The 71,689-nt window shown below is 49.5% G+C and overlaps 1 protein-coding gene and 1 pseudogene across 2 annotated transcripts; both read right to left on the reverse strand.

The window, feature by feature from the left end:
* Positions 1–2,599: 2,599 nt before the first annotated feature.
* On the reverse strand, positions 2,600–54,259 carry UBE2F (ubiquitin conjugating enzyme E2 F (putative)). 2 transcript variants are annotated; one of them, XM_030862004.2, is made up of 10 exons: positions 54,114–54,259; positions 48,383–48,516; positions 38,695–38,724; positions 34,577–34,642; positions 21,033–21,100; positions 13,907–13,977; positions 10,403–10,460; positions 8,843–8,875; positions 6,541–6,603; positions 2,600–3,261 (listed from the first exon to the last, which is right to left on the reverse strand). In XM_030862004.2, exons 2-10 carry the CDS (start codon positions 48,498–48,500, stop codon positions 3,211–3,213), a joined length of 558 nt encoding a protein of 185 aa, XP_030717864.1. In that variant the 5' UTR covers positions 48,501–48,516; positions 54,114–54,259; the 3' UTR covers positions 2,600–3,210. The 2 variants fall into 2 exon arrangements, with proteins under 2 accessions (XP_030717864.1, XP_060157623.1); XM_060301640.2 differs by lacking the exon at positions 54,114–54,259 and adding an exon at positions 53,360–53,757.
* Positions 49,906–52,994, reverse strand: LOC132597628 (small ribosomal subunit protein eS19-like; annotated as a pseudogene).
* Positions 54,260–71,689: the final 17,430 nt, after the last annotated feature.

A 71,689-nucleotide genomic window follows, 5' to 3' on the forward strand; every position in this document is an offset into this window, starting at 1 on the left:
TCTGCTGCCCTAAGACAGAGACACGCTGCCTCCGCCCCCAGACGTCCTGAGAGCGGCCTGGCTGTGGCCAAGCCACGGGGAAGGGCGCTGGCGCCTCCCGAAGTTGTGAAGTCTTCCTAGACGAGTGTGCAAGCCCCGGGTAACGAAGGGCAGAGGAAGACGGACACTTTGGAGCACTGAAACCGGCAAACACAAAGGGACACGTTCCTCTCAAAGACTACATTCAAAATAGTTTAGCTGCTGCAAATGGTCTGAATAGGGGAACGTTTTAACATGAAGTTTGTACTGCAGGCTTCTCCAGCCACGTGCAAGGCCTGACTTATCTGAGGTCGGTCGATCAGACAAGCAGGCCTCTGAGGCTTTCAGTGCTTGGAGGTGAGGGCAGGTGAAGCAGGGCGTCTTGTGAAGCTACCCATAACCCACGACACACCGCTCCCTGGGGCCAGCGTTCTGCAACAACGCACAGTGGCTGAAAAGAACACACAGGAGGTGCGAAGACCAGGACTGCAGGGAAAGAGGAGACACAAAGCCGGGAGGTCAGTGCTCAACACCCGGGTTACACTCGGCCCAGCTCCTTAGAAAGGCTGCAGAGGAGGTAGCCTGCAGGTGGTGTGTTTGAGGGAAGGTGAGAGGCGAGATGTGAGCCTTCTCCTTCTGAGAGGGCTACTCTGGGGAGCTGTTTCCTTCTAAGTGTTCCTGAAAAACACGCAGCTGACATACCCCATTTTAAAGAGCAGAGTCGTGGGGATCCACCTGACCTTCAGAGTCAGAGCTGTGCCACAGCGTCATGCCCCAGGCCTGCCCCACCCCACCCGGCCCCAGGGCTAGTCTGGCTGGCCAGACGCTCGCATCCCACCCCAACCCCCGCAAGTTAGAAATCATCAACTGTCTCTGGGCTGGTGGGGCACATGGACGGCAGCCAGAAATGTTACTTTGGCCTAAGAGTGGGAAAAAGACCCCAGGAAAGCAAAAGTCCTGGAGGTCAATGTCCCGCAGCCACCAAAAGGTGCCACGGGCCCCGCTGGCCAAGCACCCAGCACAGTACCACTGGCCCACGGAGATGGGCCAAGCTGGGTGGGCTCCTTAAGATGGGAGGGGGCAGGGAGGTAAAACGCCTCTGAGATCACCACTGGACAGAAAGGGATGATCGTTACGTGGAAATGTCATTTTTGAAGAACTGCTTGACCATGTATTTTTCTATATTGTGTGAGGTCAGAATTAACAAGGGATCCTCTCCCTTGTTTTCTATATTGTGTGAGGTCAGAATTAACAAGGGATCCTCTCCCTTGTTTTCTATATTGTGTGAGGTCAGAATTAACAAGGGATCCTCTCCCTTTCAGTCTGGCCCAGAGGGCAAAGTCTTCACCTGCATCACATACGTTTCCATTTCACTACGGGCGCTGCCATCATTTCTTCCACCTCTGTCCGCACCACTAGGGGAGGGTGCCGCCGGGAGAGCTGGGGGTTGTGAAATGACTCGGGCTAGAGCTGGCAGAGAGCAGCACGCCCTGGGTCACAGGGGCACCAATCAGGCGTGTCGATGGCCAGCTGCTACCCTCCTGACCCCCTAGCAGAGGATGGCTCTGAAGCCAGTTGGTGAGTTGAAGTATGTGAACTGGAGCGCCCCTCCCAGGGTGACTGTGCCTGACAGGCTCTGGGCCACAGAGACGCCACCATGCCCTTAACCAGCCCCATCCTTCCTGCTCTGCACACCCGACGGAGTGGCCCGTCAGCCAGGGTCACCCTCCAGTCTAATGGGCATGATTGCTGGTTACAAATGGGAAGCATGGCCCGAATTCCTCCCCCGCTGATCTCCAGGACAGACTGATCTCATAATCTGGGATCACGTCATAAATTAAGAAAAACGAGCCAGACCGGTTAGCTGGTAGACGGGGGAATCCAGAGGCCTAAGGAGGCTGGCTGTCAGGTACACTGGAGCGTGTTAGGTGAGCGGCAGACAAAACCATACAGATGTTTATTTTGCATTTGATTCCAAGGGTTCAGATGTCGAACGCTGTAATAAAGCCACTCACCTCTCCTCAGTGTTCTGACTCTGAAGTGCACTGACCTGACCCAGGAATGGCTGAGTGGTGCCACTGATTCCTGGCCCTCCAAAGGCCTGGGAGACTCAACCCCGAGACGGGGCCCAGAATCAGAGAACTCGGAAGGCCACATGGGTGGTCTCAGTGGCATCAGACATTGTTTGGGCCGATTCCTGAGGTATCTCTCCTGTCCCCAGAACACGAGGGTCTGGCTCTCTTGCGCAGTGGCTCACAGACACATGACCACGGCAGAAACACCAAGCCCCTAGCGGGGCTTGCGCTCCAGCCAGTTTCCTCTGGGCAGCATGTGAGAAAGGGCTCCCTGCTATTATTATTATTATTTTTTAGTTCATCCAGATCTAGCTTCAAAGGGTCCCTAAACTTTGCCCCATCTGGACCTGAAAACAGGAGCTGATTTTCACAAGCCAAATTCTCGTTGCATTTGGACGGAACGAATACTGTGTCTTTTATATTTTCTTTGTATTTCTCTTCAATAGTTGCTTGACCCAACATCTTTCTGTCTGCTCTATACAATGAAAATACAAACTAAATGAGAATAGAAAAAAATAATTAAAGCATTAAATTGTACAAATTACAAATCTGTTCCAAAATATACTTACATTAAATAAAATACGCATTTCAGTGAGAGATCTACAGTGAACGACCATATGCACTCTGGGAAGCTTCACGACACCTGGGCAGGGCCAACATTCGTGGAAGGAGCGAAGGGAATTCGCATCCAATCACGGTTTGCAGCGGGTTCTGACCGCCGTCTGCGAGCTACACTGAGCACATCGTTAGCATCGCCTGGGCAGGGACTGACTGGGGAGAGGGGAGAAGCAAGCTCTAGCCTCAATGCTGAGTTCATCACAACTTCTCGAGAATCTCATTAACAGCCTATACAGTACAGTTTCAAAAAAGTAAACATGTTAAGGTAAGCAGACAACTCTTTAGGACCCGAAGCACATTTTCTGGCTGTATTTATGCGGAACTCTCTGTCTACAATGGGCGGTCGTGAAGAGGTGCTTCCTCGGGACGGCATGGTCGCGGGACTGGGGCGGCCCAGCAGGACTGAGGGGAGCCAGGGACGGGAGGCGACTCCCTTCTCGTTTCAGCTGGAGACAAGCTGGTAGCGCACAGTCCACGGCCCCGCAGCCCTCTCCTCCTGTCATCTGGCGTAGCGCTTAATGTAGTCTTCAACTTTATTCCGGAAGTCCTCCTGTGGGGCAGAGGGGAGGAAGGGGGGGGTGAGTCAGCGCAGGGCGACACTTCAGGGACAAGCTGCGTGCCCCCGAGCCAAGGGCCCCCGCCAGCTCTCGGGAGGGCGTTAAGGGTCCAGCCTCCAATCCTCCGGTCGCCAAGGTGGCAGGAGACTCAGAGACCCACGGGGCTGAGTGCCACCTCCCTGTCACTCTGGGTGCCGGGAGGGGACACAAACAAGCTCTGGGCGGACGGGAACCAAAGACCCTTCGTTGTGCCGACGGGGAGAGTGAGATCCACCAGTGTGGTCAAGGTCACGATGCGGGTCCGGCCGGGACTCTGGACCACAAATGGGCATGAGCCTTGGCTGCGGCTCTCAGGAAGACCCTTGTGTCCTGATCTGTCTCCCCAGGACCCTGCTACCTATGGCCCAAGTGCAGCCCGCCATCAGGGTGACCACCCTGCCCGAGAGGAGAGGTGGGCTTGCTACAGAGGGCCCTCCTTGGGCATCAAGCAGAGGCCACCTGGGGGCCTGGGCTGATCCCTCAGGGGTAAAAACACTGTATGGATGCAGGTATCTCCCAGGCTAGCGCGAGAGGGAAAGCCACCTCAGATATCTGAGCCAACGCCCCAAGTGTGTCCCCAGGTCTTTTCTCTCTAAGGTCAGGAGCAAAATTCCCTGGCCTTACAGGACTGGGAAGGGCCCCTGGGACTGTCTGAGCCACGAGTGACTTGGAGCCTGTCCACCTCAGAACACCCGCCCGCATTTGGTGGCGGGACAGCCTGTGACCTGAAGGCGGGCTCTCAACCCTCTCACCCCCACCCACAGCTGCACACAGGGTCCCAGGCTTCAGTCCCATCCAGCAAGAGGCACAGCCCCGGGCCCTGCCTGCTGCAGGGGCCACCCTGGGAGGCGCGGGCGGAACGGGGCTGCTCCCCTCGGCCACGCTGCAGTCACTCTTTCAGGGTGGGGCGGGTTCAAGGAAAGGGGAGAAGGGGACCCCTGTGGTCGCCACCAGGCGGCCCAGGACTGTGCTCAGAGGCTCCCTCACAGCTGTCTGCCCGCAGCCAACACGGGCTGCACAGAAGCCCTGGCTGTCTTCAGCAAAACTCTCACAAGGTCACCTCCACGGTACCCAGCTGCCGACATACCATCGGCTCCCAGGCAAGCCGCGGCCAAAGCTCCCGGGATGTGGAGTGACGATCCCACAGACACCCAGGACCACAGGTGCCTCAGCTCAGCCTTAATCACCTTTGCTCTCGTCAGTGAGAAGACCACGCACCCTGGGGCCAAACCGCCTGGGTTCAAATCTTGGGGTCCGCCCCTTCCCGGCAAGTCTTTCACTTCCTGGTGGCCCTGCTCCCTCAGCAGCAAATCAGGGGCAAGAGTCCCTCCCTCGTGGGTTGTCAGGGAAACAAGTGTGTCTGGGAGCAGGTATGACACTGCCTGGCACCTGGAGGGCCACGCAGGGCTGCTGCTACACCATGTCACCACTGCCCTCCTGCTGCCCTGCCCCAGTCACACGGGGCCTCTGAAGCATCGCTGAACACCAGGAGCGCAGTCCTGCCTCAGGGCTTTTGCGCTGCCGCTGAGGCCTCTGGAACGCTCCCGCCTGAGGTCCACTTGGTTCACAACCGGCCTCTACTCACATCTTACCAGAAGGGCTTTCCCTGAGAACCCAACATAAAGCAGCACCACCCATATCTGCGAAGCACAATAAAATGAAGTCTGCCTGTAAGCTGCAAGTCTCTTCCTATTTCATACAAAGAGCAGGAAACACCCTTCCGAGAACAATAAAAAATAAACAATCGTAACATGTTTTTTCTCCTCCTGGCTCTATAAGGGTGTTCCCTCCCGACAAGGTTTAGTCTACAGGGGCTACAACAGTTAGTGCTGAGTGGGGACATCCTTGTTGGGCACAATGACAATGACAGGTGGAGTTAGAACTTGAACAGAGCCTCCTGGGGGCCCACCTGCAAGGCTTGTCAGCACGGGGGACAAACAAAGGCTCCTCCCCGCCAGGGCCGCCCCGAGGGTATAGATGGCTGACTGCCAAAGGCCGGCGAGGCCAGACTGAAGACCTCGGCCGCCTCCCGGCCTGCTCAGCAGGACGTGGCCTCCTCTGCCTGCCCGACCAGAGGCACCCGCTGACCCTCCGGGGCCACCGCCTGACTCTCTGCTCCCCGTGTGCCGGGACACGTGCCGGGGGGCCCTCCTGCCTGCCCTTCGGGGCCCTGCTAAGGCCGGCTGTGGTGAACACCACACGTGGCACATTTAAAACGCCCGCGCGCTCTGGCACACGGTAGGTCTTACATGTACAGAAGCAGCTGACCTCAACATTAAGCACGGTATTTAGAACCAGCTTGATGGCCTTTAGAACGTCCTACGTTCAGAGCCACGTCAGCCCATCCAACAGCGTTAGGTGGCTGACTCCTGGGCAGGGCAAGGATTCACAGGGAATGTGGCTCAGAAAACGAAACGTGAGGTCCTGTGACTAAACGGAGTCAGCGCCGCAGAGCTGTCTGCTTAGGCCCGACCAGCTCCGAACAACCTCCAGCAGCCTCACCTCGGCCACGCTCGGCCGCCTCCCGGGCTCCTGCCCCAGACCCTGTGCCTTGTGCCCGCACACTGTAAGGATGTGTGTACGAAGGGCATTTACTGCAGCGCTGTCTGTAGCTGGAAAATAATCCCGTGGAAAAACCTGAGTGCCCAGCCATAAGAGAATGGTTGAGAAAAGTACGGTAGAGCCACACCACAGGATATTATTCAACAGCTCCTAAAATGAACGAGGGATAGTTTATGCACTGACTTGGAGGGAAAAAGCGAAAATACACGAACAACGACAACAAAACAAACACGACCCCATCGCTGTGGGCTCGCGTGCGCCTGCACTCTGGGAAGGTGTGGAGGGCGGTCAGCCCGCTGGGTGGCGGCAGAGGTGGCGGGGGTGGGGGGGCGGTAACACCCTTGGTTCGGTCTCCCTTCTGTGCTCCTATGCCATCATGCGGTAAAGCGACGGCCGCCTGTTGTAGATCACTCATACTGAACTCTACCAGGGAACCACACCTAGAAACACTTCTGTCTGACCTCGGGTCAAACACTTTTCTGAGACCACTCACATTTATTATAATACATCATTCATACATTGCTTTAAATTCTAGTCCCATTTAATTCAATGGGATTTAATTCTAGTTAAATTCTAGTCACCATTCTCAGTTTCATACTTATTTAATCAAGGAGCAGTAATTATCTTTTCACCAAATACATCAACCTAGAATATTCCTGTTACTAACTTACCTTGTCCCGCAAATGATGTTCTGCAGCTTCAATATTCAGTGGGTCATCAAAATTCAAAAGATCCTTAAAAAGAGAGAAACTCAAAGTAAACAATGGAAAGAATCTGTTTTTCTGCTGTTGCAAGTCTTCATTTTATGAAGCAGGCAACAGAAACCTAATCAGAAAATGACAGAACGACCCAGAGCTGAAAAAACTCCTGAGAACTAAAGTTCCTTTTGATGTAGGAGCACTGAACGTGAGATACGTTTTCAGATGGTGATTAACGGTCCACTGAAAGAAGGCAGGGATGTGTTTACTCACGATTACCCAACGTTTGGTGAGGAAAGAGTGACCACACTGATTTCTAATGCTAGTTTTGATACTTGGGGAATGACAAACCACTCTTATTATGAGCATTTCTAAATAAAAAATCCTATTAATTTTTCCTTAAAAATTCATTTTCTCCTTTATTTTGTGATTAACAACTCTGTCTTCTAAGTCTATGTTTCTATTCTGACTTTGCCTAGACTCTCCCTTCACCTTTAACTCACCTCCACAAGCACGGCACTCACAATCCAGTAGGAAGGACGTCTGCAACCCGACCTAACAACGTAGGATGGTGCCACTGTGGCCAGGGCTCCCTGGCCCCAGGGAACCAGCACCAGACCCTTTCCACCTTAGAAGAGCCCTGGAATGCTACTCCCCCCCACCCCCAAGAATAATGACGGATTTTAGATTGAAGACCGTGTCTTTCCTTTATACTACCTAGTCCTCTTCTTAAAGGTCAGGGTAGAAACATTTGTTATGTTGAGTCACTGCTTTCCAAAGCCACTGATGGATCATTGTAAAGACAACTGTTATTTCTCCTGAGGAGAAATGTTTAATCTGGGGATTGTATTCCTGATTTGGAAATAAATATGGGTGTGACCAATATGTCACAAATACAGCCAGGAAAAATTATAAATCTCTATGATCATTAACAGCTGGGAAATTAGTTCCAAGTCCCAGAACTAGGCAGAAATATAAAGCACGTATTATATGAGAATCCCGGTGCACATAAAGACTTACACCAGACATACAGAATTCTTCATCTTCTTTACCATGTATTTTACCTAAAATGAATATGTGAGTTGGAATAACCGTTACAGACTTCATTAGCAAGTTTGATGGGCTCTTTAGAATTTGGAAGGTTTGGAGTGCTTGGAGAGATGGGGACCCATCAGATGTCCTTCAAAAGAGAAGCAGCACAACTGCCAGGCAGGTTTTAAATCACACTCCAGCCTCTGCATCTCCAGAAGTAAAACTTCATTCACTTCAATGGAAAAGCCAAAAACAATCACAACAAAACAGCTGAGACCAGCAGAAACCCGTCCAGATGGCCCGGTACCCCTTGGGTATTGCCTTCTCCTGGAGATTACGGCAGGTCCCGAAATCAGGAGGTGTTACTGGACCACCCGGTGACATCAGCCGAGAAGGCGGGGGGGGCAGGCACTTAGGGGTCTCCTCTGGGCTCTGCTCTGCTGTCTTTCACGGGCTGAGGACGGCAGGGTGAGGGAGCCGTCCCGCCGTCCTGGGGGCTGTCCAGGATGGGCTCGTTTTCATGGGGGGACTTAGGTTTTACCAAAAGTGGCAGAGATTTTTTTTTTTTTTTTGCCCAGAGACAGATCCCTGAAGCTTATTTCTTTCAAAGCTTCTTTATGATCAAAAAGCCAAAACTCAAAGGAACGAATAATACTGTATAAAACTCCAAATACCAGCTTTCCCCCTTTCCCGTTCTCCTACACCTCTTCCCGCCCTCCAGCCCCTGCCTGAGAGGTGCTGTTCTCTGAGGACAGCAAACTTCACTGATTAAGAGAATAATTCTAAGGTTCTGGGTTTGTGAAAAGCCTAAAGGTTGGTGACGACACACTCCTTCTCCCAAACTGGGCCCCTGGGAGCGAAGGAAGCTGTGGACTGGCTGCCGGTGAGAGCGGACGGTGTGAGGTGGGCCAGGCGCTCCCAGAGGGGCCTGCGTGGAGGAGACCACAGCGAGCGGAACTGGCCCACGCCGGCCCCCGGGAGCGAGGTGGCCACGACAGCAGGGCGGAAGTGGGGACGCTCTGCTCCCGCCCCTCCCGGCCCCAGGACCTCCCAGAGTGTCACTCCAAAGCCCCCTCAGTTCTTGTCTCACTGCTCCTCTGATTCACAAAAGTGCCAAAGAAAAGGGGGTTTTAGTGCGCCCACACCGCTGGTTTTGATCCCCTCATGTTATCCTTGATGCGATCTTTAAAACCAGGAGGCAGAGGAATCAAGAAAAACTTGGGATTCTGGTCAACATACTTACAGTAAACAAAGAGTTTAATCCCCAGACAACATCCTGAAATGAGAAAGAAAGACAAAAACAAGTTTCAGGTGGGGATGGTCTCTAAGAGATGAACCAGTTAAGTCAGCATATAGTGGAAGAGGTTAGTTTTCTGCAGGAGTTATTTTAAAAGGTAGGGCCTAGGGCTTCCCTGGTGGCGCAGTGGTTGAGAGTCGCCTGCTGATGCAGGGGACGCGGGTTTGTGCCCCGGTCTGGGAAGATCCCGCATGCCGCAGATCCTGTGCTCCGCAACGGGAGAGGCCACAGCAGTGAGAGGCCCGCGTACCGCAAAAAAAAAACAAAAAAAACCGCAGGGCCTAGAAAGTTAATCTCAGGGTCCCCCTTGCAACCTGGGGGACAGCATCCAGCGCAGCAGCTCTGTTACCAGCCGTTGCTCGCTTTTGTGCACTTGGCACAGACTGAGACCTATGAGTGGTTTTAGGTGGGACAGCATTTATAATCCATGCCTGACTGAGCCAAAGTGGACACGTGTGGAAAACGTTACGAGAGAGAGAGGCAGGGAGACGGCACATGTGATATGCCGCACGGCTCTCAGAGCTTCACAAACAGGCTGACTGGAGGCCCACGGCCCTTTCAAGTTGAAAGGTGGGACCATCAGTGTCAGAGCAGCAGGACGGTCACCAGGGAAGACGGCGACTGGCTCAGAAGACCACGCCTTTGTGCTGAAGTGCAGGCTGGGAACACGGCTGCCCCTAAACCCAGTCCCAGGCGATCGCTCTTCTGGGCAGGATCGATCCCTCAGCAGACAGGCAGAGGCTACGACCGTGTGGGACCAGTTCACTACTCAGGCAAAGAAGATGGCAAAAGTCAGGTAGCTGCTTACTACTAGGTGAACACTGCCCAAAAGTCCTGACTCCTTCTGATAAAAGGTCAGGCGTGGGGAGAAACTGCAGGTGCCTACGGACAGCACCATGGAAAAGCCCTGAGGCGAAGCACAGCCAGCGGCCTCACGTGGGCACCCACGACACGCACCCCTGAAACCCACTCAAGCCATGTTGGAGAAGCAACTGGGGCCACTTATTTAGTCCCTGTGGCTCCCCTTTCCACCCCCTGCCCCAGCAGAGGGGCCCCCGTGCAGCACACCTGGCTGCACCCTGCCACCCCTCCTCTGTCCAGTGTAACTCAGAGCAGACACAGAACATCCAGCCTTTCCTTCCTCCGTCTCTACCCACGCCTGGCGAGTCTCCACTGCTTAAAGGGGGAGACAACTATCAAGGACTGGGGCGAATAACAAGACGAGGGTAGAAACAGTAAACCACCGAAGCACAAACCGTAAACGGTAAAGGGCAGAGGGGAGACGAGATGACCCGACACCCTAATCCCCGCCCCCAACCGAAGAGAAGTGGGGGCAGAGCTGAGCAGGGCCAGCGCCTGGCCAGCAGCCCCAGGCAGGCGGTGGCGGGTGGGCAGCGTGGGCCCGTCCACCCATGCAGATGGGACAGCGTGGACATCGCTGTCCTTACAGGAGGCTGGCTGCCGATGGAGGGGCATCCGGGGAGGTGTGGGCAAAGGACACGCTACCTTCAGTGTCCTCGTGGGGGCCCAGCCGGTGCCGTCAATCGAATGTTCTCTCAGTAAACTGAAACAGACACAGAAAGGCACAGCGGTCAGCAGGGAGCAGGCTCCAGTCCCGCGAGCTGCTCAGCGTGATTTCTGTCGGAACGGAGGTGCACGTCTCATGCAGTCCGTCTCTCCTCTGTGGCTCCACAGTTTCCTGTGTCGCTACAGAAGGCCTTCTCTGCCTCACGCCTGTATGGGTCCTCCAGTCTAATCGCGAGTGTTATTTTTATGTATTGTACACTCAGCAGGGGAAAAGCGTGCTTAAATCAGAACATACAGAGCGCATCTGTCAATTTAACATTCGGAAAAGGACGGTGACAACAATGACAGCGGAGCTTCCTGTTTGCGTGTCAGCAGGACCCAACACTCACCCAGTGCCCCAAGACCAAAGAGGGAGGGGTCCCGTGCTACAGAGGAGAAACCAAGGCGCAGGGCAGCACCCGCCCCAGGGCACGCGCCCCCAGATGGAGCTGTAGACTCACCCACGTGAGCACCTAGCACATGATTTTAATAGCTGTTTAAAAAATAAAAGCAGATGAACACAAAATTCTGGAAGGTGCTCACCCACGGGTGGGAGGACCACGCTCAGGGAAGGTCACGTGGGCTCCAGGGGTACGTGATGTGAGCTGACCTAAGAGTCACTTTCATGACTGTCCTACCAGCTGCAACTGCACAGCATGTGCGCATATAAATAAGCACCAGTTAGAGTAAATAAAACTAACCTACAGCTCACTTCGAGCACCAGAAAGAAAACTCCCATCATGCACCCTAATCCCATCTACCCGGGGCACGGCTTCCCACCCTGCAGAGGTATCAGTGAGTTGTTGAGATAAAATCTCTACAACTTTTGAATAACTTTTTGGGAACCAACTGCCCAATCCTGGTGCTTTATATGATCCAAGGAGAGACTTCTTTACTAAGACAGGGGAAAGAATTATTTCTGATCTAGCTTATCCTTTTCATTTATAGACCTTATTGCAATTTTAGCTATACCCTTGTTTACTTGTTTAGTGCCTGTCTCCCCACCAGCTGGCAGACCCCATAAAGCAGAGATCACAAACTGCTCCCCACTGTGTCTGGGCTCAACAACATTAGCTGATGGAAGGCAGGCGGGCAGACTGGGCGACCCGTCAGCGCCCTCTGAGCTTCCCTGTCAAAAAGCACAGACAGAGCAGGACTCTGCCCCTGGAGGCCAGGTGTGCCCATGTCTGGGGGCCGCAGATCTGGGCAGGGTGACACCACGGAGGTTCAGGCCCAGCCTGAGCAGATGGCAGTCCCGAGGGAGCTCAGGTGACAGCCACGTGGCCATCAGAGAGGGTACAGGCAAGGGGACAGAGGATGCCCCAGGGACTACACTGGAAACTCAGGTTCTAGGAGAACAAAAATCTGAAGTGCAACCGCTGGGTTCATGGCCCTGGTCCCTCCAATCCCACAGACATAGCACTGCTGGCCCTGAGCCAAGAGCAGGGTGTGGGCCCTTGGTGGGAGCAGGGCAAGTCTAAGAGAAGCAAAAAGCACCCCTGTGACTAGACCAGACCCCATGGAGCGCCAGGCACATCATTTCCTTTATTCAGGAGATGCCATGTCCAAAACATACGTCCAAAACCATCGCTGGACACTGTCTAGTTTTTCACAAAGAGGCAGTCTTTGTACATAAACCTGGCACACTACTTCCCTCAGTTAAATTCCCAGAGGTGCAGCTGACAGGTCTGAGGGTATATACAAGTTAAATGTAGGCCTTATGGCTGAAGGACCAATGAAAGGTGTACAGGTACACGCACTCTCCAGTGGAACGAGGGAGCCTGTTCTCACACACACTTTGCTTTTGTATCTGCCAGTCTGAGAAGTGGTGAGCGGCGTCCCCTTGCTTCCACGTGTCCTCTGATCACCAAGGAGACTGAGCATCAAGCAGACGCTCACCACCCGCTGCGTTTCTCCTATGAATCACCTACTTGTAGGCAATGCTCATTTTTCCGGTGGATATGTCCCATCGTTTTCATATTGATTGAAAGGACTGTTTACATACAAAGGATGTAATCTTGCTGATCTTTTCTCTTTCAATTTTGTGCTTTTGTATTTTTAATTTTAATGTGGCTAAACCTATCAATGATTTTCCTTTAAAGTTTCTGTCTTTTGTAGCAGGCTACAAATTTAACCAAATTTAACCAAATTTACATTTAACCATCTGTTAAATTCCTATTATACTTTGCTAATAATCTGATTTCTCAGAAGACTGCAAAAGTGAGTAGAGAAATGCCCTCTCTGGACCTAATTCTGACCGGAGAAGGGGACGTGACAGGAAGTGGAGTGTGGGGAGCCCCCAGGAGAGTGGGCACAGGTGAAAAGCCTGGGGAGACAAGGCCGGACCAGAAACCACTTACAATCTGGACCTGAAGATCATAGATTTTTAAAGTTTCAATACTTAAAGGACAGATACTTAAAAGGGAGGATGACTGACTTATAAAGTGTATTTTTAACTATCTTTTTTTTTTTTGGTGGGATCGTGGGTTCCCCCAACTTGCACCTTCTCGGTGCAAGTCCAGGGACTGAACCTGGGTCCTTGGCAGTGAGAGCATGGAGGCCTAACCACTGGACCACCAGGGAATTCCCGTTAACTAGCTATTAAAAAATGAAGCTGATGTGAAAGAAAAGGGGGCTCCACATACAAACTAAAATGGGGAGATGAATCCTAGTGGTCGTCCTCGCAGGGAGGAGCGGTCACAGTGCACGTGTGGGGAGAAGAGGGTAAAAGGACAGGACACAGAGGCAGGGCCTGCGGAGGGACTAGCTCACAGTACGAAAGCAAAGGACACACTGGAGAAACCCTGTCTGCCTGCTTTCCAGGTTCCCGCAGTCCCGAAGCTGGCAGTGGTGGGGCTGGGGCTTGGCCCGGGGGTCCAGCACCAGAGCCTCTACAAGTTAACCTCACTGCCCTACCAGAGAAAGCGCAAGACGCAGAAAAATAAAGCCCACAAGCTAAATTTACTAAAAAACGACAACAACCAACACTCTACGCAACTCCTCCAGTTCTCTACGTTAGCGACCAGCAAGCTTAGGCGGCAGGAGGTCACTGACCCCTGACCATCTGCCATTGGAAGGGTGGGGACCCAGGCACGACTGGGAAAGCGTACCCTGCTACGAAAGTGCTCCTATGCGCATCCAGACGATTTGGGAAAGAGGACATTTAAATACAAGTGCCTGGGTCTTCTGAAGCCTCCCGTCCACATCCCCCCACCCTGGATTCCATTACTCATATTCTCCCCTCTTAGCTAAAATCAGCCAGACGGAGGGAAAAGGGTAAGGGCCCTCGAGGGGGGCACCTGGGTGGACCGCAGAGTGCAGCCAGAAGCCTCCCTAACATCGGCCCAGCCTCAAGATCTCCTCTCGGGGGAGATACCGTGTAGAAAGCCCATCACTCACACACGGTGCTCACAACACGGAAGATGGGAACGCAGATAAACTCACCTGAGACATATCTCGCCTGTCTCTGTGATGTTGGGGTGCCAGATCCTGGTCAGGCATCTCACTTTAGGAGGCTGCAACACAGAAGGAAGAGATCACAGGCTCTCCAGAGCCTTCCATGTACCCCGCCCAGGGCCTTGTCTCACCACTCACGTGGCTCAGCAGGCACCGGCTCCGTCACCCCCGCAGCAGTGTTTGCACACTGCATGCACCGCGCCGCTCGCACGGGTAAAGCCTGCCCGCACCCCGAACAGGACCCCTCTGCAGGCCCCGGGGCTGCCGGCGGCCGGGCTTCTGCGTCCTCTGACCCTGCCTGTGCAGGAGGAGCCACGGCGCCCTCCGGGAGGAGCTCTGCAGCCTCCAGGCCCCACTGCCTACGGGAGCCCGCGGCCTCCTTGACGCTACGTAGCTGGGCTATGGCTGAAATACTGCCCCTCACGGCGGCACTGGCCCCCTCTGTGCGTGTCTCTGAAGGCGTGGTTGTCATCTACTTTCTTCTTGGTGCAAGTCCTAGCCCACTTTACACTTAAAGGAGGAGACAACGAACACAAGCATGGGAATGAGGCACACCAGCAGTACTCAGGGTGAAGCATGTTTGCATAAAACTGTTCTTTTACTATTACTCTGTTTTAAAAGCAATCCATACTCACCTAAGAAAACAACAAAAAGGAAAGCTATCTGCACATCTACAGATATAGAGAATGTAAAACTCTCCCCAGAAATAATCTCTAGTAACACCTGATGCACATGTTGGAGCCTCTGTTCTAGGCGACACACAGGTGCGTGTGATGCACATTCATTTTTCTTGACAGAAGTAGGGAAATGTGCTATACGTTTCTTTTCCACGTTTATTTTTGTCACCATTTCAGATGACTTTGGGCTTTTGTGCATTCCACGGTACAAACACTAGTATTTAACAAGCCAGTTCCCTATCACTGGACGTTTAGGTTGCTTCCCACTTCCACTACAAACCTGCTGGATCAACGCTGTCTTCATTCGCATCCATGAGATATGTCCCCAGGATGAAGGCCAGGAAGGGGAGGGGCTGCCAGAGAGCAGGCTGCGCACTCAGCGCCAAGTGCCCTCGCCTCCAGAGAGGCCGCGAGCCCACCCACTGCAGCGGGTGCGCCTCCTCCCCAGGCCCAGTTCCACCGCGAGGTGGCCTTGCTTTGAGGAGCTTGACAGTCGTCTCACAGAATCTCACCAGACAGCTCATCTCACAGATACGAAGCCTTCGTCATCAAATTTTTATCTTTGATACCAATCTAGAAAATCTTTCACCATCCAGATCTTCTCCTGTACTATTTCTAGTACTCTAATAGTTTCAGCTCCTTATTTGTATAAAACAAACATATTTTTCAGTACCCTCGTAAGTTTTCTTCCTGATTTCAAAACACCATGACATCAGAATGCCAAATATGTCATGTCACCTAGACTCCCCAAAATGATTAATCCAACCATGCAGATGTAGGCGTCTGAGGATTACAGAATTTAGGTTCACAGTGAGCTGAAATCAACTGAATACGCTCATTTGCTTTCCTGCAAGTAAACAGGAATGCATTCGACAGAAGGAATGCTAGCACAGCCTGCACTTTCAGCAGGGCCTTCAGGCTGAAGAGGGAAGGTCAGCGTCACTGGCGCTGTACATATTGGTAAATCTCTCTAATGAACACTGAACGCAGGTAACCTACTGGGTAGAGCGCATCACCAACTCAGGATCTGAAGGGACTGAAGGCTCACCCCCTCCCTCCTCTGAGGCCCCAACACACAGTCACCCCGCCGAGTGTCCACGCGGCTCCAAGGGTCCGACTGCACTTGCCCCTCTCCTCCTTGTCCCTTCACACCGTCCACAGTTAGATGTTGGTGCAGCCGCCCCCCCGGCCAATGGCCCTCGTAACAGCGGTACCCCACAAAGAGAGCAAACCTCTGCACCAGAACTGTGGTCCTGGATTCTGACACACACTTTCTAAACTGAACCATTCTTGTAGACCCTTACCGCCCCCAAAGCAAGACCAAGAAATACCAGCTCCACCTCCTACCTCAGTGGTGGCATGACCAGCCATCCCATCACACAGCTAAGGGTTTAGTATATGACAAAGACTGCAGTGCAAATCAATGGGAAAGCAGGGATTCTTCAGTGGACAACTGGCTAACCATTCGGAAAAGTACAGTTAGATATTCACTTAGAGCTTTATTCCACATAAACGACACAGAACTCTAAGAGGACTAGAAGAAAACGTGGATGAGTTATCTTGGGGTCTGAAGGCCTGTTTTAAGCATTTCACAACATGAAAAATTCAAGAAGGAAAAGTAGATTTGACTACAGTGGTGAAAAAAAAAAACACAAACTTTTATAGAACAACAAAAAAAATGAAAAACAGGAAAATGTTTACAGCACAGCTAAGTAAACTAAGAAAAAGTTTCATATAATTTCTATATAAGAACTCTTATAATAAAACAAAAATACCTCAAAGGAAAAAAAGGGCTAAGCACATAACAACAGCTCATAAAAGACATAAAGAGCTAATAAGCAGGAAAAAATTTAGCACCTACTTATTTAAGAGACGAAAATTCAAACGACATTTACATAGCCCTTATTTCCTCCCAAAATAGCAAAAAGAAAAAAATAATGAAAATATCCCACGTTGGTAAGGGTTTAGGAAAAAGGGAATTTTCACACACTGATGGTGGGGATGTCAACTGGAAAAACTCTCTGGAGGGTAACTGGATAGTACTGATAAAAAGCCTTAAAATTAGCATCAGTTACTCAGTACCTGTAATTCCACTTCTAAGAATTTATCCAAAGACAGCGGCAGGCATGCACAAGCTGCTGTCTAGGACATGTATCACAGCACTGCTTATTCCAGGGGTCAGTAAACTACAGCCTATGGACCAAATAAGGCCAGGCCTGTTTTCACGTGGTCTATAATCTAAGCATGGCCTTTACAGTTTTAAAAGGTTGTTTTAAAAAAAGAATATACGACAGAGACCATATATGGTCCACAAGGCCTAAAATATTTACTATTTTGCCCCTTACATAAAGTCTGGTTCATATAATCAAAATATTGGTCAGCCAGTGATCAACTATAAAGGATTAGTTTAAAACCATGATACATCATACAATTAAGTGTTCTTACTAATGATGATGTCATTATATATTAAGTGACGTGATAACATACGTTCTCACGATATGATGACATACTGTCCTATACTATGATGTTAAAAAAAACCCAAGTTACCAAGCTATGTGTAGCGTGATCCCACTCGTATGTATGATTATATATTGTGCATAACATACATCAAAAAGTTAACGGTGATCATCTCTGGATGGAGAGATAACAGGTGATTAATATTCTATTTTTGCATAGTGGTATTTTCTCAATTTTCCACAGAGTATAATAAATTACATAAAAAGAAGAGGGGTGACTGGGTATTCAAGTGTTACTTGTGGTACCTCCGGTTCTCCTCCTTCTGGAAACGTGGCAGGGCAGCCCTTCCTGACCCCTTTCAGGGCTGGTCACGGTCACATTACTCGATTTGGTTGCATCACATAACCTCACTTCCAGGGGGAGAGAAAAGCCGCATTCCTTTCTCCTGCTTCAGCACACGGTTTCCTCTGACCACTCACAGCAAAATGCCATGGGAGCATCGTGAGGCCTGGGACATCACAGCCAAGCTGCCATCTGCACTCAGGCCTCCTCCGGGCATCCCCATCACATTGGTTCGTCACTGTTTCTGTGTCCAGAGACTGAGCTTCTTCAAAGGCCGCTCGACTCTCATCTCCAGCCTACAGTGTCTGACACAGAACCCAGCGCATTTCAGGAGCTCATTAAACGCCAGTCAATCATTGCAGCCTATTTCTAGGACTGAGAGAGATTACGAGGCAGCTGGAGACTGCGAGATAAAGTTCAGGGAAAAAAGGACAAAGATCCCGAGGAAATCTGCCTTTCAGCTGCTGGGGCGGAGGGGTGTGAGGGGTGAGGGGGCACCAAACAGGTGTATTCTTTCTGTTCTAAAAAAGTTTATTCTAAAATAATGATCTACTTTACTGCTTAAAAGGTTTTCATTCACAACCTTAATAACTGACCTTAATTATAGGAACTATAAGTGTTAGGGGTTAAAAACAAATTCCTCATGAAGTACAGAAATCATGTAAATTATGGCATTAGAGCAAATGAATCCTGAGAAAGCGCCGCAAAGCCCTTTCAGGCTGACTTGCTAAAAACTGGCTGTATCTCCTCATCCATATGAAACATGAATTCCTTCAAGTCTGCCCTCATAATCTCTACCCATTTGCCTGTAACCTTTCATATGCTGGTTTAATCTGCAACACCATAAACTTGTTGGGGGGCAGAGAGCATGCCAAGCACTGGATGCCTGGTGTGGCAGCCCCCGCCCAGCACTGGAAATACAGTGAGATTAAGACACCTCCAGACTCCTCCTTCAGGGAGCAGATGGTCTAGTGAAGAAAGACGCTAAGAAGAATTCTGTAGATAAAGCTTAACCGCAGAAAAGGTGAACAGAACTACCTCTGTATCACTGAAGAACTTTACCTCACGCACCCTGGAGGCAGGGCAGCCCTGTGCACCCTGCGTGAGCTTGTGACCCTCACTGGCCTGCTGGTAAGGCAGCTGCACCACCTCTGCCTGGATGAGAGGCAGAGAGGCCCTCACGGCAGCAGGGTGGCGTCTGGATACAGCCCCGAGGGCCTGGCCTCCCAGGGCTTCCTGGCTGGAGAACATGGGTCTCCTTCCCGATGAAACAGGACTAGCCCATCATTTAGAAATTTTCCAAAGGAGACAGAAACTAAAACCTAGAAATGTAAGGTCTTTATATGCCACCAGTTAATACAGGAAAAGTGTCTTGGAGGCTCAGTGGCTTTCTATCCTCTGTTTATTTCATTTCCTACTCCTCTGCTTCTTAAACAGGGAGTATGACAAACATTTTCTCACTACCAAGCGGCCACCAGGTGCGGTGGGAAGGACACACATTAGGAAGCCGGGCAGCTCTGGACAAGAATCAGCTTTGGCAGTTGAGCCACCTAGACCGGCAAAGCCAACAAGTTCTTAACTTTACCTTTCTGAGCCCTAACTTCCTGATGGGAAAGATATGAACATTAATGTCACCGAGAGAACTACTGGAGAGTGACATAAGGTAAAACTGAGTGGAGGCACCTGACACACAGAAGCCCTCGACAAACTCTGTTCCTTCCTTGACGTTTCTGAGGTTTTGCTTTCTCCTCACACTTGGAAAAAGACACTCTGCCACTAAATGATGCCAGTGCACCCGAACCACGGTTCTCAGCCCCGCCAAATTCACTGCTTTTCTGAAGACTGTCACAAACTCACCGCCCTTTAATTTTAACATTCTCTAGGTGAGTAACCCACGGATATGGCATATGTCCAGAAGGTTAGAGAGTCTAGAGTTTTAAGTACCGCACGTCGGGCTGTTTCCAGAAACCATTAAAACAGCCCCAAATCCTTAATATGTGCGCACTTAAACCAAGTTCTCAAACTGCTCTCACCTGAGGGAGTGCAGTGCTCTGTCAGGCCAGGTTCCCCTGTTGGTGATCAGGGAAATAGGGGAAGTCTCAGCGGGTGGCTGGTTGGCTGGATTGACAAAGACCTGAAATGCATATTTTCCTGTCTTCACTTAAAAATTAAATTTATTTTTTGTTTTTCTTGGACTGCTAACTCTTCCATCCTCATAAATTACACTTCCAAAAGAACTTTTAATACAGTAGCCCAGTAAAGATCAATTTCCATAGATAAAAGTTTGGCTTTAAACAAACAAGTGTTAGAGCCACTGAACTAGACTTGGGCGGTGGAGATGGGCCGAGGTCGCGGGGAGCAGGTGATTCCCCGTCAGAAAAGGAGGGAGCAGTTACTGCAGGGAAAGCAACGGGACACACGCTGTGCCCGATTCCCACAGCCTCAGGTTAACAGGAGACTGAACTTTACCATCAGATTTTTCTTTCCTAGTCGACAGGCCAGAGAAGGTGAGGAACATCACGGGGGGAGAGATGTATATCGCATCGGCAGAGCTGGCCACGTGCCAGCCTCGGCAGCTCAGGGATGGAGAGGGCCCGCGCACCACGCCCACTCCGGCGCCCGACTCAGGGGTGTGCGGCGCTGTTCCGAGCCTTCAATGATTTCTCACAGCCACAGTGAAAATGCCCCCAAAACGCCAAATCTGAGTTTTCTCACCTCTCCACTATTCCCCAAGCCTGATTCTTCATTCAAGTAGACCTGCTCAACTTGACCTGTGCACAGGTTGCAGTTCTCATTTCCATACCCACTGACACAGTTGCAGAGACGTCCTCGTCACCTAGAACACCCGCCCCAGTTGTGCATGAGCCAACCCGAGACAGGACGACTCCAATTCTAGTTCTCCTCAGAAGCTTAACTGGCCCCGACCACTTTCCAAAAGTGACCCTCTCTCTTCCTTCTCTGAATTCCTCTAAAGCATTCTCCTATTATTAACCAATATCACTGTCTGCTACTTACCACTTTTATCATTTTATGATAACTTCCTACACTTTCTCTCACCTTCCTAATGGGTCGGCATGTTCCTTAAAAGCAAAGACAGATGTGACAGCACTTGGCACGGTTATTACTGGGAGGGTCCTGGAGGGATCAACATGTAGCTAGGGGTGTAAATCACTCATAATTTGAAACTACAGGTCATTGTTCTTTTCCAAAATTCTAAAACGCACATTTTATACACTTCTGGAATTGTGCTGTTATACCATAAACAAAACTACAGTTTAAAATAAAATGCTCTTTTCTCCAGTGCCAGAATCTAACAAGATTTGCATGAAATACCCAGGCAGCCCCCTTCAGAGGTGCCAGCCTCGGGGGGGGGGGGGTAATTCCAGCCCCGGCAGAGCTGCACCCCAGCACATACTGGCACACGGTACTCGCAAGCACTTGTTGAGAAAGGGAACCTCTCCGCTAACACTCTCAAGAATGCTGATGAGGGGCATTAACCACACAAGTGTCAGCCATCTCGTGCTCAGTCCCAGGACTGGGTGGGCTGCACTCGGACACAACGCGGGGGGACTACCGGGCCCTGTGACGGCCACCCGCCACAAGAAGGGGGAACAGCGGCTCAAGCGCGGGCTACTCACCACCATGTTGTATGCATCAGGAACTTCAGTTTCAAACTGAAATTTTCCACCCTGGTAGTAACCCTCATCTATCAAAAAACACAAAACAAAACAAAAAAATCCTTTAAATTAAAAAAAAAAAAGGAAACAAAAGGCAAACACTATGTTAGCATATGGCAAATACAGAGAATTAAGAGTTGAAAAAGAGGACTGCAGGGCTCCTTTGTTACTCCACCAGCCTCACCCCTGACCTGACGGTTACAAGTCAGCCCACACTGACTGGCGCCTGCAGCGCTCTCCTCCTCACTGGCCACGCGCCCTCGGGAAAAGGGAGGCCTCCCCTGGGAGACTGGCCCCCTCCCTGCGCTCAGCCCCTCGGTCCCGGCCCGCGGCACCCAGTGCCTCCCCTCAATGACACGTGACCACCTTGCGTCAGCGCTCGGTCACCTGTGTGCCGCTGGTCTCCCCACGAGAATCAGCTCCACGGGGGAGGCAGGCTTGTGCTGACTGCTTTTCCCTGGTGCCCGGCATGTGGCTTCCAGTCACTCGGCAAACACTGACTGAGCATGGACCCTCTGCCAGGCCCTGCTCCAGACCCTGGCCGGGGACACGGCAGTGAACCAGCCAGACAAAATCACCGTCTCAGCGACTGTGCCCGGTCAGCACTCGTGGGCTGGCTGGCCGAGCGCTTGGTACAGCCTTCAGAACAGAGCAGGCCCTCTGGAAAGGGGCTGGAGGGTACGCAGAAGAATGTCCAGGGTCAGAGCGGCACCGCCGTGTCCCCCCCGCCGCCCCAGGTCTGCAGACCCCACAGCTCAGTCCCAACTCCCTCGCTGCGCCGCCCACCTCTCTGCCTCTCCTGGAGTCCGCCGGCGGTGGGCTCGGCTGAGTTGCAAGCGCTGCTGGTGTGGCTGCCAACAGAGGGCGCTCCAGCACGAATGCCCCCCACAGTAGTTAAATTACTCTGAACTTCACAATTTGATACCACCATCTTTAAAACGAATGTTCAACTTCCTCTAAAATATTATCATCGTGAACAAATCAGCAATATTACATTTTATCACTTCCCTCAGCTTTTTATATAAAATGAACATTTAATAGGAAGTTGTTGGTCTCAAACCAGCCACTAAAAAACCATTTTTCTTCTTTAAGGGCGTTGAGATTGTGTCAACATTTATGTCTGTCCCGCAGTTAGAACTCGCCTTATCTCGCTGTGTTACACAGGGAGCCCTCTGTGCCCTGGAGCCTACTCCCTCCTTCCTGCCAGGAACCATACGCTAGTGTCTTCCAGCCAGGGTACTGCGGGGAGGACACACTGTCCACGGGGTATGTGGGCACTGACAGCTTTAACAGAATCCACTTCTAGATGGCCAGTGTCCACGAGTGCCCTATCATGAAATCAATCTGCCCAACAGTACTTGTGAGGCCAAGGAGTCATGCCAGCTGCCCCTTCCCACCTCCCCTTTCACTGTCTTTCTCCCACTTGTAACAGAAGGCCTCCTGCTCATCTAGCCTCTCCCTGTGATGCACTGCACCAAGGTGTGATGCACTGGTCACAGTAAAGCTCCTTGAATCGAGGCACTATGCAGGGTTGTGCCTTTCCCTATCTTACACCCATTTCTGTAAAGGGCAAAGCATGGCGTTAAAGATAAGATGTCCCAGTTCAAGTTGGACTGTCTTGAAGTTAGACACACGTGGAGCCTGATGGCAGGGACGATTAGATTTCATTTAGTAATGTCAATCACGGGACTACTGGAAAAGAATGCCTCACCCCATGAGAAGCAAGCGAAGAGGGTGCCAAGCAGCAAGAGGCCCGTGCCTTCCCCCGCGCGGTGCCAGCCCCGCACCTCACCTCTCCACTAGGGGTTAAACTCGGAAGTCAGGCAGCTGTTGGAGACACATCTTACTTTAGAGGCTTCGCCAGAGAGAGAGTCTTGGCAGTTAGAACTGGTCCTGCCTACTGATGCACACGGCAGAAATTTCTGATACGCTGAACGAGCTAAATCTGCAGCCACGAGTCTTGGTAAACCCTAAGTTTTTAATATATATTGGTAGGGGTAAGAGGAAATTAATACCACAATGTTCTCAATGCTTTCTGAATATTTCAGGTAACATGAGAGGCCGTCAAGTGAAGAATGATGGGTATGATTAGCGGTCGGTTGGCAGGTCTTAGGAAAGTGGTTTTGGTGCGTACCTCGGAAAATGCGACACAAAGGGATTCTAATGACTGGGTTTGTAAAGCCATTTCCAGCCAGGTGGTTCCCAACTCTTTGCTTTCAACAAAATAGAAGAAGGAACCTAATCTAGTAATCAGCTGAAAGACCACAGTAAAATACCTTGTATGATTTTTGGCCCCTAACTTTGAAGTCCAGGGACACAAAGACGTAGTGACAACAAACACCTTCCGTGCCTGCCTACTTATTTATATGAACAAGCAGTTCTCAGTGTCTATACCTACAAAGACAAAAGGAAGGAATAAAACTGATATTGACCCCTTCTTTCTGGCATTAAGTAACATCGTTCACAAGCACATCAACTAAATCAGAAAAATGCTAAGAGCAGCCTCTCGCTCTCAGATACATCTCCGATGAAACGCTATTGTGTTTAGTAACCATCACTATTTATCCAACAAACATTTGGTGAGTGTTACTATGTGTCAGGCACTGTTCTAGGCACCACCAGCAAGAGACCTTCCTGCCCTCATGAAGCTTACATTCTAGTGGGAAGAAACAAAGTAAGTAAGTTAATCATATAACAGAAAGTGAAAAAGGGCTGAGGGGCCAGGAGGTAGGAGGAGCTGCAATTTTAAATAGGGAGGTCTGAGAGTGAAGGCTGGAAAACGGAGGGTATCCGGGAGAAGAACACTCCAGGTATGGAAGAGTGGTGAGAGACCCATGAGAGCGCCTGATGCATTCAGGGCACATGCAGAGGCCAGAAGGTGAGGCAAGGGAAGGGGAAGCTGCGGCTGCGGAGGTAGCAGGCCTGGCCTCGCAGGCCACTGCTAAGTGCACTGGCTCTTATTCAGCAAGGCAGGGAGCCACAAGAGGGGCCTGAGCAGAGGAGGGGCAGGACCACAGAAACATCATGCTGGTTAGGAGCAGGGTAGGAGCAGCTGGAGTAGAGATACTCTGATGGTAGCAACACCAGGATTTGCTGGCAGATTAGGGGTGGGGTGGGGAAGAAAGGAGTCGAAGCCCTGCGCTGTTTGACCCTGCAATGGAGAAGTGCAGAGCCGTCACCTCGAAGATAAAAAGACTGCAGAGGGCACAGGTGCGCCAAGTCCAACATCAGATTTGAGATTAATTTGAGATTTCATGTCAACAACCAAGCGGAGACACTGATCGCAGCTGGCAGATCTTTCTGGACAGATCTTTCTGGAGTGTAGGGGAGAGGTCAGGGCTGCATGCGAGGTTTGGGAGCTGTGTATAAGAGCATCCAGATTTCATGAGCTGGCGAGGTCCCCAGGGGCCTGACTATGGAGGTCCAAGGACAGTACAAAGCCTTGAGGCATCCCCGACTTGGGCCAGGAGACGGGACAGGAGGGGCAGTGGCAGCAACAGAAGAAAACCAGGAGCCAGGAGCTGGTACAAACAACAACTGTAACAATCGTTCAAAAGAAGATGCTCAACACCCAGGAGTCTCACAGTGATAGGAACTTCTTAAATAAATATAAATATATAGTTACAAAACAGTATGACAGGGTGAAAAATTCTTATAGGCAGAGGAATATTTATATTAGGATAAAATTCTGTGAGACGAGTGAAATAAAAATATATGAGTGCAAGGAGAAAAGGCAGCCACGAACATTTTCCAACCATTAAAGTGGAGCCTGTTCATATACATATGTTTTTTTTTAATGCATGATGGTGGGTGTAGCCATGGTATTTAGATTCTACTGGAAACATTTTAAAGAGTAAAATAATACTTTCCCCTTTAAATGTCAATATTTACAGCACACTGGAAATTACACTCTATGCAAATTTTAAACTTAAGGGCAGGAAAAACACAATTCCTGCCAAGATAACCTTGTAGATCAGGGGTCGGCAAACTCTCTGAAAAGGGCCAGGCGCTACATACCTGGGGCTTTGGGCTACAGGTCTCTGTCATGTACTGGTTTGTTTTATTTTTTTATCTTTTTAAATAGCCCTTTGAAAATGTAGAAACCATTCTCGGCTCGAGGCCTGCACAACTGGCCCGGGGTGGGCTTTGGCTCACAGGCCTGGCTTGCCCACACTCAGGTGAAAATATAGCAAAAGAAAACCGCGGCGCCAAGCTGAGCGACACTGAGCGCCCGTGCAGCGGGCTCACTGAAGAGGGAGAGCCTGTGGGGCGGGCGTTACGGAAGACCTGAAGACAAGCACCGCCAGCAGCACAGCAACAAGCACGCTGACACGTGGAGCGTGGACCACGCGCAGCCGCCGGAAGCTCTGCTCACGTACCCAGTCCGCCACACTGCGGCTGCTTTAAAGGAGCCACTGAGGCACATGGACTGAGTACCAGCTGCTCCACAGCTGGCAGGCCGCTTCACATCAGGCGGTGTCACAGGGACCTGGGGATGAGCGGGTCAAGGGAAAGGAGACAGAGTGGGGGTGGGGGGGCGCGAGGGGAGCAGAGAGAGGAAGGCCGCTGGGAGCAGAGGAGGAGCCAGGCCGGGCAGAGCTGCAGACAGACCCCGAGTCAGCTGTGAGAGAGGGGTGCTGAGATTCAGAGGAAACCGCGAACATGAGGAAAGAAATGGAGAAGACATTTTAGATGTAGTAAACAGAATATCAAGAGCTAAAAAACATAATATCTGAAACGAACACTTCACTGGATGAGCCTCAGAGTCAATCAAGCGCTGCAGGGATTTGCCTGGCGTCCCGTGGTTAGCACTCGGCACTCTCACTGCCAAGGGCACAGGTTCAATCCCTGGTCAGGAAACTAAGATTCCACAAGCCGTGCAGTGTGGCCAAAAACAAAACAAACAAAACTCAGCAGAAATAGAAACGATCCACAGTGAGGCACAGAGAGAAAAGTGAACAAAACCTTCTGACCCCAATGGAAGTCTAGTTTATATGTATAGGGAATATACAGGTAAGCGATATATATTTTGGGGGGGCTTCCCTGGTGGCGCAGTGGTTGAGAGTCCGCCTGCCGATGCAGGGGACACGGGTTCGTGCCCCGGTCCGGGAAGATCCCACATGCCGTGGAGCAGCTGGGCACGTGAGCCATGGCCACTGAGCGTGCGCGTCTGGAGCCTGTGCTCTGCAACGGGAGAGGCCACAACAGTGAGAGGCACGCGTACCGCAAAAAAAAAAAAAAAAAAAAGAGAGAGATATCTTTTTTAAAGTTTTACTTGGGGATATGCATACTTTTTAAATATTTATTTTATTTATTTTTTTATTTTTTATTTTTTTTGGCTGTGTCGGGTGTTAGTTGCGTGTGGGCTCTTCGTTGTGGCGCTCAGGCTTCTCTCTAGTTGCGGCGTGCAGGTTTTCTCTTCTCCAGCTGTGGCACACGGGCTCCAGAGCACGTGGGCTCTGTAGTTTGTGGCACACAGGCTCTCTAGTTGAAGTGCTTGAGCTCAGCAGTTGTGGCATGGGGCTTAGATGCCCCGCAGTATGTGGGATCTTAGTTCCCGGACCAGGGATCGAACCCGCTTCCCTGCATTGGAAGGTGGATTCTTTACCACTGGACCACCAGGGAAGTCCCTAGGTAAGAGATATTAACATTCGTATATCTAACTGGAGTCCCATAAAGGGGTTATAGATAAAATATTGAAAGAAATGTTGGTCAGTTATTTCTGTATATGCTTTTTTCTTTTTTTCTTTTTTTTTTTTTTTGCCGTACGCGGGCCTCTCACTGTTGTGGCCTCTCCCGTTGTGGAGCACAGGCTCCGGACGCGCAGGCTCAGTGGCCACGGCTCACGGGCTCAGCCACTCCACAGCATGTGGGATCTTCTCGAACTGGGGCACGAACCCGTGTCCCCTGCATCAGCAGGTGGACTCTCAACCACTGCGCCACCAGGGAAGCCCCGGTCAGTTATTTCTAAATTTGATGAAAACTGTAACTCACAGATCCAAAAAGGTCAATAAACCCCAAGTGAGATAAACAGAAAGAAAACCACATCAAAGCACATCATAATAAAACTGCTAAAAACTGTGACAAAGAGAGAACATTAAAAACAGCCAGAGAATAAAATGCATATCACATAAAATGAAACAAAGAATCACCACTAACTTCTTCTTTTTTTTTTTTTTTTTGCGGTACATGGGCCTCTCAGTGCTGTGGCCTCTCCCGTTGCGGAACACAGGCTCCAGACGCGCAGGCTCAGCGGCCATGGCTCACGGGCCCAGCCGCTCCGCGGCACGTGGGATCTTCCCGGACCGGGGCACGAACCCGCGTCCCCTGCATCGGCAGGCGGACTCTCAACCACTGCGCCACCAGGGAAGCCCACCACTAACTTCTTATAAGAAAAAACAATGTCAGAAGGCAGTAGAATGATATCCTTAAAATGCTGAAATTGTCAACTTAAGAATTCAACATTCAGCAAAGCTGGCAGAATTCATCATTCAGCAAATCTGCACTACAAAAAAAAATCCAAGGACGTTCTTCAGGCAGAAGAAAAGTAACAGATGGGACCTCAGATCTACAAGAAGGAATGAACGCTGTTAAGTGGTAAATATGCTGATAAATATATGAAGAAAATGTAATTATCTGAAACAAAAATAGTAACGTACTGTGGGTTATAACAAATGCACAGTAAACGAGACTCTGCGCGACGAAGGCCCGGACGGGAGCGGAAGCAGAGCAGCGCTAGCCTAAGCGTCCTCCTGCAGAACTAAAGAAAGACGGGCAAAGTAAACTGAGACGAGCAAATATGAGAGAACAAAAGTACATTCGAGCAAAACCAATGAAACCGAAAACTGGTTCCTTGCAGAGACCAATAAAATTGATAACCTCTAGCTAACCTGATCAAGAATACAGAAAACGGACATTTTCAATGGCAGGAATTAAAGAGGGGATTATCAACACAGACTCTACAGAACTTAAAAGGGTCAGAAGATGTTAAGAGCAACCTTATACCAATAAATGTGAAAATGTCGATGGTATGAACAAATTCTTTGAAACATACAAATCACCAAAGCTCACTCAAAAATAAGAAGCCCAAGTTAACCCCTATCTAAGAAATTTTATTCATACAGTACTTAAACTCTTACCACAAAAACAGAACAATAAAATACTAGACCTAGGTGGCTTTACTGGCGAATTCTATCATTCAATAAAGAATTAATAGTAACTCTACATAAAACTCTTCCAGGAAACAGAAGGGAACACTTCCCCATTCATCCCAGGAAGAGTAAGGAGGGGAGGGGAAGGAAAGAAACTAGAGCCCTATCTTGCACCATATGCAAAAATTAACTCAAAATGGCTCACAGACCTAACTTTAAAACCTAAAGCTATAAAACTCCTTAAAAAAAAAAAAAGGAAATCTTTGCATTTCTTAGGACACAAAAAGCACTGTATTAGTTTTGTATTGGTTGCTGTAATAAATTACCACAAACGTAGCAGCTTAAACAATAAAAAATTACTATCTTTTGTAGGTCATTTGTCCAAAATGAATCTCACTGGGCTAACATAAGAGCTGGCAGGGCTGCATTTCTTTCTGGTGGCTCTAGGAAAAATCCACGTCCTTCACTTTCCAGCTTTAAGCAGCCACCTGTATTCCTTCCTCCACCTTCAAAGTCACTGATGGCCAATGGAAATCATAACACATGCACCAACATGGATGACTCTCACAAGCACTGTGCTCAGTGAAAGAAGCCATGGACAAAATGCTACATACTGGCTGGGGCCATTTATATGACATTCCGGAAAAGGTAAAGCAACAGGGCAGAAATCAGATCAATGATTGCCAGGGGCTGGGGGTGGGGAGAGGAAACTGACTACAAAGGGGCCCAACTTTTGAGCTGATGGAAACATTTTATGTGTATCTTGATTGTGTTGGTGTCTACACAACTGTATGTGTCTGTCAAAATGTAGAGAACAGTACACCTAAGAACAGTGGCTCTACTGTCTATAAATTATACCTTACTAAACATGATTTTTAAAAAAGATACAGGTAAATCCTGCTACATAAAAGGCACCATCAGGTGGTCCAGGAAAATGAAGGGGCGCTGGCGATTTTACAATGCCAAAAAGCTCAACATTTAAACAGCACGTCATTTTTAAATATTTTATGTAATTATACACATTTTTACTGGTAACCATAAGAATATATATTTAACCATGGTAACGAATGGCTTCTAAAACAGTACGTCAGACATTTAATTGCACACCCACTCCTAGAAACCTGAGCATCCCAAGAGAGAATTTGCCTCAGTTTTACGTGCGAGGCAGAGGGCAGAAATCAGTATACATCGGACAACATGTCACCTACTCAGCAGTAAGCAGAGACATACTGCATCAACACCGTTCTTGCAAGCAGCAAGGAAAAGAGCAGTGAATGTTTCCCTAACAAAAGTTAGCTGATGTGAAGGCAGATAACCGACTGTCTCAAGAGCAATCACCACGTATCTATTATATATGAAGGGGGGAGAACTGCCACCTGCATTTCCAGGATGATTTGAAAGAAAAGACTCCATCAGGGAAAAGTCTGTCCCTCATGATGGGTATCCCTATAAAGCTAAAATCACCCTAGAAAGCACCAGGGCTGAGAGCACACATTCTGTGTCGAAACCGCGACACATTAACAGTAAGCTACACACACACTACTGTGAGACTGGGGTGGTGGTCAAGCCAAAGGCCTGCTTCAGTGCTCTGACCCATTTCCGCATCTTTTAACACGTCCATGATTATTTAAATGTTGTTCCAAATGTTCATGTGTGGAACCAAACCTGTGTTTCAGGCTTACTAACCGTATTTCTTTGCTCAGAAACTGGGAATCTTACTTTATTTCATACTAAGAAATTTTTCCTTCTATAACTCCAAAGCTCTGAAACAAAGCTTAGAATAACTAAGAACCAAACATAATGGGGATAACAGATAAAACAATTTAAATTTCATGACTCAGTGTAAGGTGCACTTTTATTATCATGCTCATCACTTAGGGAGTTTTTATAAATTAAATGTTAAAATTAAGAAAACATGACAAATCTAATAACCAACACATTTAAAAACATACTTACGTGAATATACACATAAATATACAAGATTTACAATGTAGCTATAGAATTCCCCAATCAGAATTTTTAATATATGTAACAATAATAAAAAGGATGTTATTAACCATTAAAAAACCCACTTCCCTGGTGGCACAGTGGTTAAGAATCCGCCTGTCAATGCAGGGGAAACAGGTTCGATCCCTGGTTGGGCAAGATCCCACATGCCACGGAGCAACTAAGCCCGTGTGCCACAACTACTGAGCCTGAACGCCTAGAGCCTGTGCTCCGCAACAAGTCACCACAATGAGAAGCCCGCACACCACACTGAAGAGTAGCCCGTGCTCACCGCAACTAGAGAAAGCCCACGCACAGCAACGAAGATCCAACGCAGACAAAAATAAATAAAATTAAAAAACAAAAAAACAAAGAAACAACCTCCCACATATCTAATAAAGAACTTATACCAGGTATATAAAACTTACAACTCAGTAATGAGACAAGCAATACAATTTTTAAATGGGTAAAATTATTTGAATAGACACTTGAACAAAGGAGATAGAGAGTAAACAAGCTTGGGAAATGATGCCCAACATCTTTAGTCACTAGGGAAATGCAAATTAAAGTCACAATGAGACACATACCTAACAGAATAGCTAAAATTGAAAAGACTGATAATACTAGCTATTGGCAAGAATGTAGGGTAACTGGAATTCTCATTCATTGCTAGCAGGAATGCAAAACAGTACTTTCATTTTGGAAAAGAGCATGGCAGTGTTTTATGCAGTTAAACTTACTCTTATCACATAACCTAGTAATTGCGCTGCCAGGAGAAATAAAAAACATTGGCAGACGAAGACCTGCCCACAAAGGTTTACGGGAGCTTTATTCACAACAGCCCAGAAGTGGAAATAACACAAAGGTTCATCAATAGCCTGTTATAACCTGTTACAAATAAAACCCATACAATAGAATACAGCCCACCAATAAAGATACAAAATACCACATAGATGAAACTCAGAAGCATTACGCTGACTAAAATAATGTAACTTATAGCTCAATCAACATTGCTTAAAAATTTTTTTTTAAATCAACCTAAGTTTCCACCTTAGGAAAGCAGAAAAAGAAAAGCAAATTAAACCCAAGGTATAAGGAAGGAAATAATAAAGAAAACAGCAGAAACCAATAAAATGGATAAACAACTGAGAAAAACAAAAGCTTGCTCTTTGTAAGAGATCAACTGGATAAACCTCAAGCTAACATGATCAAGGAAAAAAATAGAAGATCCAAATAAATCAACATCAGGAATGAAAACAGGGACATGAGTGCAGATCCCACAGACATCAGTAGACTAATAAGAAAATATTCCAAACAACTTTGGATGGTATGAGAATGCTAAGAGCAGTCTTACTCATCACAGCCAAAAGCTGGAAAGAATTCAAGTGCCCATCAATAGGTAAATAATTAGGTCATATTCATACAACCAATACTGTTGCCCACAACAATACATATGAATTTAAAAACATGTTACATGAAAGAAGCCAGAGAATAAGAATATATAATATGATTCCATTTATATGAAATTCAAGAACTGACACAACTAATTTATGATAAGAGAAATCAGAAAGCAATTTTGGGTGGGTAGCAGGGGGTGAGGAATTGACTGCAAAGGGGAAGAAGGGAACTTTGGGAATGCTGGAAAGATGTTTACTGGGATTGTGGTTACACAGGGATGTGTATCCATTCTGCAAAACTTATTGCACTCTACAGTTCAAGTTAGTACATTTTATTGTTTGTAATTTTATACCTCAGCAAAATTTATTTAAAAAGTAAAAACTAAAATAAAAAAAAAAAAGGGTCCATGGTCCCCTCTGCCTACAAGCCACCATGTCACAGTGGGGGCAGGCTGAGGGGACCTCCACAAGTCAACTGGGCAACTCTGACCTGGCCCAGTTTTTCAAATCATCCCTCTAACTTCACAGAAGACTCTGGTGGTATTTCAGCCAGTCTTTAGATTTTTGCTTTGTTTTGTTTCATTTTACTTTCTAGTATTGTTTCTTGTTTTGTGAGTTGATGTGGGGATCTTTTTCTTCTAAGTTCATTTCTTTTCTTTTCCTCTATCACCAAATTACATTTCCATCTTTTCTCTGAAGAATACATTTATTCCCAAGCATGAGGGACATTCCAAAAACAAACAAAACTATAAAAATGTTACCAAGTACGAACAGGAACTATCTTGCCAGGAGCCAGATAAAGAAGAGCTTTGAGCTTCAAGTGCAGATGCAATTCTTCCACCCTGACCACCTAAATATCTAGATCTTCTATATTATGGAGTTTTCAGACTCAGCCCCAGTATTACTGGCTGCAAATGAGCCACTTTCAATACCATCTGCTCCATATACTGTTAAAACTTTACTACTCAGACCTATTTTTCTTTAATAACTAAGAAGAGCATGACTCCAAAAAGTTTTTTAAAAAACCAGGATGTTGGGCAAGTTTTTAGCGTTGGCGGATCTCTGCCACGCTTCACTTAATAACAAAGGACAAGAACCACAGCAGCTTTCTGAGTCACTGACACCACACAACATGGGCACACACACAGCACCTGAAGAGCACGCCACACAAAACTCCATGTGCGCACTTCCACAAATATAAATGCTCAAGTACTAAGCAGTTACAGGCATCAAAACACAAATTCCTTCTTTACTTGATGGAAGAGCGAACACAAAAACTGTAACAAACAATCGTGCTGCAGTTTCAAGAATAATATCAAAGATGGCGTCATAGACATAATCTCAATAAGAACAACATCCATGTAATTTAGTAAAAAAAATTCAGTTAAAAAACAAACAAAAGACCTATCCAGAGGCTGGTTGGACTCCACACAAACTCACTCATGTAAGCCAGTAACAAGCCCGGCAAAAGCAAACACGGTTCTGAATAGCTGAGAATCACAAAGCTCTCACAAATGCCCCAAAAAGGCAGAGAGAAGAAAATATCTTTACTACAAACCCTCAAGTGTGAGACTACTTAGTAAACAGAGAACCGATCTTAATTGCCACAATTTCTGAAAACACCCTGCAATGCTTAACAGTAAGAGTAACTGACATTCATAATGGTGACCTCTGGTCACCTGGAAACAGTGTGCTCAGTATCCCTCACTAAAAAGGGCAGAGCTTGCAATGTGTTTATGAAGGTGGTCAAAGAATGGTTAGAACCTCCATCACTTCACAGTTACAAGTCCTGAGCTTCAGTCCTCTCTCGAGGTCAGGCTTGTGGAACGCCTGTTTCTGACAACGATGTTCTGATGTTAGTATCTCTACCCTAGTGCTCACTCATCTTAGAAATGGAAATGGTACCAGACTGAATTTATGGATACGCCCCAGAGTCGTCTGTAGAACCACCACACAAACTAAATGAATTTTTTTAAGTTTTCAAGCACATTTTGAAAATGGGATTTCTCCTGTTCTAATACAACATCTTCCATGGGAAAAAACCATCCTACCTGCAGGGAGACAATGCCAGGGGTTATTTGTGGGTTCATTACCACCTACTGAAATTCTGCATTCTTTCACTTTTTAATTAAATTAGCTAGTGACTCATTATTCTCAGTTTCTCACTCCCTTTCCCTCCCCCAAATAAAATAACACCCTCCACTTCCTCCACAACACTGCTTCTCCTCTTGTTAATTCCCTCTGTCCTGCTTTCTTCCTTCACCAGCCAGCCCACAGCAGCTCCACTGGCCATGACACCCACTGTCAACATAAAGCCAGAGGGCTGCACTGTTGAAACGTGCAACTCCCAGAGCTGCACTGTAACCAGGAAAAACCCAAGCCCTCCCTCTAGCTGCGCAGCGTGACCAAGGAGAAATACCTACCAGCTCGGAGCACTTGGAGCTTGGACACTTGATCAGTGCTAACAAGGACAGCTGGTAATCTGCTTCCTTCCTGGTGCCTGTAACAGGCCAGGCTGAAGTGCTTCACACCCATTATCTATTTAATCCTCCAAACGGTCCCATGAGATAGGTTCTATTTGATCCCCACTCTGTAGCTGGGTAGGCTGCAGCTGAGAGGTTATTAAGCAATTTAACCATGGCCACACTGTTGCTAAATGGCAGAGCAGGATCTGAATCCAGTTATGTCCTCAGAGCTCATACTCTCCACCCTACACCAGGAGCCTTCGGCGTCATTCGCTGGGGGCGTTAATGTCTGCACCTAGTTCCTGGGTACACGCCACATGCCTCAGAGCACTTCCCTATGCTTTATTGGACTACAGCATGTATCCTGTCTTCATATGGAATGGTCATTACCGTCATAACTTTCAAAGAGTTGGAGGACAAATCAAACCAAATATTATAGATTTCAAAAGCCTTTGGAATTTGCTGTTTGAAAATCACTTTAATACTTACACATGTAAGAATATTACCTGGGGTGACAGTTAGCTGAAAGCAATGAAGCTTGTTTGGATCAGGAAAATACACTTTACACGTACCTGCAAAAGAAACAGGCCGTCAGGAAGGTCTGACAGTTAGCAGCAGTCTTTATGTTGAGGCAAACTTTGAAACACATGGGAAAGTTGAACGGTGCTGAGTCTATAGACTAAACCGGTATATTTCCCCTATTTGTTTAATAATAATTATGCCAATGTGCTGAAGTTGCAAACCAGTGATATTTGCTATGTGTTTTCCTCCTTACAGTTTTTTATTAGTTAGTTCCAAATTGGGATGTTATCTTTAACCCTTTAAATGGTCCCTAAAATAGAGATTTTTCCATTAATTTCAAGAATGATGCTACTTTACTTTGAAAAGAAGAAACCGTACCTCAAGGAGATTAATGTATGTGGGTAAAGGCTAACTAAACATAGAAAAACCAGAAAAAGAGCCCAGGCCGAACTTCTGGTCTGTTCACCCAGCACCACAGTCATCTGTACCCACCACAGCAAAGAGAAGTTAAAAGTAACTGTACCAGCTAAGGTAGCTCACACCCATACCACGGCTTTTCTTTTTTCTTTCTTTTCTTTTCTTTTTTTTTTTTTTTTGCGGTACGCGGGCCTCTCACTGTTGTGGCCTCTCCCGTTGTGGACCACCAGGCTCCAGACATGCAGGCTCAGCGGCCATGGCTCACGGGCCCAGCCGCTCCGCGGCATGTGGGATCTTCCCGGACCGGGGCACAAACCCGTGTCCCCTGCATCACTGCGCCACCAGGGAAGCCCTCTTTTTTTTTTTTTTTTTTAATGTCTTCACAACCCGACCGATAATTCAGATTGGTTTGCTGGTGACAGGATGCTCTGCTGACTTGGACTGCAACACTCTAATCGCATGTGCACTGAACCAGAACGGTCTGGATCAGGAGACCCAAGTAGTTCCACTGGAGAAGAGCTACTGCAAAGGTGCAGACAGGGAAGACATCCTACATCTGCCTCCTTCAGACAAACGATGCAGAAGAGGGTAAACACCCAAGGTATAAATACTGAAGGAATGTGGAGGGAATATACGTAGAAATTGTCTGTATTTTATAAACCTGGAAAATATTATGCTAGATTCCTTGGGTCGTCTGCTATTTCTTACAAGTCCTGATGAAAATATTTGCCTAGTTTTACATGGTATGAATTTTCATCAAAAATAGGACAATTCAAATTTAGCCTTGGAAACAGCCTTAGAGACCATCTAATCTAACATCATCAATTGTGAGAGATGACATGAAGGTCCAGAGAAGTTCAGTGACCAGCCCAAGACCACACAGGTTATCAAGAGAAGGAAGTTTAGTTCCCAAATTAAAAACTAGTTCATGGGCTTCCCTGGTGGCGCAGTAGCTGAGAGTCTGCCTGCCGATGCAGGGGACACGGGTTTGTGCCCCGGTCCGGGAAGATCCCACATGCCACGGAGCGGCTGGGACCGTGAGCCATGGCCGCTGAGCCTGTGCTCCGCAGCGGGAGAGGCCACAACAGTGAGAGGCCCGCGTACTGCAAAAAAATAAAATAAAATAAAAAAACTAGTTCATGCCTCATTTCATTACTTCATGAACATGCCAGAGATGACACATAAAAACAATGCAAAACTGTTAGTGGGGTTTCTTTTTTTGACTGATCCCTCAGAAAATAGTTGCAGAGTGAAAGGTAACTCCATCTAGAAGAATAGGAAAGGGTCTCAGAGATCACATTGTCATTTTCCTTGTTTTCAAAATAAAGAAACCAGGGGCCAAAGAGTTCAAGGCTTTCACCCAAACCACACATTTGAACTGTGTGGAATAATTTAAATGGCATTCGTTTTTCCTAATCTTAACTTGGAAAGAGAAACACCATTTTTCTAGTGAAATATATGTAACAAAAACATATGACAAGGGCTTAGGAAATGTTTCATTGATTAGTTAAAGTTGGCAGCATCCATTTGTTTTTAATGTCTAGTATTCTCCTTTGTTTTAATAAAAGTACAGATGTAGAAATCAATCCTTCTAATATAGACTGGCCCACCAAGAATAAAGAAATTATCGAGATGGATTAAAAATAACAATAAAACTTCTAAAAAGAACCAAACATTTTAAAGCTAAGAAGAAGTCTTAGGTTCTAACATGACAACAAACGGTTAAAAGTCAGCCTGTTTAGTTCAGTGCAGCAGCTTTACTAAACTCCAGAACTAAGCTTTTCCTCTCTGCAAGCACAGGCTAAGGCTCTCACGGTATCTCCGTCCATCTGAAAGAGATGTCTTCTACTTTTTGCAAACAGAGAAACCTCTACAAACTTACATGAACAGAGCTCCTGAACTAGTTCTGAATCATTACTAAGCAGCACTGCTATATGGCAAGTTATTTTGTTTGCCTTAATATTTTAGAAAGATTATTAATCAGATAGTAAAGATCTATTCTTTGGTGGTTTCTTGTTTCCTCTTTAGTGAGTTGCATACTTTTGGAAAGCCTGGCTTACTTGTATAAACTGATTTATATGTCCCCCCACTTTGAGAGAATAGGCAGGGAGAAGAAGAGAAAGGAAGCATATAGCATGTAGTTTTTAAAATCTGACATCTTAGCTATAAAGGCAAGGAAGATGGGGCATGCCTTTTCCAAACCTAAGGTTTTTAGTTAAAGTCCTGGTTTGAAAGCCAATTATAGTTTTATTGTTTTTAAACCAAACATTTAGATAAAGCTAAACTATATTAGTTACAAACCAACAATCTCTGTAAGATTAACATACAAGGACAAAATAAACTGGGTGTAAGTTGGAAGTTTTTTACGGTCTTTGATTAAATGTCTGCATGTGTATATATGTGCAAGATGGAGGGCCAGTGGGAAGATATGATGGGCGTGGAAAATAGAAGGATTACTTCATTTTCCTTTTTAATTGGACCTTATTAGATTATTATATAATCTGAAAAGAATAGAGAAAAAAAGAGAGAACAGTATAATGAACCCATCACCCAGCTTCGGTATTTTACTAATGTTGCTTCGTCTGTCCTACCCACACATACAGTCATTTGTTTTCCTGGAACATTTTAAAGCAAATCAGTTGTAAATACTTCAGTAGGTGGAAAGATAACCTTTTAATAGAAATCCAAGGTATTTCCTTCTAGTTCTGACTAGAAGAAAACTTTGAAGTCAAGCAACTTTGAAGTCAAAAATCCAGACATTTTTGACTTACACTAAAATATATTTTATAGCACAACCCACTATACTCATATATAAATACTATATATTAAAAATAATTTTTCAAGGAACAATATGTACTTACCCTTACACACTGATTACACAACCACTTAAGGGTTGCACCCCACAATTATCTTTCCAACTTTAGGTGGAGGTTGGGATGGGCCCTCTCTCACCCTGTATCAGATGGCCTCCGTATCAAACTCTCTCGAGCATTCGCCCAGACTAGGAGACCCACGTATAAAATAGTTCACTCGTATTGATAAATATATTCAGCCTTAACCAAGTATAATGATAAAAAGTTCTAATTTCAAAAAATACTAAAATGGTCGAAGCTTTCAGACTTTGATGGTCTTACAAAATATAATGGCTTGGGAAGGCATCAATGATAGGGGAAAAGAGAAACACTGACACGTATCACAGGAGTTAACTGGCTGGTAAGCAAGCCCGCTGACGAATGAGGCCCGCGGTCAGTCCCTGTGTGCTGGGGCACAAGGACCTAGCAAGGTGAGGCGACCTGGAGACATCAAGGCAGCACAGCTGTCCTACCTTGGGCACAATGATAAATTACAAATAAGCACTTTTCGGGCCAAAAACGTGGTACTGTCACTAACAAAAATAGGACTGTCCACCACTGATTTATATGCCTTTTCACTAAAAGAGGACGTGGGACAGAATGCTGTGTAAGAGGAACAAACCCTAACCAAACGCACCTCTGCAACAAACAGTAAGGAGAGGAAGTACTGCCGTGCTACATTCTCCTCCTTATCAGAGTCTCGAAAATCCTCCGGTCTATTCCTAACATACATAGAAAACGGGCTTTTTGCTACGCAAAGTTATCAAAACATAAAACAAGCTTCTCCATGCAATTATTTCACAGCATTTAATGTGTGGGGATGCTATACTTACAAGGTAAATTAGCTTCAAGTTCTGCAACCTCTGTAGAAACAAAGAGATAATTGTTAATATTAGTCAATTGCTCCACATAAAATCACCAGCTCTAAACTGGCAATTCCCTCCAGAACAATGAAGAAAACAAACAAACAAACAAACAAAACTGAATTAACAGAAATCTACACTTGGTCTAAAGGTTAGACTTTTAGCCAGGAAGTTGCTTTCAAAGATACAAAGTGACTTGCAGGATGCCAGCAAGTGCAGTCGAGGGCCCTTGAAATTTTACTTCCGCGAGAATGAGAACTACTCAAAATTAACATAGAAATTATGTATAGGTAAACAGTCACTAAAGCATTTTTGAAAATCTTGTTCCCCCAAGTAGTGGAACTACTGCCCTCAAAATCTGATTTATATTTATATCTCCGCCTCTTCCAGTTTTTCCGGATTTGTCTTCCCATGAGGGCTTGCCCAGTTTGCGCTAGAACTTTTCCAGGGAGAGAAAACTCTCTACCTCCTGCTGGGCTCATGTGCTGCCCCTGCCATCTGTGGGCAAGCTGATACCCAAGGAAGCCTCCTCCTTGGAGCTACATTCCTTAGCCCTAGTGCTCTCCTCTGGGACCTCTTCTATCCGTCACTCATTCAGCATTCAAGCCCAGCACCCCTCTGCCAGGACAAAGCTGCAGAGCTCCCACCAAACCTGCTATTACCGAGCTGAGGTCTGGGGGAGCACCCAGAAGAAACCGGGCAGGCAAGTCGTCTGCGCCTCTGACATAACATAACGTGCTCTGGCGACTCTCCAGCTGCGGAGACTAAAGGAAGGAGGAGGTTTTCAATCTGGGCGTTAAAGAACCAGTAGAATTCAGTCCCACAGAGGTGGGGAAAAGGTATTTCAAGGAGATAAGTTAGCAATGTGCAAAAGCACAGAACTCAGACAAGCACAGAAACCAGACGGTATGCAGTGCAGCCAGAGCAATGGGAAACAAGGTGGAAAACCAGGGCCAGGATGGTGGAGGGCGCAGAATTCTCCACTTTATTCTGCAGCAACAGGAGCCAGGGGAGGTTTCTGAACAAAAGTTCCTAAGCTTTGCCTCAAGAGGACACCTAAGCGGAGGCCAGGTGACCTGGGAGGTGGGTGCTCTGAGAGGCGGCAAGGACTCAGCAGAGGTGGGGAGAGCCAGCGTGCCTAACAGCAAAGAGGACAGAAGGCTCTGCCAACTGTCGTGTGTGTGTGTGTGTGTGTGTGTGTGTGTGTGTGTGTGTGTGTGTGTGTGTGTGTGTGTGTGTGTGTGTGTGTGTGTGTGTGTGTGTGTCAATCAGAGACGGCACCGAGGCTTGAGGGCTGAGGAAGCTGAGGGGGGCGGGTGGGAGAGTTGAAGTCTGGGTGCACGACCAGGGCCAGGGCTGGGGAGCCCCTGCAGAGTGATGCCACCTGACGTCATGAGACCAACGAAGGGGAGAGACTGGTGAGAAGAAAGAACTTTGGCAGAAAGCAGAGGACAGGAGCAGGGAAAGTCACCGATGAGAGACAGGAGGAACAGTAGGAATGATTCAGTAGAGAGGACAGACTGGTCCGAGGGGAATGAGGCCTGAGGCAAGCCTGGGATGTGGATCTCTGACCGGTGTGAGATGATACCTCATTGTAGTTTTGATTTGCATTTCTCTAATGATTAACGATGTTGAGCATTCTTTCATGTGTTTGTTGGCAGTAAGGTAGATAGCTGGTGGGAAGCAACCGCATAGCACAGGGAGATCAGCTCGGTGCTTTGTGACCGCCTGGAGGGGTGGGATAGGGAGGGTGGGAGGGAGGGAGACGCAAGAGGGAAGAGATATGGGAACATGTGTATATGTACAACTGATTCACTTTGTTATAAGGCAGAAACTAACACACCATTGTAAAGCAATTATATTCCAAAAAAGATGTAAAAAACAACAACAACAACAACAGGAAGGTAAGTGGAAAGATGAAACCAGTCTACAAAACACCAAGAAGCAAATGACTCCTTCAAGTGCAGAGCAGGGGGTGGAGAGGGGGAGAATGGGTGGGAAGGGAGAGGTCACAATGTTTGTAAAGCTGAGTGCGTTAGTGGGGAGACTGGCAGATGGCTATTTTGAGGCTAAAGGTTTAGGAAAGGCACAGGCTCTGACCTCAGCTAGCTGAGAATCTCGGTAGAGACGGGTGGCCCACTAAATGTATTAGGTCTGGGTTCCAGGCACTCGGGATGGGTATCCAGACAAGTGAGGTGAGGCAGAGGAGGGAGGAAGTAAGGACTGCAGTCCTGGCAGTCTTGTGCTATGGTATACTAGAATATATGCACTTAAAACAAAATGATGAAGATCCTATGGAAGGTTCACTAGCATCATACTTATAACGACCATGGTGATCTTTAGTTTCGCCTTTCACTCTAGCAGGGCACGGGGTAAAGAAACACTCTGAGGCCACCCACCCCGGCCCTCCGACCAGGATGGGGTCTGAGCCAGGCTCTGCTCCAACAGCCCACACAGGGCACTCATTTTATCAAAAAAGCACACCTCTTATCAAATGAGTCATGCATATTAATCACTTTTAAATATATGCTATCCATATAATTAAATCTAGATGGTTTTAAGGTGAATACTATTTACATATTTATTACACTATTACTTAACTTTTTGTTGATAAGAATTCACAAGAAACTCTTCTTGAGGACCCTTCTTTTGAGAGATTGATGCTGGCCACTGGAACCTGGTTTTCTCTGGCTGGCCTATCCTGACTCCTGTCATGAGAACTCTGGTCATTCAGTTTTACAAAAACCCAGAGAAACAGAAAACATGCCCAGAGGATGTGAAATGGGGCAACATGACAGAAGTGAAAAATTTGAGAAGACAGTCTACTGCCAAGGAACAGGGAAAAGGTGAGGCCTGGACACAGGAGGGCAGGGATGCACTGACCAGGGTGTCGTGATGACTGAGCAACAGAACCGGATGCTGCATTACAGGGACCTAGTGTGGGGATGAGAGGCTCTGGGCCAGAGGACGCCTCACTGTAGGACAGGGGTTCTCCGCCCTGGCTGCACACAATCATCTGGGGAATTTTTTTGGTTTTTTTGTTTGTTTGTTTAATAAACAGCCTTGGTGAGGTACAATTTACATACTATAAAATAGACCAACTTTAAGTGTATAATTCAATGATTTTTAGTAAAATTTGGAGCTGTTAACCCATCCCCACAACCTAGCACCTGCTGAGCAAACCCTGCCACCCCACCCTATCCAGACCAATTACACCAAAAGTCCTAGCTGGGGCCTAGGCCTCTGACTGTTTTATTCCTCCAGGTATAGGAACTGCTGTAAGCTACTTTGCCAAGCTAAACTATTTACACACAGCTAATTTACACAGACGGATTCAATAATTTCACATTGTGGTCCAGAATTCAACTCCAAAGACGAGAGCCCTCAGACCTAGTCCAGTGATGACCCCCACCACAGTCAGGGCCTCTGCAGACTTCTGGTCCAAGAACCAGAGTGGGCAAGGAATATGACCTTGGAGGCAGAAGGATTTCATTAAAGATGCCTGGCATTTTAGTCCAGCCCAGTATGGAAGATAAACGAACTACAACGCAGTGTTCCTCTCAGGGAGTTGTCACAGATGACAAGTAGTTTGATGATGGCAAATAATAATTCACTGACATCGATAGTAAAAACCTCAGAATCCACCTACAAGCAGACTATGGCCAAAGAAACCAGGGATTTGCTTTGCATGCTCAAGAGGCCTCTTGGCAAAGCAGCAGTCCTCCCCTGGATAACCTCACTGCCCAAAGGACACCACCCCACCTGGAAGGTAACAAGAAGTTCAGATATTCTTAAACTGCTGAAGTCGCGCCTGTTGCAAAGATGCTAACACCTCTCCGGCTCACAGGCCCACCTCTGGGGAGGCACCTGGCACCTGGCACAAGTAAGTGGCTGCACAACTTCCTCCTGAGAAAGTAGACGCTTTTCCTGTCTAACTACACATCAAACCACAGAGCCCACTTGAAGCACGACTGACTGCCCTGAAATGTCAAGACTACAAAATCCGCCCCATCACCACAATGGCCCCCACACAGCACGCACTCAGCCCCTTCTGCGGTAGGCTGCCCACAACACAGTGCTCTAGCTGTTTCCGCACCACCTGCCACTTGAACTTGTGCCTTTTTGGTGGTGGGGCCTGTAGATCCTGACCCAGCCCTGGGACCCCAGTGCCTGGGCCTGAGCTTGGCACACTTGGAGTGCTCAGGAAATGCTCAACAAACAAGCACACTTGCCAGCAGGGTGGCAGTACTCTCAGTGTGAAAATCCTGAGACACGAGGAGCCTTTCTCCTCAGACAGCTGGGGACTGAGGCATTCCAAAGGTGCTGAGGACTGAACCGTGTCCCCCGCCCAAGTTCTTATGCTGAAGCCCTAAACCCCTACCCACCATGTAATGGTATGAGGTGGGGCCTTTGGGAGGTAATTAGGGTCAAATGAGGTCAGGAGGGTGGGGCCCTCATGATGAGATTCATGCCCTTATGGGAAAAGACACCAGGTGCTTACAAGCCAGGAAGAGGGCCCTCACCAGGAACTGAATCTGCCGATGCCTTGATCTTGGACTTTCCAACCTCCAGACCCATGAGAAATAAATGTGTATTGGTCAAGCCCCCCAGTCTATGCTCTTTTATTATGGTAGCCTGAGCTGACTAAGACAAAGGCCAATCATAGATGCAGATGGTTCTTAGCAAGAGCCAGCTCCGAGCCCCATCAGGTAACACGAGGCAGGGCAGCTGTGCCCTCTGACCCAGGAAGAGCTGGCAGCTATGTCCCATGAGACTTGATTACCTCTTTCCACCTGAACCACTACCTCTTCGATTTCTTGAACTACAACTTTATCTCTTAGCCTCCCGTCTGTCTTTATGCCTTGAGCACCTCTTCTGCATCACCAGCATCCATGCACAGTGCCCTTATGGGGGAGACACTTGCCCCAGCAGCACCATCCTATTCCCAGAGATGGCATGGCTACTGCCCAAGAGCCCCATCAAGCCCCACATCAGCCCTTCCACTCAGTCCAAGGGCCTTCTAGCAGCACACTGCAGAGTGCAGGCCCAGAGTACTCACGGCCCCCTCCCTCCACACTCTGGGGAAGCTAGGATGTAACCCCGAAAACCAGCACAGCCCCCGTAGCAGTCTCTGGGAATGGATCCCCAAGGCCTCATATCACCCACTTTCAACATGAGCAGACAAAGCTGACTTGAGCCCTCACGTGTCTTCTACAGATCCTCCCTGCCCACCCCCATTCCTGGGCTATCCGGCACACCTGAGGGCCACCAAATTCCCTGGGCAGTTTCAGTGGTGTTTAACCCTGCAGCCAAGCATTTAAAGGTTAGGCTTGGGCCAGCTGCCTTACTCCACGTTAGCAGGACTCCTCCTCTTTGGGCCACTGCCCTCGTCTTTAGAACACATATTGGAACACACAGCCACAGCTTCAAATGCTGCTAGATGCTCTGAATACCCTGCCAACATGACAAGCCAACCCTGAGCCCACCTCCAGAGTCCTGGGCAGGGCCTGGCATGGAGAGAGCAGCTCTGGAGAACAATAAATGGTTCTCTTTTGCCCACTCTTCCAGGAAGCGCCCTGAACCGGAGCCGTTCCTATACCACGTGACCAGACCGCTCATGTGGACACAGAAGCGCTCAGCCAAAGGAGGCCCCGTGTGGCACCTCGTGGAGACACCTGCACCTTGGATGCTGGGAAGCCCATGCAGGAGGGCAGCCAGGCCTCTCTGCTCTGCAGAGTAGGCTCAGAGTATGGAGAGCCGCCACAGCTGCTAAAACAAGAGAACACCAGGAGCCACATGGAGCACAGGGGCTGATGGGACAATGGCTATAGATTCATTCCCAACTCCAGCCCTGGCCCTGAACTCAGTCAGCTCAATTCCAAATCTCCACATTTAGCAAAAGCTTCCTGCCAGCCTGCCTGGAGCCCCTTGAGGTCTTCAGGGGCCACTAACAGGAGGCTGGCACACACCAGGCACTAAAATCTTTGTCACGTGAACAAGTCAAAGGACAGGGAGACACACAATCACGTTCCCATTATATGAAAAGTGCCAAGCTTCAGACAGAAAAAAAAGTAGGTCATTCTGCCCAGAGGCTTTTTTGGAAGGTGGGGAGCATCATCAGACTCAGAAATTGACGGACTCGGAGGAACCACAAGGGTCCACCGGAAACGCAGTGCCCTCTGCCCTGTGGCTGAAAGCACCGGTGATGGCTCCCAGAGAGGCCCAGACCTGAGCTGGGGCCAAAAGGAAATGTGCAGATCTGAAACGCTCTCTCCCCAGTGTCCCCAACTCCCAGGATTCAGGGCAGACAGCAGCCCTCAGTCCTCGCCCAGAAACACCTGATTGTTCTATACCCTCCAGGGACTGCTGCTGCAAGCATCTCTCCAGTTGCAGCCTGGAGGATATCCCTGAGAATGACCCCAGGGGTGCAAATGAAAAGCTGGTATGGCCAAGGTGTCAGTGTGGTAGAGCCTCACACTGGCCAGCGGCTCCGAGGCAGGCCACAGTATTCCAGGGACAGCTGACTCCACCTGTCACCTTCAGAACTGGGCCCACTAGCCCAAGAAAAAGAACAGAAGCTTCAGTTTTGCAGCTACCACTGGCCCTCACCACTAGGGACAAGTGTCCCTGTCAACCTCCGATCTCCCACGTTAACCTTACAGCCATCCGCACCAAGCCAGATCTCCACCGTGCATGGTCAAGCATGGCAGCGGACCAGCTAAAAACATATTTTTGCCTCTAAGTGTCTGTGGTCTTTCCTCTGGGCGATGGACGCATGGCCCAGATGCCCTCTCAGCGAGGGCTCTCAGCAGATGGCCTTCAGCTCTCAACCCTTGCAGGGACTGTGTGGGCTGCCCAGAGTCCCACCTCAGGCCAGACCCATCTGACGACTGGTCGAGCAGAGCAGGAAGGCCTGACCATCTCCCCTGACTGGGGACAGCTGTGAAGGGCCACGCCTGCTCTGGAGCAGAGGCTGTCATGGGGCCTCCGTCAGAGCTCTCCCTCTCCCTCTGCCTGCTCCTGCTTCCTCCACCACCCTCCACAGGCATCAGTCCCAAGGATACCCTTTAATAACTATACCGCACGCCAAATTCCCCACTCCCGGGAACCCAGCCCGTGGCACCGAGTCCCAAAGGCGCATGAATACACTGTTCTGCTACTCAGGGATCCTCAGGAGCAACATCCTCACGTGAGCCAAGGCCACAGCCACAGCCCCAGATGACAGTCCTGACTGCAGCCATCTCACTGAACCTGGACAACTGACTTTTCTCAAAGTCCCCAAGGGGAGTTTCAGCTAGGAGGGACTCTCACAGTAACCACCCCTCCAAGTGCCTCACCAGGCCCACGACAGCCATGGACTCCGCCGGGCTCCACCTGACCATCAGAAACCCCCAGAATGGAGGTGCTGCCGCATTCTGAAGGAGCGCTCTAGGTGCAGCCCAAACAGTCATCAGCCATGAGAGCGTTCTTTATTACAGCCTCCTCTCTCAGGTCAGGCCCACCCTTCCTCTCCACCTACCCTCCACCACGAGCCCAAACTACTCACCACTCAGTCAGCCGGCCCACACTGGGCTGGCCACCCCGAGGCAGATGGAGAGCAGGCCACATGAGGGGCGTGTTACACTGAAGCTTGGTACACAACCACCGCCAACTGCAAGTGCTCTGGGCCCGGAAACCTAATAACCCCCAGTGTCTCTGGGAGAATGGAAACAGGTGGCCTCTCGAGGAGGTTTTGCACCTCTCCTCGATAAGCCTCACAAAATCAAAGGACCTCAGCTGGGTCCTGTAAACCCAGCCAAAGACATCTCCTGTCCTAGGAGCTGGGGCAGAGTCCAGCTCCATGGGCCTCAGGGGGCTCCCCTGGGCTGCGTCAGGGCCTCGAGTCATTTGAGAGCTCTCAGGGAATCCCTGAGCGGGAGGGCGTGTGGTGGAGCCTCTGTGCCTCCCTGAGTTCTCTCTTCTGGGGACTCACACTTCTGTTCTGCTCCTTCGGGTTCTGCTTGCTGGGTCTGTTCCCCAAGTGCCTGCCCTACCCCAAAATGTGGGTCTGGCTGTCTTGCTGCAATAAAGCTGTGACCTGGGCAAGCTTTTGAACCTCTGAGTCTCAGTTCTTGAGCTGTAAAATGAACCACCCACCTGGCAAGGCTTAGCAAAAGTCAAACAAGAGCTGCCCCTATAAAGCACCCAACAGAGGGCCTGGCCGCAGGCGCTCAGCAGACAAGTGCTGCTGTCCGCCGTGACAGGAGGCGGGAAAGAAGATGGCGCCGTCCATTTGCCAGCTTCCCCCCCGCTCCTCCTCAGCTGCAACCCCCTTCCTCACCGCAACTCCCTGGCATTAGAACACCCTCCCCTCGAAGGACTCTGACCCACGCGTCAAACCCCTTCCCTGGCTTGCTTGGCTCCTGGCTTCCTCTGCAGATGGAACCCTTGAGCCAGCACCCAGGAAAGAGACTCAAGTCCTATCAGGCCACCCAAGTGAGGGGCTGCAGCCCAGGCCACAGCCCCAAACCCCGCAGGGTAAACCTTCCTGTGTTGTAACAAACTAAATACCGTCTAACGCTCTCCCTGACACAGAAGGTATTTTGCCAAAATGTCAAAAACGATTCTGACTCCATCTTTAACCTATCACCCATCAGGCTGGGAAAGCCAGAGCTCAGTCACGATCCAGGGGCAGAGGGAGAACAGGGGAGAGTACACCAGTGACGCGTCCCGGAACCCGGCATCTCCTGTGCCCACCCCTTCCCAAACGCAGCTGTGCTTTGCTTCTGAGAAGGCCCAACACGGGGCATTCATAAACGCCAGGTCTCCCACCAGCAGATCTGTTCCCGGACATGCAGATGGCAGCCACCCCCACCGTGTCCACCTAACACAACATGAAAACAGACAGTTCTAACAAATCATTTAACCCTCTGTGCTTCCTAGCTCCTCACACTTAAAAAACGTAAACACGTGTCATAAGGTAGAGTGCTCCTTCAAGGCAGGAACTGTTTGACCTTTCGTGCCCTCATGACCCTCGGGAACTGCCTTTGCACTCAACAGTTGTAAATCTGCTCCACGGGCACATGCAGAAGTTCCACACAAACACTCGCATAGTCACACACATACATCACGTAACCCTTCTCCAAAGACTACGCTAGGACACTCTATTATTAATTCTGGGACAAGAACCAATTTTGCACAAGGCTGTCCTCAGGCTGTGAATAAATAAAAGAGAGAAGGATCCTAAGAGATTACCGATCCCCAGTCCCTCCCTCTACAGGTCAGACACTCTGCTGCTGAGGAGTCCAGAAAGGAAGAACCTCCCCGACTCCCCACCCCCACACACACACCAGCCGGATAATGACAGCACTGAGACCAGAGTCGTCAGTCTGCTGAAGGAGTACCTTACTCCTTCTGCTAGCATTCTGGCAGCCCCTGCAGAGAATATCCCAAGGGCATAAGACACACCAGTTTTAATACCGTTTTCTTGCCATCAGCATTCCCATAGTGTGTGCAGAGTACAAAGTGCTTCTGTTGTATGTGACAGCAATTATATTTCAAAATATTTTCAAACAGGTACTTCTATTCAACAACAGGCTGCTTCGTATCCCAGAAGAGCCTCCAGGCAGACTTCATTTTGTTATGGGATAGAAAAACAGCTCACACGGATGGTCATTACCTTTGACAAGCAGCCTGTCTCTCACAGAAACCCGCCGAGTGGAGTCGGAGGCTGTGGCTGACGCCCGGGACCCTTTGAGACCGTCATCCCGCTTCAGTTTGCTTGCCAGTGTCAGCATCACTGCTACCTTTATCCTGAAAGGCCAAAAGCAGGTTAAGACAGTGACTGGACAGTGAAGACAATGATGTAAGGTGGTTTTTAATATTTTTCCCATAATTCAGTTACAGAAAAATTTAGCATGTAAGATACAATAACACTGCATTCCTTCATAATGAATTTGGATAATCTCTATGCCTCTCTAAATCTGATGTTTTAAAGTATGAATGAAAATTCAACAAGGGTGAGCCAAGCATTTAACACTCACTGGGCGCCAGGCCCCGGGATGTAGCAGTGGCAATGCTCCTGGGCGCTCATGGTCTAGGGCAACCTCCGCTGACGGGCCTCACGTAGGCCCACCGCTGTCCACTGGTAAGTCTGCCCATCCCTGCTGTGTGGACCATGCACCTGAGGGTGTGGCCCCAGGGCCTGGCCCAGCACAGACTGAAGGGAGTGTCCACCTCTGGTGAGGAGGGAGCACCGCAATGCTTTCTTTCCTCCTTCCTTTAATAAAGGTGTGGCTAGAACCTTAATAAGCATCTTCACATTTATTTACGTTGTACTGTATTTATATTGTTAGGCAATAGCAACATAATTAAGTTATAATTAACGTTCCAAACTAGATTATTTTCACTTGGCTACTTCCAACCCACCTATGTTTCAGGTTCCCTCACTGACAGCTCACTGGGAAGGATAATAAAGACCAAAAATAGGTGATGCACCTGACTGCTTCAGAGAAAGGACTAAAGATGTCAACGATGTTTACAGATAGAACTGTCCTCTAGAATCTGCCTTCTGTTTCTAACATAAACCGCCATTCATCTGACAGGCCTCCTAACTCTTCTTGCTTGCTTTACCAGTTGGAGAGGAATTCTGGAACTTTTTTTTTTTTAATTTTTAAATTTTATTTTTTATTTTTGGCTGTGTTGGGTCTTCGTTCCTGCGCATGGGCTTTCTCTAGCTGCAGCGAGCGGGGGCTACTCTTCATTGTGGTGCGTAGGCTTCTCACTGTGGTGGCTTCTCTTGTTGCAGAGCACGGGCTCTAGGCGCAGGAGTTCAGTAGTTGTGGATCACAGGCTCTAGAGTGCAGGGTCAGTAGTTGTGGCGCACGGGCTTAGCTGCTCCGTGCCATGTGGGATCTTCCCGGACCAGGGCTCGAACCCGTGTCCCCTGCATTGGCAGGCAGATTCTTAACCACTGCGCCACCAGGGAAGCCCTGGAACTTCTTTTGATTGAGGACAAAAATTGGTCACCAGCTCAATATTTTCATAATTTCCTTTGTTGCTTTAATGTAATTTCCTTTCAGTACCACTCTGATCATTTTCAAAAGAAAATGATCTAAAAACTTCCAGATGAAAAACATGACCTAAGCACAGAGCTTTTAGTTTGAAGCCAAGATCTTGTTTGTTTGTTTTTACGAATGAGCATCATTTGTTCTGATGCTGCTTCCTGGCGGCTGTCACCTGTCCAGCGATTCTGTCCAGATCTCTCTGTCCCTGAGGTGTTAGTTTGTGGCCCCCATCTTGGTCCTTTTCCACCATTTTCAGCCCCTCCAGGGCTTGGAGGACCCGACGGGCCACGCTCTTGGAGCCTCTGCTTAAGTGGCTGGGCATGACGCCATGTCTCTGACGCCCCCCCATAGATCTTGGTCATGGCACCAACCCCAGCGCCGCCCGGAGGTACAGGTGCCGTGCTGTGGAAGCAGCTCGTGTGTAGAACCAGTTCTCATCGTAGGGAGTGAGCCCTTTATGCTTGGCCAGCTTGACAGTGTCCACCCATTCAGGGACTTTCAGCTTCCGGACTTTCTGAGGAAGGCTGCCAGAGCTCTGACGAACTCCCGCTGGTTCACGTCTTTTACAGGAAACTCCAGGCATCGTGCAGCCTCTGCACTGCCAGCCAGGGGCTGAAGCCAAGATCCTGAAAGCCAAACTATAAGAATAACTCTCCCCCCATCAGTATTTTTAACCATTTTAACCCAGGTCCCTCACATAGCTTTTCACACCATCTTCTGTGTATTCCCCCACCCCACAAAGACTGTAAGATTTAATTTTCTATTGTTTGTACCATGAAAACAACATATTGAATATGACCTTCTGAACTGTACAGGACCTATGCACAAACACACACACATCTAATCCCTTTAAGAGTCACTGGTCTAGGGACTTCCCTGGAGGCACAGTGGTTAAGAATCCGCCTGCCAATGCAGGGGACACGGGCTCAAGCCCTGGTCCGGGAAGATCCCACATGCCGCAGAGCAACTAAGCCCACGCGCTACAAATACCAAACCTGCACTCTAGAGCCCATGAGCCACAACTACTGAGCCCATGTGCCACAACTACTGAGCCCGCGTGCCACAACTACTGAAGCCCGCGTGCCTAGAGCCCGTGCTCTGCAATGAGAAGCCACGGCAATGAAAAGCCCACGCACCACAGCGAAGAGGAGCCCCCCCTTGCCGCAACTAGAGAAATCCCACGCGCGGCAATGAAGACCCAATGCAGCCTAAATAAATAAATAAACAAACAAATAAATAAACAATTTTTAAGAGGAGTCACTGGTCTAAATGCTTCAAGAGATAGTTCTATTACACACAAGCACTCACAAGCTCCTAGAATTTCAAACCTGCGAAGGACTTCTCCCTGACTCCCACTCTGTTTTATGGATGTGGACTCTGGGACAACCAGGGCCCAGGAACTGGGTTGTCTGAGGCCACTCAGCTGCTAGAAGAGGTCACCACGAAACACTAGTTTCCCTCGTGTAGATGATGGGATGTTTTTATCTCGAATGTGGTGATGGTTTCAGGGGTATATCCGTACGTCAAGACTGATCAAATTGCATAGTTTAAGTATGTACAGTTTAGTGTACTTCAGTTATACCTCAATAAAATTGAAAAAAAATGTGAAACCAAACCATTGCTAGTTTCTTTACTCCCACTCTACCTCAGCTGGACCCACGGAGAGGACCATCACCGAGGGACACACACCTTCCCAGCTTCACCCAGGGCAGGGACTACCGGTTCCGTTTACCAAGCCCCCTCACAAGGGAGGGCGGGGCGGGGGGAGCGGGGCAAGGAGTCGGGAACTCCTGTGGAGGCTCCAGCCCACAAGCTACCAGACACAGCAGCACCAGCTAGAGCCAGCACCCCCCTGCTCAGCGGCCCCCGAACGATCCTGCCAGGAATCCCTCAAGCAGATCTGGATCCCAAAGCAGGGTCTGCCTCCCCAGCAAGCCCATTGCCAGGCACCCACACCTGAACACATCACTCTCACCACATCGACAGGGTCGCCTGATGGTGGGCCAAGATATGCGTCTATCACGAAGTCCCCTTGGTTTCTATCCTCTAGCTGACCTTGGTAATAAAAACACGTCAAGCAATAAAAGCACAGCGTGTGTAAAGAGAGTTCTGTAGGCAGCACCCTAGGAAAGCCATAATAAAGAGCCCAACAGAAAGGGGAGTCCTAGGGCACATGATTGGTCCGCACCCAGCTCCCTGCAGACCCGCACTGAAGGAGCTGCTCAGAGGGTCCTGGCAAGACCCACTCATACAAAGGAAGGCTCACACCAAGACACTCTTCTGTGTGGCTGCAGTCTGAGGACTCTGCTTAATTCTCTTATACTCCTACCCCACACCGAATTCTTCTCTGTGGGCAGAGTATGCCCCATACGCAATTCCATTTAGAGTCAGATTCCTGGTTTTCAATCGTCAACACGTTTGTGGCCCTTAATAAAATACACAGGACACTGACTATGCACGATTTCAAAGGAAACACTGGCGTCTGTTTCCTGTAGAAGACAAAACTTAGTTTCCTAACATTCTGTGAAATCTAAGTATATAATGACCATCTATTTCTCCATCATCTGTATCATTTTCACACACCACCTTAGGGATAAAGCAAAGGCCTAATCGGGGGTTGCTACATAGCTGCTAATTTAACTCTGTACAAAGAGATCTGAACGAAAATAATCATTCAAGCTGTCAGGTTAGCTGAACACCTGCAGTTTGCTGCAGAATTCTCTCGTCTTTCTTCAGTATGCTTCGCCCCTTGAAGACCTGATTTAAAACTAAACTTCCCCTTTACTGCAAATTACACTTTGACTAGGGCAGCATTTTCGGTAACAGCACCCTCAGTCTCTAAATTCCACAAGTTGTAATTGGCCCATTTAAGTTCTTCCTCTGGGTGGGACTTGCTTGCAGACTGTTCAGAGAAGATTCTGATGTACCGTATTTACTAGGCTCATCATCGAGCAGTACTGACTCAGTGTTCCTGCTTATAGTGGCAAAATCAGGCCCTGTCACCCGTGCAGGGGCCAGTCAGCTCACGGGGTGAGGACCTCCTCATTTACGATTCTTCCTGCCCTAGACAAGTCCCAATCTAAGTGTAAAAGGTGGAACTGCAGGTCACTAGGGGACAACCAACTTCTCCAGCCAAAGAGGCCCAGATCAGGACACAAAAAAGCCCACACCCCACCCTTCTCCTTTAGAACGCCAGGGCCCAAGGAACCTCCCACCTGGCTCCATGGCTGGCTGACTGATGACTTTTGGAGCCCAACCCTTTTACCTGAGCAGTAAACCTGCCTCCTCCTGCACTGCCCTGCCTACTCCCTGAGCAGCAGGTATGTCCAGCCCTGCACCACCTAGCCTGGTGATGATTTCTGTCTCTGAACACCTCCCCCACCCGTGCCCTTCCCCTACCTTCATCCCCTTACTCAGCCATGAATCCTCTGCACAAGGTAGGTGGGCCTCCTCCCTGTTCCTCAACAACACCCCGCTCGTTTCTGGAAGCTTCTGCTCACCCTGACATCCGGGTCTGGAATGCCCTCTCTCCCTTCACCACCTAAACCTGCTGCTTCTTTAGGATAACAGATGACCACCCAGATTCCTACCTCTCCTCCAAGAAGCCTTCTCCGGCCACTCCAGTCCATCCTGACCCCACTCCGGCGCTGGAGGGAAGGCAGAAGGGCGGACCCGATCCCCTCGTGGGACGGATGAGGGAACTGAGACCCAGGGAGGGTGGGGCCACACCCAAGATTACACACCAAACTTGGCCGTACGGATCGGTCCAAGATGTCCTCCCAGCTCCTCTGGCCCGGGAAGACCCTCCAAACCAGCCGTGGTCTCCCCCGGTTGTGGGGAAGCCGCAGGCAAGTTGGCGAGGCGGCAGCCGGGCTCCCCCTCACCCTCAGCGTCCCCCTGGCTTAGCCCGATTCACAGATGATCAGGAGTCCGGCTGCCTAAGTCCGAGCCCCGTTGCCTCCGGCCACGTCGGGCCGGTGACCTTGGGCCCACTCGGCGCTGCGTTTCCTCCCGGACAATGCGGCTAGCAGCTCCCCCGCGACGGCGGGCGCGAGCGAGGCCGTGTGTGCGCCCGGCACAGGTCCGGGCTCGGGGTGCACTGCCCCTGGAGCCCGGCCGCGGCCAGCGCCCCGGACCCAGCCCCGCGCCCCCCGGCCCACGCCCCGCAGCGTCCGCCCGCCCTCCAGCCCCCGACGCCCGGCCGTGAGGACCCGCACGGCCTGTGGCGGCCCCGGCGCCGCCCGCCCTCCGGCCCGCCCGCCGGGTGCAGCGGCGCCGCGGGAGCCGAGCCACCCTCCAGCCCGTGGCAGCCCCTCGCCCACCGCACGGCCGCGCGCTCCTCACCTGGGCACCCCGAGACAGGCGAGGCGGGCCCGGCGCCCAACACCATGCCCGGCCGGCCGGCGGCGGCGAAACGCAGCCCCTCACAGCCGCACCGGCTCCGGGCGGCGAGACCGGAAGTGGCGGGGCGGGGACTCGGCCGCTCTCGCCCGCGGCGGCCGAGACTGCAGAGGGCGCTTTAAAAAAAAAATTCAAAGCCCCGAAGAACTTTATTTGGAGCCTGACAGGCGAACAGCAGAGTGCGCCGGCCGGGGCTGGGCTCGGCGGCCGGCCTCTCGGGCCTCTCTCATTGGCTGACGGCACGGCCTGGGGCGGGCACGGATCTAGCGGCCCGCGCTGATTGGTCAGCGGCGACCGGGGGCGAGGTCGCCCAGTCAGTTTCCGAGCCTGCGCGCCGAAGGGCCGGGTTCTCTGCGCGGTGTTCCTGCCTCCATTCGTTTGGCCGTGTGCTAAGTCTGGGCCTGCGGCTGAGAGGATCCCCGCGCAGCGTGGCCTGCAGGGGCTGCTAGGCCGGTACTGACTGCCTCGGTGGATGGGGCGCCCGCTGTGTGCCCATCACAGTGCTCAGGATGCAGAGGAGCGGCCGCCCCACAGCCCGCAGTGTCGGGAGTGAGCGGGGCCGGGCGGTGAGCCGTGCAGCCACCAACCCCCCCGGGTGCTCCGGGAGACTGCAGTGGAATGGGTGGGCGCTTTCCTGTTGTCTTACGGTTTTCATGCCTTGTTTTAGCTCTAACACTTTTGCAAAGTACTGACTTTAAAAAATCTGTTTCAAATTGTTCTAATTTCTAGCTCGTTGAATACAAATTATTCTCACGTCCATTCGCGTCCTGGTGTGGTTGGTAATAGGCGCTCTGGCAGGGTCAGGTAGGGCTCCTGGAGGAGTGAGCCATCTGAGAGAGGAGGTTCACCTTGTGGACAGGGACAAAAGAGCCAAGGAGTTAGAATTTTATTTCCAGAAGCCCCACTGATAGGTTTTAAACGGTGGAGTGACAATATCAAGTTTCCTTGACCCGAGTGAGGAAGACCAGTCACGGACAAAATTCACGGTATTCCTTCTGTCTGGGAACAGTTTCCTCCTTCTTCACCTGGCTAACTCCTAAATTTGCCTAAGCTTAGACAACACTTGCTCAGAGAGGGCCCAAGGTCTGGGAGAGGCAGGTGCCCCTCTGTGACTTTGCTGAAGCCCAGTGCTTCCGCATTCCTGGTGCTCAAGACGCTGTCAATGCCTGTTTCCCGAGCTCAGCTCCTCAGGTCCTCCTCTTCTGTGTTTCCCATAACACTCCTCCCCGATCCTGGCGACAGGTGGTCAAAACACATCTGCCGGATAAGTATTGCATGAGCTTGTAGCAGCAGTCCTGGCGAGAGAAGATAAGGCCTGAAGCAAGGCAGCAAATTAAGGTACAGTGCATTGGCTTGAGTATTTGTCTTGCTAAGGAACACTGTCTGTAGGACAGCCTGAGCGCACATGGGCCCGCGGTGGCCCAAATCTCACCACTGTGGATAAATGAAGCTTCATTTCATGAGGCTGCCTCGTGCCTTCACCTGAGCCTTATTTAGGGTTTACTAGGTTATTGACTCATGTAATCCTCACAACAACCTCATGAAACAGGTGTTTTATTATCCCCATTTTACAGATGAGGAAACCGAGGCACAGACGTTAAGGAGTCTGCCTGATAAGGCAGAGCTGGGATTTGCCCTCAACCAATGCGCCATGTCCAATAGGTGGCAGGAGAGGGGCAAAGCTGGCCCCCTTGCTTCCTGGAGAAGCAATTTGTGTTCATCTGCGGCTCCTTCAGAACCGAACTTTCACTAGCTTAAGCACAAAACATTTAGAAGACAAGGTATGCTCATAGGATATGAGGAGACAACTGGGAGCCCGGCCTCCAGCTCTCGGTGGCTCCGTCTGAGTCCTGGCCTCTGGGGGTGGCCTTGTCCTCCCAGATGCCTCAGTGGAGCTGAGGCCTGGCCTCATACATCTTTACAATCCAGGCCACAGAGGGGGCTGTCCCTTCCCTCCCAATTTCACATTTTCCGGGAGAGGATGGCTGGGCTCAGATCATGTGCCCACCCTGTGTGTGTTTGTGTGTGTGTGTGTGTGTGTGTGTGTGTGTATGTGCATGCGCACCCGAACATACAAGAGGAAGGGGTAGAGGACCAATTGTGAGCCTCTAATAGGGAAGAACCTTTGTATTTTATTACAAGTTAATCACAAAAGGGATGTTGCCTAGAAGCTTAAATTATACATAATGGTCCATCGCTGGGAACCCTGCCTCCCAGGTAATGAGCATTAAGCTACAATGCCTATGTTTAGCTCACAGGAAACATCCTGACCGGGCCCACCTGTGAATGGCTGCAGAAAGGAAGAAATTAGCACATCCCTTTGGGAGGCTGACCAGAACCAGGACCTTACCCCCTCCCCTTTGAGTATAAAAGAAGCCTGAATTCTAGCTTGGGTGAGATGATTCTTTGGGACACTGGTCCATCACCTTCTCAGTTTGCTGGCTTTCTGAATAAAGTCACTATTCCTTTCCCCAACAACTTGTCTCTTGATTTATTGGCCTGTCGTGCAGTGAGAGCATGAGCTTGGACACGGCAATAAGCCTCCCAGGATAGTACTGGTGCCAGGGGACGAGCCGGTGGACACAACTCATTAGGTGTCCTTCCCACCTCCTTCACCCCTACCCTGAGAAGCGCAGCCCAGGGCTTCTGGCTGGAACAGGGAAGGGGAGATGGCCCCTAGCTTTTCAGCCATTCCTATCTCTGGACACAGCTTCACAGGCTGTCCCAGAAGCTGTCCCAGCCTGGTCTGGGACTGACCTGGGTGACACGCTACCACCAAGCCAGGGTTCTGGGCACTCTTCAGCCTGGGGCAGCCTGCCAGCTGGTTAACATCGTCTGGTGCGAGGGCCTGGGTGCCTGCTGGGTTAGGGCAGGGCTTCCTAGGCAGGAAAAGCCTAGGGAAGCCCTAAGGGGCGAGCCTTCCTTAGTCATTCCCTCCACTCTTCCCTCCTGCACACGCTGTGGACAGAGCAGAGCTCTCCCACACCAGTGGCACCCGATCGGGGTAGACGTTCCTGGCTCCGTGTTTCAGTGGAAGACTGCTCTGCCCCACACCGTCCTATGGACTCGAAGCCTTTGCCAGGGCAAGACCTCAGCGATGTTCCAAACGCAGCCCCTTGCGTGGATTGGGAAACTGCACTGGCAACACTAGGTGTGGAGTAGACGTGGATGGAAGGGTCCAGCTCAACCCTCAGCTGGTACCTGCTCCAACCTGTTCTGTGTTGTTCCAGGTTATTCCACGGCGTGCATCCTACCCTCCAACCAGGCCCTATTCTCCTAAGGAGTAAGGCCCAGGGCACTGAAGAGCAGCCTGGAGACACACAGGCCCGTGTCCTTACAGGTTCTTCTGAAATATATGTCAGTAAGTCAAGAACTGTATCATGAGCATCTACCAAGTGCTGAGTGCTGGGAGGGGACAGAATGTATACAGCACAGACCCTGCCCTCCAAAACCACGAGCTCCTTGGAGAACTAGTACTGGTAAATCATGATAGAATGAGGGATACAACTGGGACTCAAGGTTTGCTCTGCACACAGCAGATCAGCGACTCCGCAGTCCCACTTGAGTTTAGAGACTGTTGGGGGAAGGAGGGAGGGAGGATAGCTATGCCTTAGAGTCCAGCTGGGGAGGCTGAAGACGAATGTACAAAACCCAAGGTCCTCCTGGTGCTTTCTGTTGCTAAAAGTAGAGATGGTACGTTACTGTTAGGAGAAGCTTTATTGGGCCTTTTATGGTGAAAGGCAGTGCCCTGGGTCTAATTTGGAGAGGAGAGGATGAAGCAAAGACGACACCAGACAAACAGTGGCTGGCAGTGGTTGTGGGATACCGGGAGAGGCTGTCAACCAAGACGCATCAGCATCCTTGTTCAACCAGTTCTGGGATCCTTTGTAACATGAGGGAGGGGCAAGCCCCTTATAGTTGGGCCAGATCGGGGCTTGAATGATGGTGATGACGATGATGATGGTGGAAGCAGCTATCATCCAGGCAGCAGACAATTGGATTCGAAGTAGTATGACTCTAACCAGGGAAAGCATCATGTTTCCTTTTATTCCTTTAAAAAATAATAAATGGGCTGTGACAGCTTTCCTGAAAAGGGACTGAATCAAAGCAGTGTTTTAAATATTACAGGACTGAGATTTTCTCACTCACCCTAAAGCCACACTGGGCACATTTTAACAAGGGCTGTGCGTTGTAACTGGAATGGAGACATCGTACAATCAGCTCCCCGTGGTCCCTGCTGCCCCTTCCTGCAGACTGCACTTCTGTGATTCTTCCCCTTCAGGTCACCCTGTCAGATCAGGCCCCTACGTGGAAAAGCCCTGCGAACATTACACAAGAGAGAAGCTGCCTTTCTCTGAGGATTTTGCTTTTACTTTCTCAGGAAAATATATTAAAATCATCTGCCTTTGTCACACTCTCTCCTGTTTTGCGTTGCATATTCTTTTGTATTAGTCACTGACTGAAGTCTGTTCCTGTTTTCAGGTATTTTTATGCTGCTGATGAAAAGTTTTTATAGTTTAGTTCTGGTAGGGGACATGAATAGTATGTGTGTGTGTGTGTGTGTGTGTGTGTGTGTGTGTGTGTGTGTGTGTGTGTGTGTGTGTGTGTGTGTGTGTGACCATACATGCTAAGCTGAATAATAGCCCCCTGAAGGTGTCCTTGAACTAATTACTAGAACCTGTGAAGATGTTACTTTACATGGTAAAATGGACTTTGCAGTTATGATTAAGTTAAGGATTTTGAGATGGGGAGTGCTACACATGGAATGTTTATGTCCCCCCCAAATTCATATGTTGAAATCCTAGCCCCCAAGGTGATGATATTAGGAGGTGAGGACTTCGCGAGGTGATTAGGTCATGAGGGTGGAGCCCTCATGAATGGGATTAGTGACTTTATAAAAAAAAAAGTCAGAGAGTTCCCTTGTCCCTCCTGCCATGTGGGGACACAGAGAGAAGGTGGCCATCTATGAATCAGAAAGTGGAACCTCCCCTGTTACCAAATCTGCCGACACCTTGATCTTGGACTTCCAGCCTCCAGAACCATGAGAAGTAAATTTCTGTTGTTTATAACCACCCAGTTTGTGGTATTTTGTTATAGTAGCCTAAATGGACTAAAATGGGGATTATCCAGGTGGGCCCATCATAATCACAAGGTCCTTACAGGAGAGAGTCAGGACATCAGTCACTAGTAGAGGATGTGACAGTGGAAGCAGAGGTGGGGGTGATTGGAGGAAGAGGCCTGAGCCAAGGAGTACAAGTGGCCTCTAGAAGCTGAAAAAGGCAAGAACATGTCTCCCCTGAATCCTCTGGAAGGAACAGGGACCTATAGACACCCTGATTTTTCATTTCTGAGTTTCAGGACCGCTAGAGAATAAACACGTGTTTTAAACCACTGTTGGTTATGGTACCCATGGGAAGCTCATGCACAGTATCTCCAGGAATCGTGCCAAGAATGGTGGTTGGTGGCTTCAAGGGCAGCCTGGGATCTGGGTATTAAGGAGACTCCCTGGAGGACTGGGCAGGTACCATCAGCCCAGGGCTCATCATGACACATTCATAGGGATTCAGGATGCTCAGACCACTCCTGCAGTGAGGTGCTGCTGCCTGGGTTTTATATTTTGTATAATACCTATAGTTTTTGTTGTTCTAAGTATCTGGCATTGTCTGTTTCGGTGAGTCATATGGGAAGAATGCCACAAAACCTGTTTTCCCTTTAAAAAAAAAAGAACCCTGTGGTTGAAAATGTATATCCATGAGAGTTTATGTAAACACCCGAGGGAAGAAGGTAGGAACAGGATCGGGAGCAACCATCCTGTGTTCTGAGCATCTGTAACAGCCCAAGATGACATCCATTGGGCTGCATCTGGGGCTGCAACCCCTGGGACCACACTGGGGTCACCCAAGACAGTCACCTGGCACATCAAGGCAGTCCCACCTCCAGGGAGAGTCCCTCCCCCTGCAGCCACAGCTCCATCTCACTGGAGACTGGGGTGAAGAACCAACATCCCAGTAACTCCTTTCTAAACCCTCATGACTGACGTCTGACTCTGGAACTCTGGTGATGGCCATGCTGTGGCTCCCGTTTGTGAAGAGAAGGAGCCGCCGTTCAGAGTGGACCTGGGCTACTGCTTGCTCTGCTGGTATCAGGTGACCCAGCACAAACCTTTAAGAGGGCAATAAAAGTCCTAAAAGCCTTCAGATCTTTTGACCCAGTAATTCTATTGTAGGGATTGGCCTAACGGAGTAATCCAAAAGCAGACAAAGCCCTGGCACAAGAATGTCCATTGTTACAGAACTTGGAAGCAACCTCAAGCTCAGTATTAGGGGAAGGTTAACTAAAGTACCATTCATTTACTTACAAGAATATTACACAGTGAGTAAACTTGATTGTTATGCAGATTATGTAGAAGCATGAACATACTTATTAAATTAAATGAAACAATCAACATTCAAATTGTATAAATTCAATGACCGCAATTCTGGAAAACAAATATATGGGCAGAGACTAGAAGTAAATTAACAAAAATGAATATAATTTTTGTGTCAGAATGGTAGCATTTTGAGTGAATTTTCCTCATTTTTCTTCAAACTTTTATTTTGTCTTCATAACAATACAAAGGTCTCTTTTAACATGACTGACCCTTACCTTGGAGCTCAGGTCTTGCGTCAAATAAGTGATTTTAATGCTGCGACTCACTAGAGAAATAAATATGGGGCAGCATACGGCTGCCTTGAACACACTGTTTAAAAAACAGGCAATCCAAACCAGGCTTCCAAAGCCTTTCTAAATTTCAAGAAGACAGATAAAATTGTTTTGAAATAAATGGTGACTCTCCACGTGGCAGTAGAAATGCCCCTCCACATGCTATATGTACAGTACATTCAAGTCCAACGAAATTCTAAACGTACGTTTTCTGCAAGAAAATACAGTCTGCCTCACGGCAGTCCCCAAACACATGCTGCAGGAAAAAGGGGACACTACCTCCATCTGAGAGGCCAGGAGAAAGACCCAGGGAGCACTGGGGCAGGTTACAATGAAGAGAGATGATGGAGAGGGCACAGTCAATAGGATGAAGAAAGACTCAGATATCCACCCTCACCATCGTTATTACCTAATCTGGCTACCGCTATAAGGCACGTGCCAGAACCAGAAGATAGTTAATAGAAAGGACTAGGCAAGGTGACCGTTACATAATGAGACAATGTGATTGGCTCCCTAGAATATCCAAGAGGCAACTGAAAAGTAAAAAACTAAAACTGAACAAAGTGACTCGAATTAAAAAAAAAATCAATAGGTAAATTTTATGTACCAACATCAGCCGATTAGAAGTTATCAAGAAACCCTTTTCACAATGCAGGGGAGGGGAAAGAAAGACGTAACATATTTAAATAAGCTTGATGGCAAAGAGGCATGACCTGGGTAAGAAAATTACAAACTTTACATCTATCAGAATGTACGTGTCTGGATCAGGGAGGAGTTTGAAGACATCGTCTGCATGGAGAAGCCCACATCACATGAAGGAACCACTGAGAACCAGCTAGCAGGGAAGAGTGGGACCTGAGCCTGGTCAGAGCCCACATGGGATGTCAGGTAGAGAACAGGTTACTATCACCCCATCACTGCTGTACTGTTCTCAGCAGCGTCAGCCTGGAAGCCACCTAAGACTCTACCCACAGGTCCTTGAGGAAATCAGGCGCTTCAGGGGGTGAGGTTAGGTAGCTACTCACAGAAGCAGCAGACGGGCACCTCCTGGCATGGAAATGTGTCCACCGTCTACCATAAAATGGAAAAATTAGTGGCATAATTGCATGAATAGTATAATGACGTTGTGTAAAAATAGTCTGTTTAGAGATAAGTTTACAAACTATTAGAAAATATTTAGTAGCATATTGTATTAGTTTGCTAGAGCTGATGAAACAAAGTACTATAAGCGGAGTGGCTTAAACAACAGAAATTCATTGTCTCTCAGCTCTGGAGCCTGGAAGCCCGAGACTAAGGTGTCGGCGATGTCGCGAGAGGGGATCTGTTCAGGGCTCTCTCCTTGGCTTGTGTCTTCTCCCTTTGTCCTCACATCTTCTTCCCTCTGTGCGTGCCTGTGCACAAATGTCCCCTTCTTACAAGGACACCAGTCATATTGGATTGGGCCCCGCCCCAATGACCTCATTTTATTTTAATTAAATCTGTAAAGGCCCAATCTCTCAATAAGGTAACATTGTGAGGGTCCAGGGGTTAGGGCTCCAACATAAATTTGGAGGGGACACAATTCCACTTGTAACACTTATACACCGACTGCTGATAGTTGCTCTGGGCTATGGGATGGGGTGGAGGTGGAAACCTGGCTTTTCACTTCTTAGAACCCTGTGCTGTTGGGATTTGTATGCGGTGGGGAGGGAGGGAGAGTCTAGGACCTTGTTCAAAACATTGCCCATCAAGTGCTGAGAGGGGTGGGAGCTGCTCAGCTTCCAGGTTCCAAAGCCACATAGGCAGCCCGGCCGTGGATGGTGGGGGCACTGCCCAATTGGAGGCCCCTGGGCCCGCATGACGTGGGGAGCTGGGGGCAGAACAGCCCTGGGGCTCAGAGAGCATCTCAGAGACCTCTGTAAGTGGTCTGGGAAGGTAAGGGTCTGAGACCAGGCAGTCCCGAGTGAGATAGCCTCTCCCCATCTCCTGTCACTTGGCATCTCTTGGAGGAGGGGGAGGGGAGGGGGAGGGGAGGGGAGAGGGAGGGGAGAGGGAGGGGAGGGGGAGGGGAGGGGAGGGGGAGGGGAGGGGAGAGGGAGGGGAGGGGGAGGGGAGGGGAGAGGGAGGGGGAGGGGAGGGGAGAGGGAGGGGGAGGGGAGGGGACGGAGGGGGAGGGGAGGGAGGGCGAGGGGAGAGGGAGGGGGGAGGGGGAGGGGAGGGGAGGGAGGGGAGGGGAGGGGAGGGAGGGGAGGGGAGAGGAGCGAGGGGGAGGGGGAGGGGAGGGGAGGGAGGGGGAGGGGAGGGGAGGGAGGGGGAGGGGAGGGGAGGGAGGGGGAGGGGAGGGGAGGGAGGGGGAGGGGAGGGGAGGCAGGCCGCTGGGCAGGGCTAGGCCCACAGCTTCTCCACCTCTGCTGGGGGGTGGGGGGGGAGGTGGGGGGTGGGGGGGTGGGGGGAGGAGCGAGGGGGAGGGGGAGGGGAGGGGAGGGAGGGGGAGGGGAGGGGAGGGAGGGGGAGGGGAGGGGAGGGAGGGGGAGGGGAGGGGAGGGAGGGGGAGGGGAGGGAGGGGGAGGGGAGGGGAGGGAGGGGGAGGGGAGGGGAGGGAGGGGGAGGGGAGGGGAGGCAGGCCGCTGGGCAGGGCTAGGCCCACAGCTTCTCCACCTCTGCTGGGGGGTGGGGGGGGAGGTGGGGGGTGGGGGGGTGGGGGGAGGTGGGGGGGTGGGGGGGTGGGGGGAGGTGGGGGGGTGGGGGGGTGGGGGGGTGGGGGGGTGGGAGGGGAAGCTGCCCACCCCCAGCTCCACCCGAACCCGGTTGCCTCTCTGAGGCCACGTGGAGGCGCCGCCAGGGCCAGGCCACGAGGGGTGTCCTTCCACCAGGGCGATAGTGGGCGAGGTGCCTGCCTGCCTCCCAGGGTAGCCCGTGGGGAACACGGAGGTACCTCGGGCATCCTGGGCCACCGCGTCTACACCAGCGGGGCACTCGCGGCCGCTCTGGATGCCTTCTCGGCTCAGGCCTTAGACTCGGCCGGGCTGCTGGGGTCCAGCCCCTTGGGAGCCTCCGGCTCAGTGCGACCCGGAAGGCCGGGTGACCACCCCGCAGATGCCATGCTCCCCCGGACCATGGGCGCGCGGACCTGGAGCATGCGGTTATCCTGGACTAGGGGACACGGGACGCGGGGTTACAGGGGGCGCGGGGGTCCGGAGCGTGCGGTCGCTCGGGTCGCGGCTGGGGGCACCGCCCGGCCGCTGACACCACCCCCCGGGGGCCCCCTTCTCGGGCGCCCTCCGGATGGTGAGCGCAGTGGCCTCTCCCCGGGTCCACGCAGGAGGTGGCCCAGCGCCGCAGTTTTGCCAGATCCCTTAGCCCGGGCCGCCTGGGGCTGGGTGGGAACCGCACTCGGGCGGTGGGCCCCCGAGCGTGGCTCCAAGGGTGGGCCTGAGACGGTCGCGGGCAGGGCGGGGCCCGCAGGGCCGACAGCCCAGCCCAGGGCTGCGAACTGCGTTCCCGCGCCAGCTGTCCTGGCCTCGGAGGAAGCTGCAGGAGCTGGCTGCGGGGCAGGACCAGCCTCCAGGGGGCATCTAGAAGAGCCGTGGAAAAGCAGAGCAGAGGAAAATCCGTGAGGGGAGACGCTTTATACACCTTTGGGAAGAGCTTCCCTGCACGGGGGAGGGCGGCTACCCCTCCCAGGATGGACTTTAGGACCCCGATCCCAGCCCTCCCGCCACAATTGCTCACCACCTCACAGGAGAGATCGCAAAGGGTTTCCGTTACAGGTGGATTGTAGATCTAAATGTGAATGGTAATAATGCTTTAGAAGAACTCATAGAATACTCGGAGAAGGCAAAGATTCCTTAAACAGAACCCAAAAAGCACTAACCATAAAGAACAAAAAGAATACCTCGGACTACATTAAAATTGAGACTTTCTCTTCATCAAATGATACCATTAGGATAGTAAAAAAAAAAAAACAAAACAACAAGCCATAGAGGGAAAGAATATATTTGCAATATGTGTACTCCACAAAGGCTTCAAGTCCAGAACCTATAAAGATTCTGCAGATAAACAAGAACAGGGAGAAATTCCCAAAGAAAAACCAGCCAGAGACTTGGACAGGTGCCATGCAGACAAGATTACTCAAATGGCAAGGAGCACGTGACACATGCCTCCTCACTAGTCATCAGGAAAGGCAAATAGAAACCTCAGTGTAACATCCCTTCACACCCATGAGAATGCCTAAAACGAAAAGGCTGGGAATACCAAGCAATACCAAGGACGTGGGGCAGCTGCAACTCTCATGCCCCACAGATGGGAGTGAGAACTGGCACATCGGCTTTGGAAAATAGGTGGTGAGCAAATGCTCACCGTACAACCAAGCAATTCTACTCTGAGGTGTTTATACATTTATTCACACACACGTACTTATTCCACAACTTGGTTTTTAAGCTTAATAGTATGTTTTTGAAGTCTATTCGTATCCATATATAGAGATCCATTGTATTCATTTTAATCTATGCTTGTGTTATTACTTCGTAAGAATATTTCACAATTGTTCCTCCCGTTTCCTGGACGTTTAGGTTGCTTCCACTTACCTGGTATTACAACAGCGCTGCAGTGAACACCGGCACAGCAACCTGGGGCACAGGGAAAGGGCTTCTCCAAGGCCTGCCTCCAGAAGTGAAATTGCCACTGGTGGAGGACACACATTTTTAACCTTGCTAAAATTGCCAAATTGGTCTTCCAGGTGGTCATAACTTAACATGCCAACAAGCAGTATATAAGAGCTTGCATTTCCCCATAACTTCCTGGCAGTGACAGACTTGGTGATTTTTGCCACGTGATGGGTATGAAATGGTCTCTCACTGTGGTTTTAATTTGCATTTCCCTGAATGGTGAGTTTCTGCATCTTTTCTCGTGTCTATTGGCCATTCAGGGAATGGCCTCTTCATATCCTTTGCCCACTTTTTCTGTTAAGTTGTCTTTTTCTTACTGATTTGTAGAAGTTCTTTATACATTCTGGAACAAATCCTGCGTTGAATACACAAAATCTTCTCCTGGTCAGTGGCCTGTATGTGCTTTGTTTATGGTTTCTTTTGTCATATGGAAGTTTTCAATGTTGATGTCAAATTCATCAATCTTTTATTTTTTAAAAAAAAATTTTGGCTGCACCTCAGGGTACGTGGGATCTTGGTTCCCAGACCAGGGATCAAACCCCGGGCTCCCTGCATTGGAAGCTCAGAGTCTTAACCACTGGACTGCCAGGGAGTCCCCAGTCTTTTCTTTTATGAGTTGTGCTTTTTCACTAAGAACTCCTCTTCCCAGAGGTTATAAAATACATTCTCCTATATATTTTTCTAATAGTTTTACAGTTGTTAATATTTGAGTGTATAACCTTTTAATTCAACTGGCGTTTATGTTGGGCTATGGGTAAATAGGAATGCAATTGCATTTTTTTCTGTACAGAAAACCAGTTGTTCCAACGGTATGTCACCGAGCTGTCAGCTCTTTCCCCACTGAAGCGTAATGTCATGTCAATCATATGTCAAGTTCCCAAATGTGTTTGGGCCTGTTTCTGGACTCACTATTCTGTTCCACTGAGCTATTTATCTTCCTACCAATACTACCCTCTTCTCATTATTAGTTTTATAATGGTAGATCTTAATCTCAGGTAGCACGAATTCCCTTCACAAATTCATCATCCTTCCCCCGCACCCCACCAGAAATGCCTTAGCAGTTCTAAAATCTTTACTCTTCCATATGAATTTTAAAATCAGTTTTTCTAATTCTTTCTGAATTTGTATTGGATTTTAATTGAATCACATCCTGATTTTGACTTAAGAAAACAATTAAATTTTTCTTTATAAAAATACTCCAGGGCTTGGGAATTCCCTGGCAGTCCAGTGGTTAGCACTTGGTGCTTTCACTGCCAGGGCACCCCTGGTGCCCTGGTCAGGGAACTAAGATCCTGCAAGCCACGTGGCCCAAAAAACAGTACTCCAGGGCAGATCAGGTTTTGGGGGTCTATGGCTCAATGTACAGTTTGGAGCCCTTTAAGAAAGATTATACTCAGTTATATAAAGTTGGTATACAAAGTATACTTAAAGAATTCAATGTTAGAGATGAAAGTGAATATTCATTTACAGTGAGAAAATAACTAATAAATACTAAAAATATTATGAAACCCCAAAAATATGATCATATAATATTTATATATATGTAACATATAAAATTTATTTATTTAATATAATATATTTATTTTACTTAATATATAATATAAAATTTTTTATAGTATATAAAATAAAATTATAAGTAAATACAATATGTGAGTTATATCTTTTTCTGTTTTTTCATGTTTGTGGTATTTGCAATTTACTTTCTCATTCTAAATAATATTTACTTTCATCGGCGTCGTTTGTTGCAGCAAGAAGAGCACACACAGCCTCGTCTCCATAGCTACCTCTAGAAGCATCTCTTACACAGCCGGGTCACACTCTACCTGAGCGCGGCAGCTCGCTTTGCCCCTCTTCCCAGCTAACAGCAGTCCTGAAGGTCTTTCCTATACGCACGCGCAGAGCACCTCACTCGTGTTAAACATGCTCATGAGCATTCCCACTGCTCCCCCAGACCCCAGACCCCGGGGCAGTGGGGCCACCCACCCCCAAGTGCTACCCCCAGCCCCGCCCCACCCTAACGCACAGCTGCCTTGCAGACATGGTCTGTGCTGCTCAGTTACTCTGTAACATTAGCAGGGGGAGAGGGGAGGGGGGAGTTTCTGGGGGCTCGGGGGTCAGGGCATATGTCCATGGAGGCCCACAGTGCACGCAAACACCGACACGGCTCCCCTCTGGGCCACGCAGACGATCCGCGTGCTGCCCGCACTGTCCGGTCTTCGGTTCTACCTTCCGTTAATCCACCTTGCTTCAGTCAAGATTCTTTGGTAGCAACACCCAGAAACCCACTCTAACTTGCTTCCAAACTTGGCATCTCTAAACTGGGGACGGATCAGCCAGCAAGCCTCAGGATACTAGGAGGCCTTCAGGAATGGAAGCTTCTAGGGGGCTGGCTCGGTCCTGCCTCTCTCCACCACCCGCTCCCTCCTCATCAGGCTCCCTCTGCCCGGTGGGAAGCCCAGCAATGTCTATCTGCTCCCGTGGCCAGCCACAGGGCTGGTGGGTGCCGAGTCCCAGGAAATATATGTCAGCCAAGAGGGGGCTTATCTAGCCACCCAACTTATTAATTAGATAGCATGCACCAGACCTTGTGCTAGGATTTTATCATAGTTGATAAAAACCTTGATGCTGGGTTGATAAAAAGATAAAGTAGGCACGTACTTTTGACTAAAGGTTGAGGGCGGGCAGTTTACATGCTTAACAGGACCTGGGCAGCCTAGACAGGAATCAGAGAGGGGGCCTCGTTACCCACCGTGACAAGATCAGGTTGGAAAGCAAAAGTCAGCTAATGTGAACATAACCTCCAAAGAACACTCCACTTATAAAATGACCATTCTCTGTGCCTTTTAAGTTTATTTTATTTATTTTATTTTTGACTGTGTTGAGTCTTGTTGCTGCGTGCGGGCTTTCTCTAGTTCCGGCGAGAAGGGGCTACTCTATGTTGCGGTGCGTGGGCTTCTCGTTGCTGTGGCTTCTCTTGTTGCGGAGCATGGGTTCTAGGCGTGCGGGCTTCAGTAATTGTGGCACGCGGGCTCAGTTCCTCCACGGCATGTGGGATCTTCTCGAACCCGTGTCCCCTGCGTGGCAGGCGGATTCTTAACCACTGAGCCACCGGGGAAGCCCTCTCTGTGCTTTTTAAAAATGAATATGGCAAGTGACATGAGTAAAAATGGAGTAAGGAACCCTGAAATTCTGCCGCTTCTAAAGAGCAATAAAAAATTGGCCCAAAGAGTCAGAGCCCACTTTTTGGAATCTGGAAATTAACCAAAGACCAGCAACAAGTCAGGAAGCACTCATCAAAAGGAGCAGGTAGGGCTTCCCTGGTGGCGCAGTGGTTGAGAGTCTGCCTGCCGATGCAGGGGACTCGGGTTCGAGCCCTGGTCCGGGAGGATCCCACATGCCGCGGAGCAACTAAGCCCGTGAGCCACAACTACTGAGCCTGTACGTCTGGAGCTTGTGCTCCGCAACAAGAGAAGCCGCGATAGTGAGAGGCCCGTGCACCGCGATGAAGAGTGGCCCCCGCTTGCCACAACTAGAGAAAGGCCTCACACAGAAACGAAGACCCAACACAGCAAAAATACATAAATAAATTAATAAACTCCTACCCCCAACATCTAAAAAAAAAAAAAAAAAAAAGGAGCAGGTGAATCTCAGCAAGAACAGTTAGAACATGTGGGTGTCCACTTACGCTGGTCCCATCCCCGGCTCCCCAGCCCAGCAGTAGCCGGAAAACAAGAGAGACTGAAATATAAGCAGACAATGGCCAGCCCCTGTATAAAAATAGAACTCTGGCTCACAGTCTGCAGCAGCGGCCCAGGTCACTAACCCCTTCTCGATGGTACACAGAGCAGGAAGCCGGCTCGCTGTAAGTCAGACTTGCGGGGAATGGGATTGTTGTTTCTAGTAACAATCCAGGAAGCTAAACAAGTACTTCTGTAACAATCAGCCCCAAATGGCCAGGACTGGATTAATAACTGACAGCTTCCCTAGTTTTTGTCCTCACGTCCAGCTTAGGACCAACCAGAGAAAGCCAAAAATACTAATCACACGGGCCACCCCAGGCCCATGGCCCCATCAGGCACCCTGGAGCCTTCCCTGTCTCCCACTGGAAAGCTCTCCCGCTCCTCTGCCTGTCTTTGAGTCTCTGTCAAACACAAGTGATGGTGGCTGACCCTCTTACTACAGCCGGCTATGAATAGATAAGCTTTTTTTTTTTTTTTTTTTTTTAAAAAAGAGATGGGGCTTCCCTGGTGGCGCAGTGGTTGAGAGTCCGCCTGCCGATGCAGGGGACACGGGTTCGAGACCTGGTCCGGGAAGATCCCACACGCCGCGGAGCAACGAAGCCCATGCACCACAACTACTGAGCCCGCGCCCTAGAGCCCACGAGCCACAACTACTGAGCCTGCTCTCTATAGCCCGCGAGCCACAACTACTGAGCCCATGCGCCACAACTACTGAAGCCCGTGCGCCTAGAGCCTGTCCCCCGTGACGAGAGAAGCCATCACAATAAGCCCACGCACTGCAAGGAAGAGTAGCCCCCACTCGCCGCAACTAGAGAAGGCCCAACGCAGCCAAAAAAAAAAAAAAGAAACCAATGTCTGGGTGCTTGGCATGGGCATTGCTACTGGGGTTTGGACCTGGTTGGAGAAGCTGTAGGCACAGCCCACTGGATACCAGAGAGGTTTGCTGGTTTATCCTGGTCAGAATTGGTCTGCAGTCACGGGGCTAGCGGGAAGCTATCCTCCAGAGCTCCGGCTGAGAACAGGCCATCAGCTACCAATGCCCAGGCAGGCATACAGAGGGAGTGGGGGCTAGTGTTAATCCTCTGGGTGCAAGGGGATGCAGGTAAGACATAGTCATGGGCCAGGTGTGTGGGTGAGCAGAAGGCATCGGGGCACTGGTGTGGCAGGAGACCTGGACCTCGTGGTGTATCAGGGGGACCATAGGAAAGTTGTCTCCAGATCAGGCTGCAAGGCTCTTAAGGGTCCATGTGTCCTCGGTACATGCTGGGGACAGAACACCAGCCCACGGACCCGTCATACAGCAGCTGCAGGCAGGTGAACCTTTCTTCTTGATGTGTCCCTACAGCGCCCTCTGCTGGGGAGCTTAACACTGCTCACTGTGAGGGGAAAGGCTTAAAGGAATTACTCCATCACTGCAGGGCAGGCACTGAAGGGTGAATTTGGAGCTGAGAGGCGATAAATTGATTACTGGCATCAATTAGGATAACTGTCTACAGATTCCCATCTACTAATTCTAACACCTGCGTCAACTCTCCATCAGTTTCAATTGATTGGTTTTGTCCGCATCATGGGTCATATTTTCCTGTTTCTTTGCATACCTGGTAATATTTGCTTGGATGCCCGATACTGTGAATTTCACGTTGTCAAGTGGTGGATTTGACGACTCCTAGAAATATCCTTGAGCTTTGTTCTGGGATGCAGTTAAGTTGCTTGGAAACCGTTTGATTCTCCTGGGTCTTGCTTTTAAGACTTGTTAGACTGGACCAGAGCAGTGCTCAGATTAGGCTAATTATTCCCACTACTGAGCTGACCCCTCTGTCTATAAGGGATAGTGGAGAAATGGGGTAACCGAGGGAGATGTGGGCGTGTCCAAGGAGGGTTCATTAAGGGGGGGAGGTTTTGTAGTTTATTTGTAGGCTATCAGTAGGAATCATCCCATTAAAGAGGGAAACACTGAGGGTGCCAGAGAGAGGTAGAGGATCATGGCTTATGGGATGTCCTTGACAGGAGAGGGTGGGGCTTTAAGCAGAAGGCCACAGTGACAGGGAAGGCAGGGTGCGGGGGACGGCCCCTGCTGTGCGTCAGTCACGTAGGAAGCCAGGCTATCTGCTGAGAGTGAGGGGGGAAAGTGGGGAGGAGCAGGGCTGCAGAATTCAAGAGACCCGGGAGAGGGCTGGTCCCTCCTCTGTAGCCCTGGGAGGCACAAAGGGCCCTTCTTGGGGTCACGGGTTTGTAGGACTAGACATGTGCTGAGACAGACATTTTTGAGCACAAAATTCATTTCTTCTCTAAGGCTGGGGCCCAAGGAATTGAGTCTCCTGGCCCTTCACCTTCCTGAAATGAACCCCAGCGGCAGGGGCCGGGCTTCCCAATAGCCCCCCTGCCCGGCCTCTGCCAGGTGCCCTGAAAACAGGGAGGTTCTTGATCTTTG

This window comes from Globicephala melas, chromosome 7, assembly GCF_963455315.2.
Source record: "Globicephala melas chromosome 7, mGloMel1.2, whole genome shotgun sequence".
Classification (NCBI taxonomy): Eukaryota; Metazoa; Chordata; class Mammalia; order Artiodactyla; family Delphinidae; genus Globicephala; species Globicephala melas.

Coding starts and splice junctions, on each gene's coding strand:
- UBE2F (XM_030862004.2), bottom strand. CDS start 48,500: ATGCTGACACTGGCAAGCAAACTGAAGCGGGATGACGGTCTCAAAGGG. Junction 34,643..38,694: donor ACTTGAAGCTAATTTACCTT/GTAAGTATAGCA, acceptor TTTCTTTTGCAG/GTACGTGTAAAGTGTATTTT. Junction 21,101..34,576: donor TCAGCTAACTGTCACCCCAG/GTAATATTCTTA, acceptor GTTTTTTGATAG/ATGAGGGTTACTACCAGGGT.